Source organism: Myotis yumanensis, unplaced genomic scaffold (genome assembly GCF_028538775.1).
Source record: "Myotis yumanensis isolate MYYU_CA2020_CCGP unplaced genomic scaffold, mMyoYum1.0.hap1 SCAF_18, whole genome shotgun sequence".
NCBI lineage: Eukaryota > Metazoa > Chordata > Mammalia > Chiroptera > Vespertilionidae > Myotis > Myotis yumanensis.
The window spans coordinates 38,108,587-38,168,566 of NW_027223769.1; the positions used below are offsets into that span (position 1 = coordinate 38,108,587).

At 54.8% G+C, this 59,980-nt stretch overlaps 2 protein-coding genes across 3 annotated transcripts; both read right to left on the reverse strand.

Moving 5' to 3' along the window:
- Positions 1-2,780: 2,780 nt before the first annotated feature.
- Positions 2,781-30,190, reverse strand: CYLD (CYLD lysine 63 deubiquitinase). Of its 2 annotated transcripts, XM_070398802.1 has the most exons (18): positions 30,074-30,190; positions 29,435-29,517; positions 23,205-23,829; positions 21,507-21,809; positions 18,912-19,017; positions 16,731-16,829; positions 14,980-15,096; positions 11,779-12,158; positions 10,766-10,931; positions 9,633-9,774; positions 9,140-9,262; positions 7,737-7,828; positions 6,692-6,758; positions 6,148-6,280; positions 5,876-5,984; positions 4,629-4,747; positions 4,190-4,406; positions 2,781-3,378 (listed from the first exon to the last, which is right to left on the reverse strand). In XM_070398802.1, the coding sequence occupies exons 3-18, from the start codon at positions 23,706-23,708 to the stop codon at positions 3,194-3,196; spliced, it is 2,862 nt and encodes a 953-aa protein (XP_070254903.1). In that variant the 5' UTR covers positions 23,709-23,829; positions 29,435-29,517; positions 30,074-30,190; the 3' UTR covers positions 2,781-3,193. The 2 variants fall into 2 exon arrangements, with proteins under 2 accessions (XP_070254903.1, XP_070254904.1); XM_070398803.1 differs by lacking the exon at positions 21,507-21,809.
- A 4,761-nt stretch (positions 30,191-34,951) lies between these two features.
- NOD2 (nucleotide binding oligomerization domain containing 2) lies at positions 34,952-58,570 on the reverse strand. Its single transcript, XM_070397840.1, has 12 exons — positions 58,450-58,570; positions 54,984-55,450; positions 52,699-52,804; positions 49,192-50,998; positions 46,121-46,204; positions 45,850-45,933; positions 44,703-44,786; positions 43,670-43,753; positions 43,055-43,138; positions 40,880-40,963; positions 38,484-38,567; positions 34,952-36,579 (listed from the first exon to the last, which is right to left on the reverse strand). Exons 1-12 carry the CDS (start codon positions 58,454-58,456, stop codon positions 36,507-36,509), a joined length of 3,048 nt encoding a protein of 1,015 aa, XP_070253941.1. The 5' UTR covers positions 58,457-58,570; the 3' UTR covers positions 34,952-36,506.
- Positions 58,571-59,980: the final 1,410 nt, after the last annotated feature.

Genomic DNA, 59,980 nt, shown 5'->3' on the forward strand with positions numbered 1-59,980 from the left:
CCCTGGAAGAACATCTCTAACGAAGGGGCGTGCCGCCGGGGCCCTGCTGTGTGCCTGCTTTCCTCCCACCCAGCTGTGGGTTTGTGCTTCATTCCTCTGCACATCCTGAACCCACCTCACACCGACGCGACGGCGTGCGCCCAGCAGATGGCACTGCCTCATCTGAAACACCGTTTGTGGAGGGAGCCTGCAAGCTCAAGGTGGAGGGAGAGATGGAGGAAAGGCCACACAGGCAGACGTGCCCGACACCCCCGTCCCCGCCCGCACCCCCGCTGCCCTGAAGTCACTCAGAGGAAGCGTCGAGCCTCCCGGATGCACTTTAAAATCTGCCGCTCGGCCCTGACTCGTCGCCGCATTTGCTTTCAAACATCACCTGCTGCTTCCGGAACCTGGGAGCTGGTGGCTGGTTGCAGCCGGGAGCCAAGATCTATGACGTTGCCATAACCTGTTACGGCCACACGATGGCGGTGCTGCGCCAGAAGGATGGGAGGCCTTTTAAAAAATCGGAAATAAGGCGATCTGAAGACTTGAGTGTGACCAGAAAGTCAGGTCCTGGGAGGAGACATGGTTACACTTGCACCTCGCAAACCACAAACCATGCACACGCAAACATGGTTTCAAGTTCTAAATCCTGATGAGCAAGAGCTACAATGTCTCCACTTCTGAGAGGAACCGTGGGGACCCAGAGGCTGGGACCTCGGACAAGATGTGGGGCCGGGAAGTCATTCTGGCCACACCCACAGCAGTGAGCGAGCGGGCAGGGCTCTATGCAGAAGAGGCTGAAAGCTGCCCGGCCGGCGTGGCTCAGTGGTGGAGCGCCAAACTATGAACCAGGAGGTCACAGTTCAATTCCAGGTCAGGCCACATGCCCAGGTGCTTCTCTCTCACCATTGACGTCTCTCTCTCTCTCCTTCCCTCCCTCCGCTATGAAATCAATAAAAATACTTTCCTTAAAGGCCGAAAGTTCCTTCTCTGACTCAGCAAATATTTGAGCACCTGCTGTGCGCCAGGCACTGATCATGGTGCTAAGAAAAGGGAAGGGGCTAGGGGAGTCCCTGCGTCCGGGGCGAGAGACCCCAGCGCACCCTCCACTGAAGAGCTGGCCCCGGATGCCTTGGGCGCGTTTCAGACCAATCCCCCTGGCTCCCCAGCGCCAGCTGATAAACTGTCAGGAATGGTGAGCCAGCTCGTGAATGATATTCACTTCCAATTATTAAAGTTAAATGATATTCGCTCCCAATTCAATAAGTTCTATGGCAAAGCTCTGAATAAGCAAGTCATATTTAAAGCTCATCGCTTCCTAATCGTTTTACATTTGACAGTTACCGAGGCCAGGGGCCAGCCAATTCTGTAAGGACCGGAGAGCAAGCATTTCAGGCTGTGCGGGGGGGACGTCAGTGTCCGGCACAACTGCCCGGCTGTGACACTGCAGTGTTAAAGCGCGCATGTCCCGGGGAAATGTTACTGACAAGCCGGCATGGGCTGGAGCCGGCCTGCGCCACTGCTGGCGGCGCCTGGGCGGGGCTCAGGGACTGCTGTCGCCGGCAGCTGTGCGGCGGGAATGCTATGTGCTCCCATGCGGCTCCTACTGGCTCTCCTCCCGGCCCCGCCTCCAGCGACGTCACCCTGTCACCCAGGGCTCCGCACTCCCAATCTAGTTTCCATCTCAGCGCCTACCCAAGCTTTCCGCAAACCCTCATGCAAAAGTTATGTGCGTTCATTCAAAAATGAGAAAATTACAAGATGGAGGAACTCTGGTGCACCCTTATGGCTGGTGAAGCTAATGCGTATTAGCAAGTGGAATGAGGAGACCACGGGGTAGGCCTGCCTTTAGAAAACACCTGCAGGCCTGAGAAGATTCTCTCGGTCACTTCTGGACATTGTGCTATGTAATCATACGTTACATGCACACAACAGCTCTTCTGTCCTTCTGCATGGCTAGGAAGGCATTCCAGGCAACCATGCTCGGAGCACACGCATGCCACAGCACACACCACGGCTAACGCCACGGCACACGCTACAGCACGCGCCACGGCACACGCCACAGCACAGACACCCACGAGCCACGGGCCAGTCCACAACACCCACTGTTGTCTAGACACACACCATGCATATCGGCTACGAAAACACCATTTTCTGCTCCTTTAATCGGGAGGATAAAGCTGCTGCTACCGTGTAAATAAAACTGTCGTTACTTCAAGTGAAATCAGCTGAACGTGGTGAGGGGCAGGCTGCCCGCGCGATCAGACCTGAGCGCTGGGCAGTCCGACTCGTGTGGCAGAGGCTATGTACCTCATGCATGTCTCCAGGGTGTGTCACTGAGCCATGCCACGTGGCAGAGGCTGGGTACCTCATGAATCTCTCCAGGGCGTGTCACTGAGCCACGCCTTAAGCCAAGTTCATCTCCTATGGCCACGGATCTGTGCGGGGTGACACCTGTCACTCCAGGCCTTGCATAACCCCGTGCCCCGCGCCATGGAACAGCCTCAAGACGAGCGCAGCCGGCAGCCAGTCGCCACGCTGAGGAGCGCCGACGGCTGTACACGCTAGTCCCCCATGAACGTCACTTCAAAAATGGACACTTTGTGACAGAATCACTCGTTTATGTCAACCCCAGAACAAACGGGACCGCCCCACCTGGGGAGGTGGCACTGTTCCGACCGCTTCAGCAGCACGGGACGCCGACGGGAACGCCGATGGGGACGTGGACATGACACTGACAGGGACGCCGAGGGAACGCCGAGGCGACGGGCCGGTCAGCCCGAAAGAAAACGCAGGCGTCAACTCAACACAACTTTAATAGCCGATGGAAAGCCGTCTCTTAACAACACCAAACATTTCTTCCTCACGGCAACCGTTAGCTACAAAGGACAGCGATTTCATACCCTTGGTCCGTAAAGAAGACACATTTATTTACATTCTCGGTGGCCGAGAAGAGGTCTGAAACGGGCACAGGTAGGATGATGTGCCTCCAAAGAGAACACGTGATCACCGCCCTGGACTTAAAGCTTCCGCTTTAATAACTTCATTTAGATCGTAAACGCCAGAGTGCACACGCTTCTCATTAGAGACTCCAGGAACACAGAGCAGCTCTTCTCTGACGGGTCCTCCCACAGCGACCCCCCTGCCGCCAGGGACGCGGGCGGAGCCCCGGGCGCACGGCAGGCCGTGCGGGGCGGCTCTGCACCCGCCGCTACTTGTACAGGCTCATGGTGGGGCTCTGGTACATGCACATGTACGCGTCGCACAGCAGCCTGCGCGCGCAGCCCTGGATCCGCCGCGAGTCCAGGGAGTGCAGGTCCTCCGGCGACATCTTCAGGTACTCCCGGACCTCGGGGCACGGGGTCACCTGAGGGATGTTGAAGCCGTTCTGACCACCTGTGGACAGGAAGGGCGCGGCTCAGGGTCAACTTCTCCACCCGCTGCTGCCCGCCCGCCCGCGCCATCTCACACCTGCAGCCCCGGGAAGGGGAACTGCCAGTTTCTGGACCGATTTCACTTCTGATTCCTACAAGTTAAAGCCTCTTCTGCTCTCAACGGTGTGATCATTTTGTTTTATTTCTGAGGGGATTCTGGGGCCAAGAGTGAAGAAAACTGGCGAGAGGGCACAGCCTGAGCAAGGCCCACCCCCGCCTCCCCGCGCCCTCTGTGCTCAGTGAGCGATGATACAGACAGACGCACAGCGCTCAGCTGCCCGACACGTACGCCCCTCGCCGTGACCCTGCAGGGGGCGGGGGGCCATCTAGTGGAATGAACACTCTCTCTCCTTCCATGTAACCGCTCCCGCACCCCCATGTCCTTCCCGCAGAGCCTGGCCCGGGGCCCTCAACACCCGGCGGCCAGGCTCGCGCAGAAATGAGGAGCCTGGGCCCCGAGAAGACGAAGCTGCGAAGGAAGCCTCTCGGCTGACAGAACCTCAGGGTCTTTCGTCAGGGGAGCCCCCTGCCTGGGGGGCAGCATAGCATTGCCCTTTAGCAGCAGGGCCGAGAATACAGCCCAGGCCTCAAACCCTCACGCGCTGTCCCTGGGGCCTCCCCACACTGTCCCCAAGGACGTAGCCCCACGGGAGCTGAGAGTGAGTGGTTACCGTCCCGGTCGGCCATGCTGTCACCCGCTGTCCCTGGGGGCCTCCCCACACTGTCCCCGCGGACGGGACGCGGCCCCACAGGAGCTGAAAGTGAGTGGTTACCGTCCCGGTCGGCCATGCTGTCGAAGAAGAGCCAGGCGGAGTCGTCCCGGCCGTACTTGACGAAGGCCACGTAGTGGCTGGTCTCGATGCAGAGCACGGCGAACAGCTCCATCTTCTGGCAGGGGACGCAGCTGTGCCTCCAGTCCCGGTCGGGCAGGTCTTTGGGCAGGGACACCGGGTTATACTTGTGGTTCTGCCTCTTGGGGTGGAGGTGGACCTACAGGGAGCAGCACGAGCCAGGCTCAGGGATGCTGGTGATGGGCTCCACTCCCTCTCCCTGACTCCTCCGGGCCCGCAGCCCAGTCCTCACGGGAGTCTGTCAGGTGCACGCGGGCAGGAACCAGGCCCCTGACCATGAACCTGCGGGAGTTCGTGATGAGGCGAGAACTCCTCCGAGCCCACCGCCTGCGGAGTGTGCGCGCAGCCTCAGGGGGCTCACCTGGGTGTTGCAGTCCTTGCAGAACTGCTTGATGGTCCCGGCCGCGATGTCAGGGTCCTCGTAGCACTCGCGGCACTCGTACATGGCCAGCCCTCTGCAGATGCGGCACTGTCGGGGGGCTGGGGCGGGACGGGGGAGGGGCCTTTAAAATGCACTCTTTCATGAAAAAGATTAAAAACTTAAGCTCTAAAAAGGACAACGTTCATGGGCTCAAAACAGGCTCTCCCTCCCACCCCCTTAAGCTTTAAATTGGATTTCCGTGGATTCGGGGTAAGTTTTAAAAATTTCTCTGACCAAATGACAATTTTTTAAATTAATATGTTCTAGGGCGCTTCCCCCCGACTCTGAAGAGTCTATTGAAGGACTTTCAACGATGCAGGCGGCACAGGGAAAGCTGACAGCATCCCGTTTCAGTTAGCGAGAGAGGCCACTGTCAACAGCACCTGCACGTCCTCCATCCTCCCGCCTCACACATCTACACAGCTCCTGTGTTCACAGCTTTCTCCGAGCCTTTATATCTGCACATGTACAATGCTGTGTGTGTGTGTGTGTGTGTGTGCGCGCGTGTTCACAGCTCCTTTCCCCGAGCCTTTATATCTGCACATGTGCAATGCTGTGTGTGTGTTTGTGTGTGTTCACAGCTCCTTTCTCCAAGCCTTTATATCTGCACATGTGCAATGCTGTGTGTGTGTGTGTGTGTGTGTTCACAGCTCCTTTCTCCAAGCCTTTATATCTGCACATGTGCAATGCTGTGTGTGTATGTGTGTGTGTTCACAGCTTTCTCCGAGCCTTTATATCTGCACATGTGCAATGCTGTGTATGTGTTTGTGTGTTTCACAGCTCCTTTTCCCGAGCCTTTTTATCTGCACATTTACAATGCTGTGTGTGTGTGTGTTTATAGCTCCTCTTGTACAAAATATCGACATGACCTTTTACTTAACGTCACATCATCGCTTTCACACTACGGGTCTTCTAACACAGGACGGATACACCGTAATTCATTTAACAGCTCGCCCCTTGGTCACATACAGATGCTTCAAACTCTTACTCAGGCACCAGGGAACCTGTGCGCGTGTAAAACACGTATTGGCGTCTCTGACGATGTTCTCAGAATGCCCTCTGGCCGCGCACTCCCGGTCGAGCAGACACGGATGCCTGCGGAAGGCCTGCACCCGCTCCCCCCCCAGCGGAGGGGAGCCCTGCGGACTCTCTGAGGGACCAGCAGAGCAAGCAGCGCTCCTACTCACTGTCTTCCAGCAGGTCTGTGATGTTCAGCTCCAGGGAAGGGAAGATCTTCTTAAACAGCTTAAAGTCCTTCCCAAACCGAGGCATCTGGATGATCAGGCATGACGGGGCCTGGAAAAGGTAAGTGTTTTAGAATCCAAGTGCTGGGAAAATAACTTTCCCTGCGAGCCCGGCCTGCGCGGCTCAGTGGCTGAGCGTCGACCTGTGAACCAGGAGGTCAGAGTTTGACTCCCGGTCAGAACTTTCATATAAAACACAAGCCACGACCACTGACCTCTGCAAATTTCAGGTTGCTGTTGATAAAAGACCATTCTAGCAGCTGCTGGATTGTAGGAACTCCAACTTTCTCGTTTTTTTCCATAAAAATTTGATAGAAGTAACAATCTTGTACTTTTTGACCTGCTGACCTGAAAGAAAACATGCAGAAAACCCCACAGAGTTTCCTTGTGAAATACTCACATCACAACGTGAACGGTTCCAATAGTGTCTGAGAGCAGAAAACTACGCATTTGATGGTGCAACTTCCGACATCAGACCAACGGGGCAAAGGCAATAATTTAGATAAAATAATTAAACGTCTTTCTCCCCAGCCATCCACTATTCCAGGTCTCAGGATTCTGTTTTTATTCGATTCGTCCCTGAGTTAATAAGTTAGTGCCGGGGAGAAGACGATGGTGGAGATTAACGTGCCTGTGGGACGGAGCCCACGGAGACCCTAACACACGATGTGACGTAACCCAAGGGGCCTCGTCGGCAGCCGATGGCAGAGGGGACAAGGTGTCTCTTTTCCAGGGCGTCTATAAAAATGTGGACGTTACCTTATTTTTAACAATGGTTCCACCCTTAAAATATGATGAAACAAGATATTCAAGAATTCTTCAGGATCTAGGAGAAAATTAAAAACCAAATGAGTCCCTGCCAAACTTTTAAATCATTCTATTTTTTATAACAGCCATATACCCATGCTGAATCCAGTTTCACAGTCAATCTAATTTCAATTAAAAGCACAGTTCTCATGTTTTCCTAACTAAAAATACAAAGGATATGATTAAATATTAAGTTCTAACTTTGTTATGATATTATTGCATTTGAAAAGGTATAATCATTCACGCATGATGACATAATTTTAATTTCTTTTGAGGGGTTTAAGATAAGTGGAATGAAGCCTGAAGTAGGACCTTGTATTTTCCTGACACTTAAATAATTACCAAGTCTCTAAGCATTACAGCTAGTTCCAACATGCTGTGAGCACGTTCAGAGTCAGGAGCTGCATCTCGGAGGAAAGCCAGCAGCCATGAACAGACAGAACGCTGACTCTGACCGTAACGTCACCCTTTGTGGCAGGAGGCTCCGTGGGACGGTGTGGCTGAGCCGACCACCCTCCCGCGGAGAGGGATCCAACGGGCCGCTGGATGGGAACGCTGGGGAGGAACACGCCCGGGTACCCACCACCTGCCTACAACCCGCCTGCTGCTCACGGAGCCCTCTCTTCCTTTAGAAGAGGAATAGCATTTTAAAAGGGGGAGCAGCCCGGCCAGTGTGGCTCAATGGCTGAGCGTCAACCTACAAACCAGGAGGTCAAGGTTCAATTCCTGGTCAGGGCACATGCTGGGTTGCGGGCTTGATCCCCAGTGTGGGGTGTACAGGAGGCAGCCGATCAACGATTCTCTCTCATCATTGGTGTTTCTATCTCTCTCTCCTCTCCCTTCCTCTCTGAAAAATAATAAAAATTAAAAGTAAAAGGGGAGAAAATTGTACACCGCATGGACGTGTCTATTTAAAACCTCCCCCTTGCTCTGCACGGGCCGTCACGTGGCGGGCGCCAGGTCATCTCAGGGCAGGTCCTGGGAGGAAGACAGTCACCTTTCTCTTCAGAGGTAAATCCTGACGCAGCCCCAACTTTTTCAAGTATTTTCCTCAGTTTCATAATCTTTGTGGCACACACATATCCGTATCTATGTTAGTAAAAATATGAATTAATACTGGCACACACATTCAATTCACATAGCATATTTTGATAATCACAAATTCCTTATATAACTTCAGCATGTCATAAATCAACAGGCTAGACCAGGGGTTCTCAAACTACAGTCGGCGGGCCACATGCAAATACAAATATTGTATTTGTTCCCGTTTTGTTTTTTTACTTCAAAATAAGATATGTGCAGTGTGCATAGGAATTTGTTCATAGTTTTTTTTTAAACTATAGTCCGGCCCTCCAGCGGTCTGAGGGACAGTGAACTGGCCCCCTGTTTAAAAAGTTTGAGGACCCCTGGGCTAGACAATTATTTTGAAAAATACAATTATACGCGCTTTTTTTTCCTTTTTATTGATTTACAGGGGTGAGTTTGAAAAATTAAGAATCTGGAATGAGAATTATCCCAGACACTATTATACCCTAAAAATAACTACCACATACTAATACAAGAAAAAAACTTTGATTTTATGATGACTGGTTAATGCTATTTGCTTAAGAAATCAGAGCTAACTTTATAGAACTGAATATGTAACTTTGAGAGAAAGAGAGAGAGTCCTTTTAGTATTAAAGCATGAGACAGCCACCAGGAGGCAGGGCAAAGGGTGGTGCTAAGACAATTTATCTAAAATGTGCTCTCAAACCCGCCATCATCATGTGACACTTTTGCTCGTGTCTGTCTGAGCACAGGGTATATTCCACACCGTCCATCCGCGACAAACTCTCTCCAGCGGCTTCAGAAGAGACGCGAGAGGCCGCCGTGGGCTGCCCAAGGCGGCTCAGCACTGGCTGATCTTTTTTAAATGTTTTATGTTAAGTGCTAGGTGCTCACTATATGTTGGCTGCAGAGATAAAGAATGCATGGACACTCACTACCCAACCAATAAAACTCTCCTCTGCTCCTTTGCTCCCAAATGAAATCAGGCCTAAGAAGCCAGAGTATCATTTGGACTAAGAGGCACGGTGACTGCCGGGCTGGGATCAGCTCTTTCCGAAGAGAGGAGCCCGCCGGCTCGGCTCTCCGGCGCCCCCTGCATTGCTACCCTGCGGCGCCGTCCACCACTGGGCCCATCGCTCTGACACACACTGCATGCTACACCTGGGCCGGATTCAAAATTAAATGAGCAGAGGCAGTACAAGGACCAAAGGCTAAACACATCATTAAAACTCCATCAAGAAAATAAATTCCACCCATTTCGTATTAAATAGAAACCAGGCGGAAACTAATAACTTTACCAAGAAACAGCAACTAGGACGCCGCGCTCAGGCAGCAACAAGCGTCCCTACTCACATCCGCAGCGGGTTGACGATCTCCGTCCGCAGGAGCTCCTGCGTCTCGCTGTAATACTCCACGTCGTCCTTGTCTTTGGGCCTAAGCAACACGGTGTCCAGAACGGAACTGAAGGCAAACAAGCTGCAAAACACAGACAGGATTTGTCCTCGCGCTGTGAACCCATTATCTTCTCGAGAAACACACTGAACAGAATGTGAAGGACAAGCCGCCGCGTCTGGGGAACAAACGACAGAGAAATCCGTGCTTTTCATGAATACGGGATCCCAGGAGCCCAGCTCCCAAGGAGTACAGGCAGCACATGATGAAATGCAAGCCTCCCTTCTGTCTCAGGTGCAGACACCCAGTCACTCTACTCAAAGGCAGTTAGCAGTGTCTCTCTCTCCTTCTCTCTCTCTCTCTCTCTCTCTCTCTCCCTCCCTCTCTCCCTCTCTCTCACACACACACTCGCTGCCCAGGGCGCTCTATCCTCCGGGGTTAATTGTAAACTTACCAAAATAAGGTCGAGTCCAAGTAACAAGAATTGTAATGGCCCTGGATACCTTTCTTCTTTCCAATCATGATCTCCAAGCCTTCTTTTTCCATTCTCGGTGGAGTATTTTCTTCCACTACTTCACTCAAGTAGCCTCCAAAGGCTGAAAAGAAGAAAATACAGGTGGAGACAGTCATTCTTTTCAACTATGACCACAGGCCTCCCTGTGTATGTCTTCACTTAAAATATTCTTTTGCATTTTGAGGCAAAATTTGTTTCTCAACTCAAAGCAAAGGTAAGGGTAGGCTGAGGTAACTGTTACTCGCTGGGCGTGTGAAAAACGCTACTGTGCGTTTCCAGCCCCACTGCCTCCACCAGTTAGAAATCACTGCACAATACTAAGGAATTCATGTGAAAAAAAGCACCTGCCACGTAAGGTATTTTGTTCCCCAGATACTTCATTATTTGTCTGAAGATGTGTCCTTTTCAAGTCGGAAAAGGAAACAAAAATTCCGAGGTACTATTTCAACCGCATGAGAAATGTCTTCCTAGGAGGGTTTTCCTACGTGGCCTGCCTGGCCTTGGAATGCTCCCCACGGTCACCCGGGAGGGGTGGCACGGGAGCCGCCACCGCCACGGGGACGCGCTCCGCCCCGCGTGGAGCCCGCTGAGCCGCTGCTGTGAGCGCTGCCTGCGTGCCAGGCGCGGACTCGTGCACTTGGCACGGAGGGGGCGGCACTGCTGACAGCACGTGCTCACCGACGCCCCGGAATGAGGCTGAGCAGGGAGTCGTGCCCCAAACGCACACATCTACCTCCTGGGCTGTTGAAAACTACACTGTGTCGTCCACAGGAAGACAAAAAGGAATCCCACGATTTTCACTTCCTCAGTCTCAAAGGCGTTTGCCTGGCCTTTCCTTTCCTTAAACGTCCCCGGTCAGGATAACTGTAGCTTCCTTACACACCAGGTAACAACTCTGACCACTTTAGAGGCCTGACGAAGGCTGTAAGACACACATCTCTCACGGCCCCCTCCCCCCCCCGCCCCCGCACCCCCCGTCTGCCACGGCCCGGCCGCCATCTGCCACGGCCCCGCCGCCATCTGCCCGCGGCTGAGGTCAGACCCGAGCCCTGCAGACCAGGGCGGGCAGGTACCTAGAGAGTTGCAGCGCTCGATCTGGTTGGACACCGGCTGCAGGGACGCGAACCTCGAGTCCGGCCGGCAGCTCTTCAGCTTGACGAAGAGGGCCTTCTTCAGGGCGCAGGTGAAGTAGCGGGTGCCCCGGAAGGTGCCGTCCGTGCAGCCCGTGCACTCGTCCTCCTGGGGGAGAGACGGGCCGTGCCTCACTCTGCCTCGTGCAGGGGTAGCGTGCAGAGACCTAAGGCTCGTGTGCCTGCACCCTTCCCCAGAACCCCGCACCCCACCTGGACTGAGGACCCCTCCGGGAAAGGCTGGCTCATGAGCATTGCAGCCCACAGCTAACGATTTCAGAAATTCGCTCCTGAATCGGCACGAAGCCCTCAGTGGTCCCCTCAGAATCCATGTGGGACCTTCCCCGGCTAACTGACCTTCCTGCACTTTTCCCAAAAATATTAAAACTTGGCGTGTGGGGTGGAGGGGGCAAGGGGAGAGAGGCTGTTCATTTTACCAACTCGACCCCCAAAGCAGCACTAAGGAGCATGCAGATAGCAGAGACCCCATCTAAATAAAGCTAAATGCGCTCAATTCTCCTCTCCCGATGATGAGATGTCAAGCAATACACTTTCCTAATCTCCAAATGGAAAACCTCTCCTTCTGGCGAAGACCCCAACAGATTTCTTAAAATGGGGGTTAACCTAAAGCCAGTGATGCGGACATGAGCGCTGGCTGGGGAGGGAGGCCGGGAAGGAAAACAGGGGCTGATCAGGGGCTGCTTCCCTCGCGTCCTCTGTTTAACACAATGAGCCTAAACATGAACCTCGAGCTCCATTTCCATTCCCGGCCGTTGATCGGCTGTCACTTAGGAACAGGTGACCAGAGGTCACTGGGTGGCAGGGGAAGTCAGGCGACACGAGAGTAAAACTGTTCTCAAGTGACTGCACATACGACATTTCAGCAAAGCACGGAGCGGGGGCAATCCGCCCCGTCCCGCTAGCAGAGGAGGGCGCTTCTAGGTGGAGGACGTTACCAGCTCCAGCCCGGCGAGGACTTCGCTGAGGCCCGGCGGCTGCCCGATCCAGCGGATCACCCCGTAGAAAGGCGGGTTCTCCTTGACTTCCGCCAGCGAGCCCACCTCCAGCCCCTGGGAGCTCCCGGGGGACGCGGCCACGGGCGGGCTGTCTGGGAGGGACGTGGTGTTCAGCTCGCCCATCACCGACTGGACGGACAGGGAGAGCGGGCTGTGGCCGATGGTGCCGTTGGCATTGGGCATCTTGGTCAGGCTGAAGGGTAAGGAGTGGAATCGGTTCTCGCTGGACAGCGAGTTCATGGTCGGGGGCTGCAGAGGGGGCGACGCCTGTCCCAGCTCTGGAGGCAGCTCGGTAAGCGACTTGGCAGAGTCCTCGGCAACTGCAGAGAGTCGTTCTCGGTTAGAGGGACGCATGGCAGGAGGGTAGGCAGCCCCCACCGCCCGCTCCGTGGCGGGACGTCGCCGCACACAGCCTCGATGTCTCCTCGCCACGTCTCCAGCCTCCGCCCTCCTCCCCGTTTCCACCTCAGTGAGCGCCACCCTGCTGTCCAATCCACAAACACCTACTACCGATTAGGGTTGGACGGGTTCTCTTCCTTGTCCGTGGCACAGTGAGGTTAGAAACCACCACAAAAGACGCCATGACATTTAAGAAAGAGGCTTCTCCAGAACAAATGGACCAAAGAAATACTAGTGTAAGTGTTTAAAGTAAAAAAAAAAAAAAAAAAAAGACAGAAAAAACCAACATCCGTGGAACAAGTCTAAAGGCATGCCTTTCAAGGAAATGTACGGACTTAATCGTTTATTTCAGAAAAAAGAAAGATGATATTAATGACCTCAGCATTCAACTGAAGAAGCTAGAAGAACCAAAAAGTAGTCAAAAGGAAATTTTGAACAAAAACAGAAACGAATGAGGAAGAAAACACAATAGAGAGAACCAAAGCCAAAGGCTCTTTTGCTGAAGTGACTAGCACAGCTCCCGGCAGGCACTGCGCCGGTGGGGGGGGCGGGGGGGGGGAGCGTCTAGCATGTAGTGCGGGGACCACCAGCCATCCACGCTCTCCCAAAGTCACTCCCAGTGGCTCAGAAACAACGTGAAAGGTAAACCTGTGACTTTTGGGGAGACAGCAGAGGGGAGTGTCCTTTACGACGGTAGGTCGGAGAGAAAGGTCTTAAACGTGAGTATACACCAGTGATGGCGGACCTATGACACGCGTGTCAGAGGTGACACGCAAACTCATTTTTTGGGTTGATTTTTCCTTGTTAAATGGCATTTAAATATATAAAATAAATATCAAAAATATGAGTCTTTGTTTTACTATGGTTGCAAATATCAAAAAATTTCTCTATGTGACACGGCACCAGAGTTAAGTTAGGGCTTTTCAAAATGCTGACACGCAGAGCTCAAAAGGTTCACCGTCACTGGTATACACACAGTAACGGAAATAACGGATAAACATGGTCACGTGAAAATGAAGAGCTGCTTGTTCATTAAGAGGCATCATAGTAAGACTGAAAATATGAGCTCAAACAAGGAGGAATTACTTCCATCCTTGTATCTGACAAAGGATTGGAATTTGGAAAAGGTTTATAAATCAGTAAAAAAAAAAAAAAAAAAAAAAAAAGGCAAAAGGAAGAAGAAACCTAATGGGACGGAATACTATGCGGCAATGAAAAATTACACTCATGCACTAGAACTGGGATGAATCTTAGGGACCCAATGCTGAGTGGGGAAATGACACAGATACATAGTCCGATTCCTTGTATATAAAGCTCAAAATATGCAGAACTAAGCATCTACAGATGCAAACTTACAGAACTCTAATTAAAAAAAAAAACACAAGAGAAAGATTAAATTAAAGATGCTGGAGGCTCAGAGGAGAGAGTGGAGAGAATGATACCTCCCAGCCATTAAGTTCCTCGAGGCTCAGCCTTCGCCCGCACCCTCCCTCCACTCTCTCCTTACGACACTATTCTGGGACTTTGATCACCACATGCATGAAGGCAGCCTACAGCTCCCTTTCTCCAGCTCTTCCCTCTCTTCTAAGCCCCAGGTCTGCATCTCCAACTGCCTGTGTGACAAGTCACCTCTGGAGTCTAAAAGGCCCTCCAGCCCTCATAGTCAAAAGCAACCCCTCGCCTTCCTCCACAATCACCCAAGTGTGCAAACCAGAAACCACGGAGTCGGCACGGACATCTCTCCTCCTCAGCCCTCACGCCCGGCCTCTCCGGGAGTCCTGTCAACTCCCTCCCACGTGGCTCAGAGCCACCCGCTCCCAGCTCTTCCCCAGCAGCCCCGTCCCGGGCCCAGGCGTTCACACACGCCTGCTCCAACCCCTGCCCACACTGCAGCAAGGGTGAGCTTTCAAAAGGGAAGCTTGGTCGGGTCACCCCTCGCTGCAAGCCCTTCCGGGGCTTCCCGGGCCTTCCACTGGGGCCAGGCCTCACGTGCCCCGGGCCTAGTGCCTTCCCAGGTGTTAGGCCCCTCTGTTCTAGCTGCTCTGGCTCTTTCGACCTTGAACCCCAGGCCCTATTGCCCACGAGGCTTCCCTATGCTGTTCCCTCCACCTGCAAGGCCTTCCTGACCTCTTCCTTCACCCACCACACTGCTCCGGTGAATCTAGCGCCTGTCACTTCCTGGGAAACAGCCTGAGCCCCCAAGTAAAGTCAGGCCTCACTGCACTCACGGCCACGCACCTCCCCCCTCCCCACCGCTGCAACTCTCCCTGTGTCTGACCGCTGACACCCTGATCTACTTTGACAACCTGATCGTAAACACAGCCAGGGCGAGGACCAAGCCTATTCTCACATGCAACCCCGGCGCCAAGAAGAATGCCTGGCACATAGTAAGCACCCCAACACACGTGTTGAACAGACGAAGAAGAAAAGGAGGAACCAGGAGAACACGATGGCCCAGAACCAAGGGAAGGAAGGGTTTTCAAAGGGCGTGTGTTAAAGAGACAAAGACCCCGACGGAGAGGTCTTTAAATGATTCACTGATTCTAGAGACCTTCTACCCACAGGTCAGCTGGGCCAAGAGAACAGCTGCTAATACATTTTCTAAAAGATTTATCAACCTCAGCCATGCAGTTCAAGCTGTGGACAATATTTCAGTTCGGCAATATCACTCATTCAATTTCCCAAAACTGCATCTATGGGTGACGTCGCCATTCCTCTCTCTGAGTTTAGGCTGGGGATTACCTTCATCGATGTACCACGTGTTTTTTGACTTGGGTGGCAGCTGTGAGTCCACAGAAGACCCATTTAAGGTATAAAATAATTCAGATCGGTTTCTACTTCCAGGGTCTGAGGTAGAGCCTATGGAACAAGAAAAGCTCCTTTTAAACACAAAGGCAATCTGGTGTGGACGCGTTTCCATCGCTGAAATAAACACATGGTGTTAACTATTCACACAGCCCACCGATGCCCACGGACACTGCTTTATCAGCGCCGGTGGCTTTTCAAACTCTGGTAACCATTTTGGAAGAACCTGAAAGATTCCTCCAACCAAGACTCAACACAGGAGGGGAAACGAGTACGTTTAAAGAAAACCATATACATGTTTAAACAAACTGCTTTTAGAAAATGTTTTTTTAATCATTTCATGTACTGGCTTATATCCGAATGTCAACGTCACCATTCCCCAATTTCATCTGACAAACCCGTGGGCTCACAGATTTAGCCTCTAATATTTAGAGGAGTTGCTCTCAGAAGGAGGGAACCTTCGAATGTTGAACAAATTCAGTTTTAAAAATTCAAGGTTTAAGCATTTGGAACCGTTGGGCATCGGATTCCTGGCTGAATGTCTCTGGTTCTGGAGAGAGTGAAGCTGTGCTATTTCCTACATCGTAGATTCACTCACCGTAAGAAAGGGTCGGTGTTGCTAGGCCTCAGACAATTAAGACGGGACCCGCCCCAGCACCGAGAGGGCTGCTACGGATGCCAGCAACCAGACAAAACCTGGCTTTCCCTCCATTCACAGCAGCCAGCTCCCGCTTTCTGCCTACAACCAGGTCTGCTGCGACATAAGCAACACACGTCTAACGAGAATACTGAGGCTATTTGTGACGTGAGGGCCGCGTGTTTGAGCCACCCTATCTAGACCTAAAGGTTAGCACAAAGAATACTATCACCTCTACAGTCTGTTTCATTCTAAGTGTCCCAGGGTCCAATGTCAGATAAAATATTTCTCAAGCACAATTTCCTTTCAAATGAGCCAAAATAGTTTTGTTCACTAGGCGACCGAGGAGAAAATAGTCTTCCCCTAACCCACTTCCGAGTTAGCAAAAGTTCTTACAGCTTTTTAAACGAGCTCTTCAGCTTATATAACTACCATCCATACATCTATGAAATACGTGGCAGCTGACAGAAAGAGCTAAGAACTCCGCATCTATTTCAGGGGAGCTTCTGGAAGAAGGACAAACTGTTTGCTTAGCAGTTGGGAATTTCATTTGTGCACATCTAGTTAGTGAGCCACACAGTCAGCCTCTGGTGTGCTTGTCCCAGGTAACATCTTAGCCACACGCAGGGAGGGCAAACACAGGTCACCGTTGTTCAGGTGACAAATAATGCCATCATTAATCAACAATAACAGAAGAAGAAACTGTGTTTCACGCGCTCACAACTACAAACCTACGTTTGCCCGCCCTGAATGATCCGTTTGTACAGCTGCACCTCTAAACAAGGTACAAATGTGGCGAGCAGGGAGTTCCAGAAGCCAGCGGATACAGACCAGCAAGACACAGGTCCTCGCCAGAAACGCTTCTCCAACCAAAACGGGTTGGAACCCTTGGCTTGGTCCACACCACCCATAAAACATGTCAGGAAACGACTGAATCGGCTGAAAGGGGCAAGGCTCCCCGCCTGGCAGGCAGACACCTGAGCCTCTGCTCAAGGCCACGGGCGGGCGGCCGCCCAGTTACAGCTGAGCACTGCGCTCTGGTCATCCATACCTGTCACCTTTGGTTTGTTGTGACTGGAGGAACCTTTGTCCCCAGTGCCTCTTGACGCAAAGGCCAGCTTGGGGGGCCTCCTCTCCTCGGTCACGCTATCTGAAACGGAAAACACGGTCTTTAACAGTCAAAGCAAATCCTCCCAGAAGAAAAACAACTGGCAAATAAGGACACAGCAACCAAAGTCTCCTCCCCACAAAGAAGCAGTATTTGCACAATAGTTTTACAGATGATTAAAGGCCATCAAAAGTATCGGAATCGATGCTGTATTCTGAAGCGGGATCTCTACCCGATAATACACCCCAATTACAACTCAGCTAAATGCTCCAACTTCTAGAAAATGTGCTCGCCTTCCCCCTCCGCCCAGGCCCAGCACTGCCTTCCCCTCACCTCGCTCCCCACTCTCCACCGCGCACATCCGCCTGGCCCTGTGTTTTACTGCGTCCCGTCCGTCCTCACCCGGGGAATGAGAGCTCCGTGTGGGCAGCCTTCATGTCCGGCTTCGTACTAGACCTCAACCCCCACCAGAAGCCTGAGTGCGGGCTGACTGTGTTTGAATGAACGAATGGCCTTTTACAAAACTGCCTTCTGAACATAAGCATGTATCGCGCCATTAAAAAGTACTGCGATTTATCAGATAACCAATTATGTTCTTTCCATAAACAGGCTTAAGGTCAATCTGACCACCTGTATGCTCGCCTGTGAATGCAACCCAGGTTCCAAAGAGAAGCAGAGAAATCGCTAGAAAGCCCATTCACAGGAAAGAACTGATTTCAAAGAAATCAAGGTCACAGTATGTCAGACTTTACGAAGTAAAAGGGAGATTTAGCTGTCATTTCAACGCCTCCAACTAAGTCAATGTGCTCTCGCCGTAAAGCTACAGTCCAACGTAGAAAGCGCTTCCTAACGCCGCCCAACAAGCATTTCACATTGTCAACCAACAGGAACGGGAGGCCAGACCGTGCGGGCAGAAGGCCTCTCAGGACCAGCCAGTATTGGCCCCTCCGTGTTTACAGAAGAAACCGAGGCCCGAGATGACCAGGGGGGACTCGCAGTGTCTGTGTCAAAGTCAGCAGAGATGGAAAAACACAGAGCAAACAACCGCCTTGTTCACTTGTCATCCTTGTTCCGGTAAAATTTAGCTTCCATAGAATTAGAGACAAAATACATCTCCATGGAAACAGTATCTCGAGCACACGAGCGAGGCTGCGAAGTATATTTTTCCAGGCTGGTCTCCAGCCCACGTGTACACACAGGATGGGGTGAGGAGGCCACTTGAACGGAGCTTTCGGATCTGACCGGTCTGGACTTGACCCCAGTCAATCGTGGTCCCCTCGGGCCCGATCTAAGCCCCCGTGTTTTTTATCAGCAAAACGGGGATAATTCAGACCTACCTTGTAAGTCTGTCAAGAATGCAAGAGTCTAAGTCATCTAATTCGGGGGATTCATGCACTTGTGGCTGCTGCGCGCAGCCTCCTGGCATTTTACCCCGATGGCATGACGCTCGGTAAGTCTCCCGCCCAGCCGCCTGTCAGTGTATAGTGAGCATCTGACCGACCGGATGGCGATGCCGGGAGATCTACCAGGAGCAGGACGGTGCTGCGGGGCGGCCGCCAGGAGGGATGTACCCAACAGCTGACAGCGGCCATCAGCTTCGACTTGTTCGAGGTGAAATAAAGGATTGTTGGGATTTTTTAAAGACGTGAAGCTGAGTGAGCCGTTGCCGACTGCAGGGGCAGGAAGCCTGATCAATCACAGCGTCTCAAACCGGCAGGGCTCCCCGGGCCTCCCGCCTCGCCCCTGCCCATCAGACTGGATTAAATGACCGACTTCTGCTTACGTTTCTAGTTTCAACCAGGCTCTCCCTTAAGCAGGTAGCACTTTATCACATTTCTGACTCCTCTGGTATCAGAAACAACCCCCCCCCCAAAAAAAACACACACACACACGTAGAACGGACAGCTGAGGAACAGTGAATGGCACCGCGCTCACAGATCCTCGGAGAGAAAACGCTGTCCGTCTTGTTTCCACGTGGGGATTAGAAAGCACAGTCTATTGAAGAGCAATTCCCAATGTTATAAAAGCTCCCACAGTGCACCTCGAAGCTTGTATCTGCAACCTCATAACAAAACACATCCTCCCAACACCACCCACTCCCTCCACGAAACGGAAGGCACAGACCTGGGATGATGTCGTTGATGTGCAGGAGGAGCGTGCTCTCCACGCTGGCAAAGCTGCAGAGCGGCACGCCGTCAAACCTGCCGTCCCAGTTGCCGATGGGGTTATCCTGGAAGCGAATGACAGAATCAACTTCAAGATCAAAGCCTGCGCGTTCCATAAAAGATTCCCCCAACCCTCTCACGCTGTCACGGTTCACCGTTTCTTTGGGCCAGAGAACTACGCTGAGCGCCCGTGTGTGCAACACGCTAAATGTCACCGGAACAGGAGGAACTGAAGAGAGTGCGGTGCCAGGACACGCCTTTCCAGGAATGCCCGAGAGGGGTTAGAGCAGCCGTGGGCAAACTGCGGCCCGGGGGCCGGATCTGGCCCGTTTGAAATGAATAAAACTTAAAAAAAAAAAGACCGTACCCTTTTATGTAATGATGTTTACTTTGAATTTGTATTAGTTCACACAAACACTCCATCCATGCTTTTGTTCCGGCCCTCCGGTCCAGTTTAAGAACCCATTGTGGCCCTCGAGTCAAAAAGTTTGCCCACCCCTGGGTTAGAAGGCTGCTCACACAGCCAGCCGAGCACGGACACAGGCAGGGGAGAGGCAGGGGGCGGGGGGCGGGAGGGTCTAACCCAGGGGTGGGCAAACTTTTTGACTCGAGGGCCACAATGGGTTCTTCAACTGGACCGGAGGGCCGGAACAAAAGCATGGACGGAGTGTTTGTGTGAACTAATACAAATTCAAAGTAAACATCATTACATAAAAGGGTACGGTCTTTTTTTTTTTTTAAGTTTTATTCATTTCAAACGGGCCGGATCCGGCCCGCGGGCCGTAGTTTGCCCACGGCTGGTCTAACCGCTGGGCAGCCTGCCCCGGTGAGCCAGGCGAGGCCCAGACTGCCAGCTAAGGAGGGCAAGGCCTCCCTGGCTTTTGCCAAGTTTGAGGCCCCAATGACCTGAAGCAAAGGGAGACTAACCCACTGACCAGCTGCCCTCCTTCTCCAACCTCCCTTCACCCAGCTCACCGTCTTTCCTCTAAATTAATACTGAGTATGTAAAGAATAATGGTTTGGCCCGGCTGATGTGGCTCAGTGGTTGAGTGTGGACCAGGAACCAAGAGATCGCCGGGTCGATTCCCGGTCAGGGCACATGCAGGGGTTGCAGGCTCGACCCCCAGTAGGGGGCGTGCAAGAGGCGGGTGATCAATGAGTCTTTCTCATCATTGATGTTTCTCTCTCTCCATCCCTCTCCCTTCCTCTCTCTAAAAAATCAATAAAAACGTATTTTTTTAAAAAAGAAGAAGAATGGTGTGAAGGCGTGCTGAACTGTTAGCTCTCCTGAGGGCCCCACGGGTTTGACTCTGGCTCCAACTTTGTTCATGTTAAATATCCACTAAATGTTGGTCTAAACAGCACAGTCATGTTTGTCTAACTAAGGGCTATGGAGGGGATTTCCTAGAATTTCCCAGCACAGGATACGAGAAACTGAGGCCCAAACATTCATACCCCTCCAGCAAGCACACCTGAATAGAGAGGAGTCATCGCTGCGGACACGGTGAGTACAGAGTCTGTTTCTCACATCCGCTCCTACCTCATGCTAGTGTGTCATAATTCCGTATGAATCTCTTCCTTTATATCTAACAAATTCTTGTCCATATTTTCAATCTGTGACACAGAGGTTCTCAGCCTTTTCTCCTCCTCCTCTAAATCCCACGGGTCTCATTCAACTCACTGAAGTGGAATGTGCCGTTACTGACAAATAGCGGTGGAGGGGACGTGAATAATGAGCGAGGCAAACAAAAAACAACGCTGTGTGACGCACCTCTGTGAGGTACCTAGAATCGGCAAATTCCCAGAGACAGGAAGTAGAAGAGAGGTTACCAAGGGAACGCCGGCTGAGGAGCGAGTGTGGGGCGTTCGTGTTTAAGGGGGATGGAGTTCCAGTTTGGGATGACGAGAAAGTTCTGGAGATGGATGGGGCGATGTACGCACAACACTGTGGATGTACTTACTGCCACTGAACTGGACACATGGAAATGGTTACGGTGGTAAATGGTATGTCATGTGTATTTTGTCACGATAAAAAATTTTTGTTTAATTTTTTTTTTTGAATGAGTTATATCGTCAGAAAATACTCTAATTGTCTCTTCCTCTAGAACGAGAGCTATTCCTCTAGCCAGGTATTTTCCATGGGTGATTTTTACACTACTCATTAAAATCAGGTCAGCCAATACAATTTTGCAAAATATTAAAGAAAGAGAAATAGACCGCCCCCCACCAAAAAGAAAAAAACCACCTTTTCAAAATAAAGAAAAATAAGGTATTATGTAATATATTTTGGTGTGTTTTTCTGTCTACTGGTCAGCTATCATACAGCAAATTTAAAGACGGGAAATGTCATTTTAGTTTATTCAAACTGATAAAAAGAGGACATGCAATGCTCTATCTAGTCTCCTGTCCCAAAGATCAATTAGAACCTGCTCTTTACATTACTCCAAATTAGTCCATTTGAAACCTGGTATTCAAAGCATCTCATCGGCACCTCAATGGGTCACAGAACTAATAGCTATATCCAGGGAGATAATGTAATCCGAAAGCTTCTTACCATGTCCACACCAACGAAATAGCCTAAGTTTTCTTTCCCCGGCAAAGTGCCACAGAAGATAACAGTGCCAGACTCTAAGCCTTCTCCGATTTTCAGAGAAACCCTCGAGTTTATTTCCAGAGGGGGGAGTTCCACCTGCGCGGCGTCCCCGGGACCTGCGTAGTCACTTTCCAATCCGTTGTCATCCTCGTCTATGATTTCTAGCTTGTCCAACGCAACAAACACACCGCAGTCTTCATCACACTGGAAGAGCTGCTTCCCTTGGTAGACCCCGTCCGTGAAGCCTTGGCCGCGACCTTCTTCCTAGTTTTTTGTGGTTGTTTTTTTAAAGGAAAAAAGATAGATCGATCGATAGACAGACAGACAAACAGATAAAGACAACCCATAAGAAAAAAAATATCCACTCTGGTGAGTTCCGGGAAATCACTGAAAAAATTCCAAATGACACATACAAGGAACAGAATGATTAGCAGTTGCTACTGGATTTAGGGTGTTTTTAAGAAAATAAGGAAGAAGCGGTATCTGACGCTGAAATAAAACTACTTCATTTCAAATTGTAATTCTGCTATGAGAGAGCAGGATGAATTCTACATTGTCATTTGAACAATAATATTGTCATAGAAAGAAAATTTGACTTTAAAATAATGGTAACGCGAGCTCCATTTATTGAGCACATACTATGTGCCAGCTGCATGCTACGTCCTGAACTGACGTATCACTAAAACCCCGTAAGTCGGGTGCTATTTGATAGGCGAGGAAGCCGACTTAGAGAAGTAGCTTGGTCAGTAACCTGGTAACCCAGCTAGTAACCGGCATAGCTGGGATTCAGATCTCCCACTGTTTTACCTCCACTGCTTTAGACCATTAAATCAAGAAGAAACAAGGCCTGAAATTCTATTTGCAAGACTGTCAAAATGTACCGACATTTAAGTTCTCAAGAATTAATATTCATTTTGAAAACCTATCACAAGTTCTCGGTTCTCTTTTCAGTAGAAAGAAGTCCCAAGATGACTTTCACGTAACTAACAGGAACAACGATCAGCAAGTGGACGTTGCCACAATGTATTTCAGAAAAAAATCTTTTCTCCAAATTCCATCACTTACTAACACACAGTAAGAAAAGCTGAGACAGCTACAGATGATAATGTCACAAGATAACTAACCATTTTCTGATGTGATTAATTAGTGTAAAATCAGTAGAGTTCCTTTTCAACACAGACAATATTTAAAATTTCTGCCTCGCTGGTATACTCAGTGGTTGAACGTCAACCCATGAACCAGGAGGTCACGGTTCAGTTCCCTGGTCAGGACACATGCCCAGGGTTACAGGCTCCATCCCCAGGAGGAAGCCGATCCATGATTCTCTCTCATCATTGATGTTTCTCTCTCTCTCTCCCTCTCCCTTCCTCTCTGAAATCAAGATTAATTTTTTTTAATTCTGAGATATGCAAGTCTTCAATAATTGCATGATCTGTTTGCATTTCCTACTGCAGGAGGACGTTTTTAAAGCTTCCAACACATCAGTCATGGCATCATCTCAATTTATCACCAGGAAGTAAATTCTCAGGATTATAAACAGTAAAAATTCTGGAAAATTCCTGGGCAGACATTTGGTATTTAAGGGGGGAAATGCATGCATGCATACAGACACACACACACACACACACACAGGCCACGAACGTGGTCTCTCACACTCACCAGTAACTCTACCCCGAAGAATATTCCAGACACGGTCCTCTCCGCTAGCAGGGGGCCCCGGAAGCGCACGACTCCGGGGAACTTTTCCTCCCCGGGCCTCAGCTGCACCTTCACGTGGCTGCCCACATCGACGTGGAGGCCCCTGCTCAGCCTGGTTTTGTTGTCCAGCAGGCTGAGCCGCTCCTCCCAGTTGGTGATCGCCAGGAGCAGCTCCGTGTACTTCTCATTGATCTCCAGCACATCCTTTTCGTCCACGAAGAGCACTGCGTGCGGCTGCTCGAGGATTTTCAAGCCGATCTGATTCTTCTTGCCTTTGGCCGCAGGGGCCCGGGAGTGGCCCACGGCGCGGTCCTGGACGTACTGCCCGATCGCCCCCTTGGGGACTTTGAGGACCTTCTGGGTTTGCTTGTCGGGCACGCTGTATTCCTGGAGGAGCAGGTAGAAAATGCGCTCTTCCCAGTAGGGCGAAGGGACTTTTTCTTGGCTCCATAAGCCTGAACTCATGGTGACATTAACTCCAAAATATTAACTCAAGAAAAGGGGAACTACGATGTTTGTGGCGAAACCGCAAGACATAAATTCACTGGCCGCCCGCAAGCATGGTGTGAGCAACGTGGTGTCCATGCTGCAAAAGGACAGGAAGACACAATGCCTGAGGAGGAGAAGGAGCCATTCACGCTGCGTGCGCCGGGATTGAGGTTACGGCTTCAAAACCTCACGCAACCAGGAAAACACACACAAATAAAACTCCTCCCCAAATGTCGAAAAAGGTTAAAAGACATATTATTTGTACGTACTGTAACTTCACATATTTCACTAAAGAGATCCGATTGTAAAGTATCTTCAAAGACAATATAATAATGTTTGTTTTCAAGGCACTGATGTTTGTAAAATCAAATTCTAAGTAAAAGATGACCCTATATGCATATCCTTACATTTCTAAACTTTAAAAAGTAGCACTTTTAATAGAAACTGCCTAACGTAAATGGATAGCTGCTGTATTTGGACAAAAATAACATAAATCAAATAAACTATTATTTCTGTATGTATACCTAGTTTATGTAAAAAGTTATCCATCATAACTATTATGGTCAACATCTTTTCTCAATCAAGTATCATAAAATCACATCCTGAGCCACAATTCATTTATCTATGTGCCATATTTTGATAACGGAACATTTTATCTCTGACTGTTTCATTTCCTTATCTTGTACATTAGATAGGCAAATGTTAATCATATTAATCATAGCTATCATTTAATTTCTCACAATCAAAATCATCAGATACAGTAACTCTGATTATATTAAAGATATCTGAAAAAAAAAAATCAGTTCTGCAGACATCAAAACTTGGACTACATACCAAGGAAATATAGCCGTAGAGTAGCAAATATAAATGTTTTTATACCTAACTATGTATACCAGAAAGGAATACACAAAAGATGATTTTCAGTTTCCAATTTTCATTTTAAATGTTTCAAGTATACTATTCTTTTGAAATTAAAATAGCCTACTCAACTCTAATTGATGATTAAAAACTATACAATTTCATTAATTCAAATTAGGACTTTAATCCGTCATTTTAATTAATTATCTACTGCCAACAATAGTTCCTATCTATTCCCTGTCGCATGAATGGGGCTCTGCGGTGTCTACATACGATATTTATTCCCTCCCCTCTGACAGGTATCCATTTCCATTGTCCCAGGTAACAGTGGCAGCTGATAGCACTATCATATTCACCATTTTGTTCTTGGAATTAAAACGCACACCCTCCTAAAACTAAAGAACCGGATTTTAAGTTTCATCACTTCATGATGAAGGAATCTGGCAGATCTATGCACAGGACAGCATCTCTTTTAGGATGCGCTGTAGGGTGACGAGGCATCTATAACGATAAGTATTCAAAAGCCCGTCCCTCTACAAGCCAGAGGAGGCAGCGAGTCTGCACCTCACCAACAGCACTGAGCTGTCCGCTCAACAAGGTGAGGGCCTGGCCGGCAGGGGAGCATCGGGACATGAATTGTTAAGCTAAACAATTAGCTTCTCTCCCTTTTCCCTTCCTTTTTTTATCATGTATTTGTCTTCATTCCACTTGAGGGCACTGTCTACTTCAGCAGGAACAGAATCCATTTATATCTGCCACTTACGTAAGACACCTGTGGACACCGGATCTTGGCACCAAGTAAACAAAACCCCTAGGGGCGACCCCAACAGCCACCCAAAGCCTTAATTCAACAAGGGAACAGCACTCTTTTCCTTGCGCATCGAATTACCTATAAAGGGTTATCTGAGACTTTCAAAGGGCAGAGGTGTCTGCTGTTTCGTGAGAAGGCCTTATTCAGACCGTGCGCCTGAGCCCTGTGTCTGCTTCTACAGACGGACAGACGGCCGTTGTCCCTTGCCCTCAGCCATCTCCCGTGGCCTCCTGCAGCCTGCACAGGCCTCCTTCCACGGCCTTGCTGCGTCCGGTCACTTCTCGGAAGCCAGGTGATGGGATATTCATCTGCATGGGCACTGGGTGGCTCCCAGGGGCTGAGATGCTCAAACAGCAACCTCTGTAATGGGAGCACTTCTGTTCTCTGTAACAGGGACCCAAATATTTTGGCACACGCCCCCAAAAAAATTTTTTTAAGTACGGCAATTCTATTTTGAAAAGAAATTTTTTAATTTCTAAAATTATACCTTCAAATAGTAAAATTAAGGACTTCTTGAGTCTTAATAATTACTATACGCCAACAGCACCTACTCTATTGGTTCCCTAGCTTAACAATTCATGTCCCAATTTAAAATAAAACCATCAGTGCCAATGAACTATTACTAAGACTGAACTGACTTACTATGTGACTGCATTAGGATACTATATTTTAAGTGAATTTTATTGTAAAGTGTTTTCTACAAATCACTTAAGACACAGTCCCTAGTAAAATTGGACATAATGCTTTGGTTTAAAAAGGTTGAGGACAATTCAGCGAGAGTTACCACGAACCATGTTTCACAGCAAACTCCAGAAGGGGCAGTGCCTCCGTAACAGGACGGGCCATGTTAGAAGATTAGAGCAGGCAAAGCAAAAGTTATAAAATATTTAAGAAGCATCCTCCAAAACCACAAAGCATGCGGTCTTTCTTCTTTCAGAGAGAATACATTAAGAAAGAATAGGTTAGGAACTATCGTATTAAAAATTGATTCTCTTCATTGCAACTGATCATCAGAGAGAGCTGAATGGGGAACTTCAGCTATATTCTAGAGTTATACATGCTGATGCACTTCGTGATCTTGAACAACTCAATATAACGGCATTACTGCAGAAATCTGTCAATAAAGAGACTTTCTGTCTCTTCAGAAAGAATATAATGCCAACATTCTCCTTTCACTGGTGTATGGAGAACAGCAATCAAATCTTAAGACACCCCAGCAGGAAAAACTGACTCGAGATGATGTGGGAAAGATTTACATCATATTGTCAATGAGTTCTTTATCACTGCAGGAGGTCTGTCCGTTTGTTTAGTATTTTTAAGCGCTCAGCCCAGTGTTGGACCCTGAAGAATACAGACTTTGTAAGTTAGGATGGCCGCCTTCACTTGCGTTCTCTTACTGCCCTTCAGGTCTCATTTCTTAACTGCCTCTAATAGGACACTTCCCTTTGAGGGTTAATATGCCACAACTGGTTCATCTAAATACCATCGCACTGATTTCAGGCTGAAGAACGGAGGGATTGCGAACAGCCTGATAATTACTGTAGGTACTAAATGAAGTCACCAAAGAACTGGAATACAAAATGTACTTAAGCTCAAAACCATATTGAACAGAAGGCCTTGCTTTTGACAACATTCGAGACGAGAAACAGTTCAGGGTCACAAAGATTGGAAACTATATCTGGTTATCTGAGCTTGCTGACAGTCTGAGTCCTGAGTAAAGGAGAATTTAATTATATTAAAACAAAGTCATTAAACTGAGATGAGGGTTGGGAGACGCAAATATTTACCAGTCTCCTATCAATGCAATAAAAAGGTGATCAGGAAGTTTTATACACAAATATTACAGGTCAGAAGTACCTTGTTCTAAAGATAATCCTAGTACAACTGAACAGCCTCGGCAACAAAAAAAATCTGATAGTGGTTAACTCTCCAGAACATACTGCGCCACTTTGATTCTCAGGTTATCGGGTTATAATTGTTCAGAGAACTTCACTAAAGAAAACAAAGGCAGATCTCATTCAAGACCAGTTTGCATCTCCTGAGCCATCGGGAGGTGCTCTAAAACCACAGGAGGCTCTCTAAGCCAGAATAAAAATGGCCACGCTGAGATACTGCCCCTGACGTACAAGGCCGAGGGAAGGAGGTCAGGGTGAAGACCAAAGACAGAAAAGACCAGGGGACGTTTTCATAAGGCTTCTGGATAGCTACAATAATTACCATGTTAAGAAATAATATCTCTCTTGCCGAAACCGGTTTGGCTCAGTGGATAGAGCGTCGGCCTGCGGACTGAAAGGTCCCAGGCTCGATTCCAGTCAAGGGCATGTACCTGGGTTGCGGGCACATCCCCGGTGGGGGATGTGCAGGAGGCAGCTGATTGATGTTTCTCTCTCATCGATGTTTCTAACTCTCTATCCCTCTCCCTTCCTCTCTGTAAAAAATCAATAAAATATATTTTAAAAAAAGAAAAAGAAATAATATCTCTCATTAAAACAACAAGCTGTTATATTCCCAAACAGCTAAAGAACTGAAATAGAGAGATTTGATGATGAGAAAAGAGACAGTCAGCTTTACTCTTCCTCATGGATTAACTTGTGACCCAAGCAGGCAAGTATTCAGTCCCTAAAACAAATGGGATTTATAAGGTTTAAAAACAAACAAACAAACAAAAAAAAAAACCTGGCTCCTGCACCTGTAAATTCATGGCAGAAAAGCAAGGACTCCTGCAGTCTCACTAGAGCAAGCATGTCAAACTCAAAGTCTAACTCGGGCCAAACAAATGAGGCATGTGGCCCTCGGGCCACGAGTTTGACATTTCTGATCCCCCAACCCTCGCCTGACAATATGGCAGGCATTGAGGGCGTGCGAAATGAATGAATGGCTTGGTTGACTCAAATGATAACAGTGAAAACCAAAATTCCATTCCCTCCTTTTACTATTGTTCCAGGTTAAAAAGAAAGAAAGAAAAAGATTCTGGAGCTGGGAGTATTTTAATGATTTTTACCTAATTCTCTGGAAAATAGCTCTAATTCGTAATGAAGTCACGGCCAATGTTTACAGCTCCTCGTTGTTAGTTATATTATTTAAAAAAAAAAAAAGGACTATTTCACAATTATGAAAACCACTTGTTTGGGGCTCATTTGAAACTGGCTTCCTAGATTCTCACGCCGTGACTGGTGCCTATGGATTCCGTGTAACTATTGAAAAGACCTCGACAGACTGAAAACCGTGGTGTGACAGTCGGGAACAAAACATTAACAGTTTGATGAGTAAGATAATTACTCCTTTCTCTCGTCTTGCACGGAAGACTTCCTCAAATCAAACGAAATCACAACCTAGGCAGGGCGCGGCCGCACGCGACCGCTGCTGCTGAGCGTCCGATGGTGTCTACGACCAGGGCCCTGGTCTTCACGGCTCTTCACAAGCGTCACCGCCCGGAGGAGGCTCCTTCTCGCCAGAACTCCGTAAAAATCTGTCGCCGAACGTCAGAGAACGCTCTGGGTGTAGTGGACGTTCACAGTACCTGGACTTCCGCAAGGATTTCCAGCCAACCATTTTGTCCCAGTACTAATATTCTAGTTCCAATCCACCCACTACCCAGTGGGAACTTGGCAGCTGCATTCTTAGGGCCATGCAGTCTACTTGGGACATCAGGGGGCGGACGGAAAAACCAAAACGTGAATGAACACCCACCCTCTCTCCAGGCCTGGGGTTTTCTCCGGGAGCCCGAGGGCTTCAAAAGGGACAACCGTACGCAGATCCCCATTAGCCAGAACTGGACAGCAAGGTGGGGGGATGTGCCTCAGCTAGGTCCCCTGGGGGGGGTGGGGGGGGAGACAGGGATGATGGGGACCCGGAGGCTGCCAGGCTTGGTGGCTGGAAGGTGGCAACAGGCTCTAAAACACGCCAGGGCCACGGGGTGGGACACAAAAGATGCCAAGGACGTGAATAACCAGGCAGCTGACCCAGCTGGGGACCCAGCTCAGCAGACGGTTAAAAAAAACGATAGTAAACAGGAAGGAAAAGCAAAGTGTACCTTGTTTCATTCAACGGGGCGCACCTGTCAGCCGACGGACCCCGGGCTGGGCAGAGACCATCCTCTCTGTGGGAACCGGGAAACTGAAAGGAAAAGCAGAACACGCCATCAGCGAGGCCCGAACCCCGGTCGCTCTTCCTGGACGGAAGCCACAGACACCCCGACACCCAGGGACCGACGGATTGGAGATGCGCCACCCCGCCGAGGGGAGATGGCACAGCCGGGGGGCTCCCGAGGCCAGCCGGGGCGGTCAGGAGCCGGCCGGCGGCCCGTGCCTCGGTTTCCCCGTTTGTAAACACGGGGTCCAAGGGGGAAAAGGGTTCCTGCGCGGCTCCCACTCCAAGTCCTGTCTTCCCCGGGGGTCCCGGCGGGGCGGCCAGGCGCCCACCACCACTCGGGAGCCCTCTCGGGAGGGCCCGGGGGGGTGGGGAAGCCCCGGGCGAGGGGAAGCCAGGCTGACGTCAGCGGGCTCGGTGTCCCGCGGGCCGGACCGGCTCGGGGCCGGGGCAGCTAACGGGCCGGCGCCGAGGGCCCGATGGTCACGGCCACGGCCGGAGGCGTCCAGGGGCCGGGGAGGGGCGCCCGAGAGGCCCCGGCTGCCCACCGCTCGCCGGCTCACCCGCCCCCTCGCTCACTCACCTCGAACAGCCGGGCGGAGTCCCTTCCCCGGCCTCGTTCGTCCGCTTCCCGGACCGGCCCCGAAGCCCAGCACCCACCGCCCCAGTATTTACCTCCGACGCCCAGCCCCCGCGCAGCCGAACCTGCTACCTGGGCCCGCCCCCACCTGCCCCGCCTCCGAAGCACTGGAGGGGGCGGGAGAGAGCGGGGGCGGAGGACGCAACCGCCGCGCTGACCAATCACAGCCAGAGTTGCGTTCTTGCGCACGCTCTGATTGGGTCTCCCGGTGACAGACCTTCCTCCAATGGCTGCAGACCCGGAGCGGTCTGTAGGGACTTTCCGCTCCGTCAAGCTCGGTGGAGCCAAAGGGAAAGTCGAGGGAAGGGGAGGGGCCCCGGAGGATGAGGGCGGGGATTGGACGGAAGACTCTGGGTTCCGCGTCTCCATTGGCTGACACCTGAGCGGGGGCGGGGCGCCGTGCTTCCCTGGCTCCACCTCCCATGCTCGGGTTCTGGCAGTAGGCTTAGCTGTCAAAACACTTGCAGGCTGAGTTTGGGGCTGCGGGTAGAGAGCAGTCCAGAGGAGGGCTGGGAATGGCATTTCAGGGTTCCTGGGAAAAGCAAAGCTTTGGAATCAAACCGAAGTGTGAATCCTTTGTGCTTTCAATAAGGAGACGCGTGGCAGGGGGAACTCACAACCACGCTGAGCCTCCAGGTCCGCATCTGTAAAGTGGAGATCATCGTAACAACCTGTCTTGCAAGGAGTGTTGTGAAATGCACAACGGGCGCTCAGTCATGTCAGCCTTCTTCCTGGGACCTGTGCCGTTTTGAACCCGGGTGGCCACCTCTCCCGGGTGGGAAAGAGTTCTCCCTGAGGTGCTGAGGACGGGGTATCCGCACACCACCTCACTCAGCTCTGCACCCTCTGGCCACCAGCCAGGACTTGGGGTGTAGTTAAGGATCTCTCAATTACAAGGGAGGTTTGTGATTCCCAAAAGCGCTCAAAATATTTAAGGAAGCGCTTTTTATAATCAGTCCCAGGGCCTTGCAGCATGCTTTGCGGCACTGGATACTCCTGTTAATTAATTCCTTCTCCTTTGACATTCTAAGTACCAATTATAGGAGAAGGTGATTAATAGTGAGGGAGGAAGAGGGGTGTGTGTGTGTGTGTGTGTGTGTGTGTGTTTAATCGTGAGAGGGGAAATTTCCCCCGTGGAAAGTGATCTCTCTGAAGATCGAGGGGATTGAAACCAGTGAGTACATAAAAGAAGTCACACCTAGCGAGCGGGAGGTCCAGGTGCAGCGGGACGTCCCCTCGGGTGGCTTTTACTCGGGCCCCTGTAGCCTGTCTACTTCTGTTATATCCGGCTCACTCCGAGGGTCAAGGGCAGACACCAGGGGACCAGTGAGGAGACCAGTGCAGCCATGGATTCAAGGGACCCCCAAAGGAGCCCCTTGTTTCCTGGGGGTGGGGGACAGCGGTTGAGAGGAGGGGAGTGTGAGGCTGAAAATGTCAAGAAAGAAGTTGTTGCAAGTTTAAAAAAAAAGGGGGGGTGTGGAGCTCTTGTCAGAAGGATTTTCAGGGTGGCTGATGGGGGAGCAGCAATGCTTAGGAGATAGGATTTGTGGGTTGTTCTGGAAATGATGATAGAGGGGATTAAATTAGAGCCAAAAAGGAGGAAGCCAAAGATCTCGGGCTGCCAGTCTATACAGCTGCAGGCCCGCCCCCACGTAATTCTCCAGGAGAAACTGCCCAGGCCGGTCCCCAATGCCGGTCATGACCTTGCCCTTCCCCTGGGACCTTCCAGCCGGGGCCTGAGGGTCTACGTTCCCTGGTGTGCAGGCTTGCCAGGTGCGTGCCCCGATGGCTGTGCGTTTCGCCCGCTGGGCTGCAGCATCCCGAGTGGGAAGGGAGGCTCCCGAGGACGTGTAGGTGCGATAGTGAAATGACGCTGTGGTCTCAACTCAGCCCGCTTGGAACCCGGTGCTACCGCCCACTCTTCTGGGGGTGTATTCACTGCGGCATCTGTGTTTGGTGCTGTGGGGGGCGGGGGGGGCACTCAGATTCACTTTTTTTTTCGTTCTAGGATGATGGTGAATATGATTAAAGTCTAAAGCTCTTTAAAAAAAAATTCTCCATCTTGGCCGGCGTGGCTCAGTGGTTGAGCATCGACCTATGACCCAGAAGGTCCTGGTTTCATTCAGGGTCAGGGCACAGGCCCGGGTTGCGGGCTCGATCCCCAGTGTGGGGCGTGCAGGAGGCAGCCGATCCATAATTCTCTCCCGTCATTGATGTTTCTCTCTCTCTCTCTCTCTCTCGCCCTCTCTCTCTCCCTTCCTCTCTGAAATCAATACAAATATATTTTTAAAAATATATATTTAAAAAACTCTCCTGCTCTGCTACCTCGTTGTCTACACGTACGAATCACATCTTCTTAGCCACAAGAGGAATCTGCCTGCCCCCAGTAAGCCACTGGCCCCCAGCACATACCTTTCAGGTAACCTCCCCATGAGCTACCTGCATGGGCCCAGAATGCTGTGCGTGGACCTGCAGGATTTTTCAAAGTTAGGAACCTTCTACTCGGAGCCCTGACAGCAATCGCACACCCGGTTCTCAGGACCCGTCTTACCTGAGCCCTCTCCGGCTCCTCTTTCTCCACAGTCTCCCCCGGGGTCACGCCCTCCAGGCCCAAGGACCCCTTGCCCCTCTTGATGCTGAGCACTCCCCGGCTGTCCTTTGTGGCCGTGACCTCTCCCACTGGGTCCAGACCTGCACGTGACCTGAGGTCTTCACCTGACCTCTCCCCTCAGGTGTCTCAGACTTGACAGTTCCAAGTGCAAGTCCCGCCTCCTTCCATGTTGGTTTCCGACCTGTGGCCTCCCGTCTCCCAGTCCAAAACCTAGGAGTCATCTGGATTCCTCCCTTTTCCTCCTCCTCCTTATCCAGTCCATTTGTAAACCCTTGGCCGTCTACCTCTGAAACCCATCTCCTCTCCATCCCCACGGAGGCCACCTCCGGCGGGCCCACCACCGCTTACCTGCAATATCTCCCAGGCGGTCTCCCCACTTCCTCTCCCCCTCGCTCCCAGCCCCTTCTCCACCCAGGGACAATGGAGGTCCTCTTTAAATATCACTGGGTCACTTCTCCCCTGCTTAGAACTCTCCAATGGCCTGCCGTTATCCTAAGATCAAGCCCCAGCTCCTGACCTTGGCCAGCGAGGTCCTTCGAGACTGGTCCTACCTACCTCTTCAATCCCATCTGGCTACACTCCCCCTTCAGCTCGTCTCAGACATACGGTGTGAGTTGCCTGTGGCTGCTGCAACAGATTGCCATGAACTCGGTGGCTTAACATGGCACGGATTTATTCTCTTGCAGTCCCTGAGGCCACAGTCCCGGAGGCCACAGTCCCAAAAGGGTGGCAAGGCTGGACGTGCCCAGCGATTCCAGGGACAAGTGTGTCCTGGCCTTTTCCGGCCTCTAGAGCTGCATCCCTCGGCCCAGGGTCCCTTCCTCCGCCTTCAAGGCCAGCCGGGGAGCATCTGACGTCAGCAGCCACACTGTCTTGTTCTCGTGGGCCAGACTCCCTTGGCCTCTCTCTCTGGCTGCGTTTGGGGGTCTGTCCAGATCGTCCAAGAGGCTCTCCTCATCGCAAGACCCCTAACTTCACCGCATCGTTACAGTCCCGTTCGCCATCTAAACAACATTCACGTGTCCCGGGATTAGGACCTTCAGGGGCCATTACTCAGCCAACCACACATACCAAGCTCCTTCCCACGACAGGGTCTCTGTACTGCTTGTCGCCTGGTCACCTGTCCCCTCCCTCTCCCTCCCCCGCCCCCCTCCTCCCCACAATGGCCTGGGAGACGGGAATCGTGTCTCCTTTGTCCACCCACCGATCGTCCCAACATGCCTGGCTGATATGATTGCAAACTGAAATGAGGGCAGATGCATTGGCCCTGCTCTCCTTATCTGGGGGGGAGAGGGGAGAGAGAGAGAGACACTCAGATTCACTGGTGTTGCTCAGTGGTTAGAGCATCAACTCACACCCCAAAAGGTCACGGGCTCAATTCCAGGTCAAGGGCCGATACCTCCATCCCAGGCCCCGGTTGGGGTGTGTGCAGGAGGCAACCAACCGATGTGTCTCTCTCACATGGATGTTTCTCTCTTCCTCCCTCCCCTCCTCCCTCCCTCTCTCTCTAAGAAAAATCCGTGGGAAAAAAATATCCTTGGGTGAGGATTAACAACAAAAGAAAAACAGGAAGATGCATTCACCATCCAAGATGCGTGAAGAGGCTGCTATGTGCGCTGGTCGCGAGAAAGCAGGCCCACCTTCTCTCCTTCCTGGCCTCTGTCAGCAACCACGGTCTGGACAGAGCCACGGCCACCCGCCGAGAGAACCCGCGACACACTCACACACAGGAGCCCCGCGGGATGCCGCCCGGCTAACGAGCCAGGCGCACGGGACCTTCCAAAGGAGCGGGTTTCTCGTTGGTGAGCAGCCACCTGCGCCCCTGCTCATTAAACGCAGCTCAGAATTCTTCCCCCTCGGCCCACCCGGGCGGAGGCTGGCAGAGGACTGCTGTTCCCCGTCGTCTCCCTCCTTCTCCGGTTAAAAGGCGCCCGGAGCCACGTGGAGGGCACGGAGGGGAGCCCGGGGGCCTTTCGCCGGGGCCCCGGCGGGTCCGGCACAGCTCAGCACGTCACGCCGGGTTAGGCTCTGCCAGGCCGGAGCCCAGTCTGTTTGGATGGTGAGGCTGTTTCTAAGACTTGCTTTCGCCTTCGGCAATAACTTACCTGGTCGGAAACATAGCGTTGCTTTAATCCTTGACGAGCTGCAGGGACCGGACAAAAAATGTTCGGTCACAATGAAGACAGCTTCGGGGGAAACCAGAGTTTTCTCATGCGTCTTTTTTTAATAAAAATATAAACTTGGGAGAATAAAATAAAGAGTTTATAAATAGTAACCAGTTTCCACGAGCAACGCTGTTGAGCACAATCACGCGTGCACGGCACCCGCCGGTTCACAAAGGCTCTGTGCGCCCTTCGGGAAACCCCGGACGGCGTCGGCTTGGTGAGGAGGGGGCTCTGGTGTTGCTTCCGTAAATTTTCCATCCGCGACTTTACATCCCGGAGCATCTGGCAAAAACCAATGGCCTCGCCCAGCCGGTGTGGCTCAGTGATTGAGCGCTGACCCAGGAACCAAGAGGTCACCAGCTCCATTCCCAGGCAGGCACATGTCCGGTTGCGCTGTGCCCCCAGTAGGGGGCGTGCAAGAGGCAGCCGATGAATGATTCTCATCATTGATGTTTCTCTCTCTCTCCCTCTTCCTTCCTCTCTGAAATCAATTCTTTTAAAAATCAATCGTCTCTTAGGAGGAGAGTTGGGAGTCTGCTCTCCGAGTCCAGCTCACAGGCAGCCCCCGGAGGGAGACCTGGGGAGGGCGTTCCAAATCCTGGCGCAGACGGATTCTTTCAAAGCTGCCTCCGGATGGCGAGGTGATGCCACCGGCTTCCCTGGAGGAACTGGCGTCACAGGAAATGAAAGTCCGCATGTGGCACCAGCTGCTGTGGGGTCACATTCTTCTTGCAGATCTAGACGGTCCCGGGGACTCGATAGCTGTCGTGTGTCCCCTCCATTAACGTCTTAGGACCGGGAAGGAACGCGGGGCGAATGGCAGCCCACCCCCATGGTGGGGCCGGGAGGTGAGGAGAGCAAAGCAGAGGACACTGACTCCGCAGCTCTCAGCCCCAGAGGAAATGCCACGTGCGCGTCCAGGGTGGCCGGGGGTACCGGATGGGGGAGCAACCTGGGTGGTTGACCCACGGCAGAAAGTTCCTTCCTGCCCGGTCCTCATGGCTCAGGGGTTGAGCGTCGACCTATGACCCAGGAGGTCACAGTTCGAATCCCCGTCAGGGCACATGCCCAGGTTGTGGGCTCGATCCCCAGTGTGGGGCGTGCAGGAGGCAGCCGATCCATGATTCTCTCATCATTGATGTTTCTATCCCTCTCTCCCTCCTTTCTCTTTAATCAACAACAACATATACCAAAAAAGAGGGTTTCTCCCCGAATGCCCCCCGCCCCCCATTGTGAGAGGCGTGGGAAGGGGCTTCTCCCGGGGATCCAGGTCCCCACCACTAGGCTCTCGGTAGCCTCCGTGGGCCCCCTGACGCGCTGCATCCGCCGGAGGCCGCCCCGCCACACGGAGGGCTGCTCCTCTCTGCGGCCGCGAAGCGTGGGAAGAACTCGGTGGCCCACGGGGACCGTGGAGACGTCCACTCCGAGGGCACTGATGCCCCTTCTGTACCAGGACAGAGGTCGCTGCTGAGCTGGCCTGGGCAGGACAGGGCTCCGTCCGGACGGGCGGGCGGGCGGGCGGCCGCAGGTGTCATCCAGCCCCTGGGGCCCGGCCCGGCGGCTCTCACACACACCGAGGGGATCCTCGGGCCCAGAGTCATCACAACAGGAGCCTGGCGTCCCTGTGGCCCAGTGTCTCCAGTTCCTCCTGAGAGAAGGCGTTTCCCCGGAGCCTTCGGGGGACAAAGCAAAGAGAGGGCGGAGTGAGGACGGAACCTGGCATTGCTTTCCCAGGACGGAAGCGGAACCCCTAAAGCCATGGCCTGCCCCCGCAGCCCCACAGCCTCTGGGTGGGCGGGCACCCTCTTCCCACTGCCACAGCCGCTGGCCCCGGAGAAGATCGCATTCAGAGTGCGGCTTCCCCTGAACGCCTGCACCGTCGTGAAGTCGAAAAATCATGTCGAGCCGAGTAAGGTGGGGCCCGTCTGTATTTTACAACTAGGAGATTCCCCCCTAAAAGTCTATACTTCAGGGTTTTCAAATAAAATAAACTTTTTTTAAAAGCTGGTAATGCTGGCTCCCAGGGAGGGAAGTCTGCTGGTTTTGCCCCGTGTCGGCCGGGGCAGCTCACGCGTCCCTGGGGGTGATGGCACGGCGCTCGGAGCGGCTCAGAGTCCCCGCTGGCCCCGGCCGGCCGGCCGCTCCGTAAGGCGGCAGCAGAGCAGTCCAGGCGCAGCGAGCACGTCCCCAGCAGCAGCAGCAGAAAGCAAATCGCATCAGGACCCTTAAAATATCCGCCTGACGCGGGCCTGCTCGCCCTGGGCCCAGAGCGTGACATTCCCGAGGGCCGTGCAGTGACTTCAAAACAAAAACAATGCACACCCCTCCCTGCGTGCGCCCGGGCCCTGCGGACCTCACGGGCCCGGGGGTGACACAGTCGGACAGAGGCATGCTCGCCACCACAGGCCGCTTTGAGGATCGTTATTTTTAACTTCGCCATTTGATACCTACCGTGGCTGCCGCCTTGACATGAGTTTCGAGGGAGGGAAGAGTCTGCCCCTTGAGAGAGCAGGGCCGCCAGCTCCCGGGGAGGAGGCGGGTGAGGGACCGCAGGCGGGGGCCTGGTGCCGGCAGCGGGCGTGGTGGGCATGAGTCAGCAGGGCTGGCGGAGAGGGGTCTGTCCTTCCGCTACTCTCTTTCATTCCTGGCACTTTCACTGGGGGGTCCAGAGGTACCTACGCGACAGGCGTTCAGGGGAGGCCGCACTCTGAATGCGATCTTCTCCGGGGCCAGCGGCTGTGGTGTGACGCCCTCGCGGGATGCTGGGCAGTGGGAAGAGCATGCCCGCCCGGAGGCTAGTGTACGCGTCCTGAGCATGTTTAAGGCTGCTGCGCTGAGCTGTCATGGTCAGTGTATCCCATGCACTTTTAAAAAATATATATTTTATTGATTTTTTTACAGAGAGGAAGGGAGAGGGATAGAGAGTTAGAAACATCGATGAGAGAGAGAGACATCAATTAGCTGCCTCCTGCACACCCCCCACTGGGGATGTGTCCGCAACCAAGGTACATGCCCTTGACCGGAAACGAACCTGGGACCCTTCAGTCCACAGGCTGACACTCTATCCACTGAGCCAAACCAGTCAGGGCCCCATGCACTTTTTAAAAAATATATGTTTTTATTGATTTCAGGGAGGAAGGGAGAAGGAGAGAGAGAGAGAAACATCAGCAATGAGAGAGGATCATTGATCAGTTGCCTCCTACACGCTCCCTACTGGGGACTGAGGCTGCAACCCAGGCATGGGACCCAGCCGGGAATTGAACCCTGACCTCCTGGTTCCTAGGTCGATGCTCAACCACTGAGCCACACCGGCCTGACTCCTCTGTTACTCTTCCCATACTCCTGCCTACACCACAGCTATTCCAAATAAATACTCATGACTTTAAAATAAAAAAATGGGTCCCTCCTCAGAGACGTGAAGGCGTCTCTCCCAGACAAAGAATGACATCCGCCACGTGCAGAAAGCCACCGAATGTGAGAACTTAGAAAGTCTCAAGCTCCTCTCTCCCCTCGCCCCATTTCACAGATTGGAAAACCGAGGCTCAGAGAGGGAGAGAGGCCTGCCCAGGGCCCTTACCAGACTTCCCGAACGGTGTCGTTCCTTTCCAGGGCCCGCAGGAGGGCTTCCGCGCCTCGGTAGGTGATGCAGTTGTTGGACAGCCTGCAGAGGAAGAGGCACCGGTGAGCTTCCCGGATGCTCGGCTGTCCCCGTGGGCCTGTCCTGTCGCAGGACGCGTTGGCAGTTGGCCGGCCTGCTAAGGCCGCCCGCCACCCCTCCTCCCGCCCCTCTCCTGCAGAGATTCCCAGTGAGCTCCCCATAGAGGCGTGGGGCCTACGGTGAGATGGCGGCTCTCTCTCCCCCACACGCCAGGTTCGTTGATCTGACTCCGGCTGCGCCCTCGGGAAGGTGCTGAGCACGGTGGCTAGTATAAGCATCTCAGTGCCAGACTTCCTGGGTCCTGGTCCAACTTCCTTTGTGATCTCAAGCACATAAGTCCCACCGTCCTCCCCTCTAGGTGGACCTAAAGGAGTGTCCACCTTACAAAGGATCAGAATTAAAGGACGGTTCGTTCTGAACCACGTGGCACCGTACTGAATGGATGGAAAAGAATCAATGGCCCCAGCCAGTTTGGCTCAGGGGATAGAGCGTCGGCCTGCGACCCAAGGGTCCCGGGTTCGATTCCCATCAAGAGCATGTACCTCGGTTGCAGGCTCCTCCCCGGACCGGGCCCTGGTCCTGGTCGGGGCTCGTGCAGGAGGCAACCAATCGATGTGCCTCTCTCACATCAATGTTTCTCTCTGTCTCTCCCTCTCTCTAAAAATCAATGGGAAAACATCCTCGGGGGAGAATTAATAAAAAAAAGAATCAATGAACAGGGACACTTCATCTCGGGGGTCTTGGGAGACAGGTTGGGGATGGGGAAGGGACGTGTCAGGCTATCAGGGCCGGTGGGGGAAGAGGCACGGGTTCCCCATCCTGTCCTTCTCATAACCCTGCCCTTCTCATAGCTCAACTAGTCAAATCACCTCCACCCCTGCCCTCCACGCCCCCCACCAAGGCAGCGACTTCTCAGAAGCAGATGCCGAGGCCATGCTATGAGTAATAACAGCCCACCGGGTGGAGTCCTACTATGTGTCCTCTGTTACCCTCTCCTGCTCAGACCCCAAGGGGCGGGCCCGATGGTCATCCCGTTCACCCCTGAGTGGCCGGGCCCTCGTCCAAGGGGCAGCAGCCAGGGCTGGTGGGGCGGGTCCAAACCCAGGCATTGGTCCACAGCCCACACTCAACCAACGCTTGGCAGTTTGGTTACAAGAAAGATGTAGGCGTCTTTCTATGGGGAACCAAGAGGGGGGGTATCGCTTAGAGACGCTGAATGATAAGCCACACAAGTCAGGGTGGGACAGCCCCTGCTGCACGGCCTGGCCTCCCTCGGGGCCGACTGGGCAAGTCCGTGGCCATGAGAGAGCACAGCGCCCCCTCCCCCACACCGGGTCCGGGAAGGAGCGGGCATGGCCACCGGTCTCCCTGTCCTCGAGGCCAGGTGTCCCGCTCAGGCACATCCTGGCTGCACCGGGCTCCCAGCCACTTCGCCCCGTAATGAGCAGAAGCGATTTCCCCAAATATTTGTCAACTGCCCGGCCCCTCAAAGCCACACACACAGTGTCCCCAGAATGGCCCGCGTGTGGGCAAAGCAGCGCTCTCCCGGAGGCCACATCTGCTTCCCTCGGCCTCGCTTGCCCGGGAAAGCGCCCCTCCTCCAGCGGAAGGAGCCATCGGGATGCCCTCCGTGCCTCAGCGAGCGCCCCGCACCAAGGGGGGGGGGGGGGGGGCGGAACATTCTCGTGTCCACACAGGCACGGAAGCACGCACCCACCATAGAGCAAGCGCACCTGCCCGCCTGGAGGTGACATCATGAGACGCCTCTCGCCTGGGCCAGAGAGGCCTGGAGGTGGGGGGCCGTGGCACCTGATGCTGGCCACCAGCCGTGTCCCCTCAGCTCCCACCTCCCGCTCCGACGGCTGCTCAACTGCTGGCTGGGAAGACCCCGTCCCCACCCGAGGCCTTGCTGCCGACCGACCCCGGAAGATGCTCACGTCAACATGAGACAGACAGACAGGCAGCACCCCACAGCCTGGCACCAGCGGATGGAGCCCCAGACGGGCAGCACCCCACAGCCCGGCACCAGCGGACGGAGCCCCAGATGACTCGGTGATCCCAGACTTGGGGACACACCGTCACCGTTATCTTCCCTTCCCTTCCCTTCCCCGCCTCCCTTCACGGCTCTGTCGCCAAGGTTTGCTGGGCCCGCCTGGCCTTGCAATCCCTGCCTGCGTTTTGGGGACCCCCTCCCACCAAGCAATACCAGCTGGTTCCGCCAGGCCACCTGCTGGGAGGTAGCCAGGCGGGGCCCCTGCCCGGGCCTCTGGTTCAGAGCGCCCCTCCCCGCCGCTCAGGCCTGTGGGGCCCCTTACTTGAGGACTTTCAAGCTGGGATTTCCCCTGAGCCCTTCGGCGAGAGAGCAGACGCCTTCGTCTCCGAGCTGGTTCTCCTCCAGGCTGCGGACAAGAGGAGAGGGCTCTGTCAAGGCAGGAACAGTCGTCATGGAAGAGGGGGTCGCTGGAGAGGAGCCGGGTCCCCCCACTTAGCACGACCAACACCCCCAATCCACACTTGCAAATAAAGTAAGAGCAGAGAAGGCAGGTGTGGGGGGCTCTGTCCCAGGGACATTTTGGGGAGAGAATGTCCCCAAATTCTCCAGGACGTAAGAGGTCCCCTCATGTCCCAGGGACTCAATATCCATTTCCTCTTCCTTTTCTTTTCTTTTCTTTTTTAAATATATTTTTATTGATTTCAGAGAGGAAGGGAGAGGGAGAGAGAGAGAGAGAGAGAGAAACATTGACAATGAGAGAGAAACATCGATGGGCTGCCTCCTGCACGCCCCACACTGGGGATCGAGCTGGCAGACTGGGCCTGTGCCCTGACCGAGAATCAAACCCTGACTTCCTGGTTCATAGGTCGATGCTCAACCCCTGAGCCACGCCAGCTGGGCTTCTCTTTCTTTCTTATGAATGGGAGCCTCATTTCATTAGGGGCAGCCACGTGCTTGGTCAAACAAACAACAACAAAACCCCCAATTTCCCACTCTGCACTGCAGCCAGGGCCGGCCACGAGACCTCCCCATGGCCATGGCCGATGGGCCCCTGGGAACGCTCTCAAAAGGGGGGAGACCCCGCCGGCCCGTGCCTTGGCCCTCCCTGGAAAAGTAGACTGCATCCTGGAATGCACACGAAATGTTGGAGGTGCTGCAGCCCTCTTGTGGTCATGAGGCAACCGCCCGTGAGGGTGAAGCCTCAGGAGGAGGATGTGATGGGACAGAGAGAGAGAGTCCAGGGCCCCGCTGGCCTGTGGCCACCCACGGGCCCTGCACCGCCTGCCTCCGGGACGCCTGTACGCGGAAAACGGAGTCCTCTCCTGGTTGAAGCCACCGTAGGGGAGGCTTTCCCTCACCCGCAGCCCACGGAAGTCATAACTGACGCACTGGCAGCGAGGCACCCCTCTCCCAAGAAGTTCCAGGTGGCCAAACCCCATCAGGACAGATTCCCTGGTCCGTGGGCGGAGCCAGCGAGCCTTACCGACAGCCAACGCCCACCCCCACCTCCACTCCACTGAGGTCCCGGTCCCTTCTGCTTCCTGGGTGAATCAGCGACTCATCTGCCTGATAGAACACGGGACCGCCCAGGACGCGTCATAAGGAGGCTAAGCTGGTGGCAACTGGCGGATGGAAAACCTGGATCCACTTCAGATGGGTCCTGCCTGTATGATTCACGGTCCATCTTTCAACTTCCCCACCCCGCCCCCGCCTGCCAGGGCGGCCCTGCCTCTCAGGGCCGCTGCGCTCCGGCCTCACTGACATGATGGGCTGCTGTTAGCAGTGACGTCACAGGGAGCTACAGCGGGTGCAGCGGCGGCGGCGGCAGTGGCCACACCGGCACTGTGACAGGGAAACACGTGTGAAGCGCTTACTGAGCTCGTCCCGGGCATCGCCTCGTTTAATTCTTACAAACGTGTTTCTAGTTGGAGAAAACGAACTAGACCCGGAGACTGCACTGAGCTGGCCTCTGACCACAGCCGGCCGTGCAGCTCAGCCCCTTGATTCCGGAATCCGTGCTCTCACCCGTGAGGCCGCCTGGAGGCAGTACACACGCCAAGGAACCCACAGTGCAGTTCAGTACGAAGAGCGAGCACCTCCCCCGGCCTGCGTGGCTCAGTGGTTGAGCATCGACCTATGAACCAGGAGGTCACAGTTCAATTCCCGGGTTGCGGGCTCAATCCCCAGTAGGGGGGTGAGTGGGAGGCAGCCGATTGATGATTCTCTCTCATCATTGATGCTTCTATCTCTCCCTCTCCCCCTCCATCTCTGAAATCAATAAAAATATATTTAATTTTTTTTTTAAAAAAGGGGGGGACGAGCACCTCTATGCCGACTCAGTAAGCTTCATTCGCCAGGACACTGAGAGATGAGGGCAATCTAGCAATCACTCCATCATAGACCTTTGTCTCGTCCGCACCGCTGCTTCCCCAACGAGGCCAGGGAATGAAGAGAGGCTGGCCTCTGCCCCCCAGAGTAGGGACTCCCCAAAACTCACCAGAGTTCCTCCAGTGCCATGTTCTTCTCCAGCATCGAGGCTAAGGCTCGGGCACCCACACTGCCAATGCGGTTCCCCACCAGGCTGGGTGCCATCAGGGAACAAGAACGGGTCAGAGCGGGGAGGGGCCGGGGAGAAAAGCTAAGCCAGGATGCGTGGCACACACAGCCCCACTTCCCGCTCTGCTCCATTCCAGAATCAGTAATTGATTACTGCATTCTTTTCCACCAAGCCCAGGCAACCAATCGATGTGTCTCTCGCATCAATGTCTCTCTATCTCTCTCTCTTCTTCCTTCCTCCCTCCCACTCTCTCTCTAGAAATCAATTGAAAAAATATCCTCTGGTGAGAATTTTTTTTTTTAATATTTTTAATCCAATCCAAGACCTTCAACTTACAGACAGGGAAGCAAGACCCTCGAGAGGAGAAGGGGCCGCTCCAAAGTCACCCAGAAAGACTGCAGTGTCCTGACCCCAAACCCTCTGGCCTCTCCCTCTCATCCCTCTGCCCAACCCAGGGGGGTAAAAATGAAGTTCCGAGACCTTCGGAACTGACCCAGCTCCCCCCTCCTCATGCCGGCTCCCCAGGAGGACGGCGGGACAGACACGGAGGCTTACCTGAGCCACCTCAAGCTCTGGTGGTCGCCCAGGGCTTCCGCCAAGGCCTGCGCCCCCTTGTCCCCCACCTCGTTGCCCCAGAACCTGAAAAGGCCAGCAGAGTCAGCAGTGTCAGGGCGGACGCGCCGTGTGCTCCAGACAGGCTGTGTGGGCCCCAGTGGTTCCTCCCTCTCCACGGCCCGCCCGGGGGCAGCACCAGCTCCCCAATCCCAGAAGGGTCTCAGTGGGGCTCCCAGCCAGGCAGGCCTGCCTCTGTTGTTCCTGGGGGGCGGGGGGGGGGGGCGGGGGGCGCGGAACAGCCAAACTTTTCCCTCTGACTTTTCGGCTGCTTCACAGCAGACTTACAGGACGGCAGAGGCCCACCCCGCGCACACCCTCGGGGACGGGGAACTCACTCCCCATGGCAAGCCCCATGGTTGGCATTTAGGTCAGATCAGCTTCCTGGGAGCTGTGCCCACAAGTGCCTGGACCTGCCACGGGGTGTGGCCCTGTCCCACACACAGGAGGCTCCACTCCGGGGCCCGGGGCCTGTGGAGCTGTGCACCCCCAGACTGTCAGACACCCCTCCCCTCGCACGCAGGCCTGGCGAGCCTCCCGCCAGCAGGAAGCTCCGAAGGGCCTGGTCCAGCCGCCAGCCTCCCCTGCGTCCTTCTCTCTCCTCCATCAGCACCTCCTCTGGGAGCTTTCGAACATGACTGATTCCGGGGCCCTGACCTTAGGGGGCTCCCTTAACTGGTCTGCGGAGGGGCCCTGGCCAGGGCCCCTTCACAGCCCCGCTGGTTCCCACGCACAGACTGAGGTGAGAAGCAAGGACCCAAGCTTCCTGCCACCTCGCGGGCACTGCCCTCCCCCCACCCTGCTGTCCTCAGCTTCCTGTTTACTGGGGGAAAGCAAGTGCCAGGCAGCCAAGGAGGCTACTGGCTCCCCACCTCGCCCCCCCACCAGAGCCGGGGCTGCCCATGCGGCCTTCAGGCTCAGGAGCTTCCCCGGCCCCACACCCCTCCACAGGCCCCAAGCCCAGACCCCAACCTACCCCAGGAACTGCAGCGACGTGTTGGCCCTGAGCCCCCGGGCCAGCACCTGGGCCCCCGCCTCCGTGATGTGGTTGTTCCCCAGCCTGGAGGGAAGGAGAGGAGGCTGGGAGAGCGTGGCACGGGGAGGCCGGGTCTGCTGGGGACAGTGCAGCCTGGACAGAGGCGCCTGGGCACCTGCCTGCAGGATGCGTGTGTGCTACCTGCGCAGGGAGCCTGCCCTGCCTGTAGGATGCATGTGTGCTATCCATGTAGGGAGCCTGCTCTGCCTGGAGGATGCGTGTGTGCTATCCGTGTGGGGAGCCTGCCCTGCCTGCAGGATGCGTGTGTGCTATCCGTGTGGGAGCCTGCTCTGCCTGGAGGATGCGTGTGTGCTATCCATGTAGGGAGCCTGCTCTGCCTGGAGGATGCGTGTGTGCTATCCATGTAGGGAGCCTGCTCTGCCTAGAGGATGCGTGTGTGCTATCCATGTAGGGAGCCTGCTCTGCCTGGAGGATGCGTGTGTGCTACCTGCGCAGGGAGCCTGCCCTGCCTGTAGGATGCATGTGTGCTATCCATGTGGGGAGCCTGCCCTGCCTGCAGGATGCGTGTGTGCTATCCATGTGGGGAGCCTGCTCTGCCTGCAGGATGCGTGTGTGCTATCCGTGTGGGAGCCTGCTCTGCCTGGAGGATGCATATGTGCTATCCATGTAGGGAGCCTGCTCTGCCTGCAGGATGCGTGTGTGCTATCCATGTAGGGAGCCTGCTCTGCCTGGAGGATGCATGTGTGCTATCCATGTGGGGAGCCTGCCCTGCCTGGAGGATGTGTGTGTGCTATCCATGCTGGGGGCCTGCCTATGGCTTCTGAGACTCCATTCTTTGCCACCAGCACAGGGACAGGCGGGGCAGGGCGGGTAGTGGCGGGGTGGGGTGGGGGGGGGGGGGAGACAGGCATGGGCAGGAGCCACAGGAGGTGGTTCCCCAGGGGAGCGGGTGACTCACTGTCACACTCTCCTCCTGGGTCAGCCCTCAGGCCAGCAGGCCCAGGGTTTGCTGGGAGGTCACAGCATTAGCAAAACCCTGCTCCCCTCCCTCTGTATTCGGCAGGAGTCACGCACCCAGCAGGGCCCGAGCCCGGGCGGACGGAGCCGTGGGGGAAGCCAGGCTCACCTCAGTGCCAGGAAGTTCTGCCGGCACTCCAGGAGCCGCGCCAGGGCCTGGGCACAGCCGTCCGTCAGCTTGTTGTTGAACAAACTGGAAAGTTCGAAAGAGAGACATGGAGACCAGACACGGCGGGCAGTGAACCCCCCAAACCCAGGGCAGCCCGTTCCCCCAGGACGGGAGGCACCTGCACCCTTCAGCCACGCAACGCCTGCCCAGCCCGCCCCAGTTCACAGCCGCTCCCGGGACCTGGCCCAGCCCGCGGCCCAGCCCGACTCACGCGAGCTTCTGCAGCTCCTCACAGCTCAGGGCGTGCTCGGCGAGCGTGCACACGCCGCGGTCCGAGATGTTATTATCTCTCAGGCTGCAAAACACCAAGCAAATCAGCTGGAAAATGGAGCTCAGGAGAGGGGGAAGAAATGAACCAGACCTCAAAGGGGACGTTCGCTCACCCCCAAAGCGCCAGCGTCTGTGCTTCGGGAAACGCTGCCGAGATGGAGCCCCCCAGGAGGCCAGGCTCCCCCATCCCTGGCCAGCCACCCACGGCATGCATGGTGTGGGGGACGGCTCAGGAACGGGAGACCCGGCGTTCCTGCTAAACAACACTGGGCTCCTCGGGGAGTCACGGACCTTGGGGAAGGGAAACGGCCGTCAGAGAGGCCTCCTAGAAGGTTCGGAGGTGGAAAAATAATAATAATCCTATCTAATAATAGACAAAGATTGAAATTAACCGTACCTTCGCTACGCCTCCCATTGGCTAATCAGCGAGATATGCAAATTAACCACCAACAAAGATGGCGGTTAATCTGCATACGTAGGCGCGAAGCAGCGGAACCAAGACTGAAGGTGGCTCTGGCCACAGGAGCCGCGAGAGGCTTGAAGGCACCTCCGGCCGGAGCGAAGGCCTGGGTCCCGGGTGCCGGAGGAAAACCGGTGCCGGCAGCCAGGGGAAGGGAAGGCCTATTGCATGAATCTTTTCATGGAACAGGCCTCTAGTCTGTATATATAAAAGGCTAAGTGACCGACCGTCCGACCAACCGGCCAGTACCTATGACACGCACTGGCAACTTAAAAATCAACGTTGACTTGCACAAGTGTAATCATGACATATTAACTCTGTGTGATCTATGTTATGTTATTGGATCCCACTTATAAACTGAGGCTCACAGACCCTACCTAAGGGATGAAGGTCACCGCTCAGGGATCTGTGTGTTTGGTCCACAAAGAAAAAAGCTCTTGCCCAGCAAGCATGGCTCAGGGATTGGGCGTCGATCTATGAACCATGAAGTCCCGATTCGATTCCCAGTCAGGGCACACACCGGGTTGCAGGCTCCATCCCCAGTGGGGGGCGTGCAGGAGGCAGCCGGTCCATGATTCTCTCTCATCACTGATGTTTCTCTCTCTCTCTCTCCTTCTCCCTTCCTCTCTGAATCAATAAACATATATTTTTTTTAAAAAAAAGAAAGAAAGAGAAAGACCTCTCCTGCTTCGGCCAAGAAGGTATTGCGGCCTCGTGTGTTCCAGGAGAGGTTGGTCCCTTGGTGAGGGCCCCGTGAAGCCGCCTGGGAGGCCGTGAGTGGACGTCGGCGTTAAGACCCAACTTCTGCTTTCTGAGAGGCTAGAAGAGGGGCAGGACATCCCCTCCCGAGGCAGGAAGGCAGGCTGGGGAGCCTGCATCACACTGGCCGTCAGACAGGGGCACACCCTCTGTGCTCATCCGGCCCAAGATGGGGCGAGAGGCCCACGGGGCCAGGGCACTGACCTTCCGAAGGGGAACTCACCCTCAGATGGCACTGGAGGCGGCGAGGGTGACGCCAAAGCCTCGTCCTGAGCCAGCGCTAATGAGGAACAAAAGCTCAGGCGGCCCGGCCGGCGGGGCTCAGTGGTTGAGCATTGACCTATGAATCAGGAGGTCACAGTCTGATTCCCGGTCAGGGCACAGGCCTGGGTTGCGGGCTCGATCGCCAATGTGGGGCGTGCAAAAGGCAGCTGATCCATGATTCTCTCTCATCATTGGTGTTCCTCTCTCTCTCCCCCTCTCCCTTCCTCTCTGAAATCAATTAAATATATAGGTAGATATATACATATACAGTGGGGCCTTGACTTACGAGTGTCCCGACTAACGAGTTTTTCGACCAATTTTTTGCTTTGAGTTTCGAGCTAAAATTCGGGTTACGAGCCAGCTTCAGATACCCCACCACTAGTTGGCGCAGCGAACGTCACAGTGAACGCCACAACATCAGCCCAGCATCACGTGTCTCACTCGTTCACTTTAAGATTTGGCATACGAGTAATTTGAGTTACGAGCTCCGTCACAGAATGAATTAAACTTGTAAGTCAAGGCCCCACTGTATAGATATAGAAAAAGCTCAGGCAGAATTCCACAGTCACGTCCTTTGGGGGCCCCAGAATTCCCCTCTGGTCAGGATTTTAAAGTTTCTGACGGGGCACAAGTCACCCGTGATTTGGAGCAGTTGCTGACACAGGCATCTACGGTGAACGATGTTGCAAGTGGCGTCCAGGTGGTCAGGGGCCCTCTGGAGCCGTCCACTGCCGGGCTGCCAGGAGGGAACGGGGACGCAGAACCACGGGGGTGGGGCTTGTGTCTCCCGGCTCTGCCACTTCCCACACAAGCCTGGTCAAGTCACGTCACGTCTCTGAGCCTCGGGTGTAGGCTGATGGGGAGAACGCCCCTGCGACAGCCGGGGTGGCTGTGCGGCTCAGAGGTTGCTCTGGGGAGTGTGCGGCACAGTGCCCATCACCAGGCTGTCCTATGAGTGAGGGTGATCGTTGTCATAGATTCAAACGAAGGCCCAGGCCCAGCAGGAATTATATGTAATACATGCAAATTATGCGTAAATAGTGTAGCCTGTGTAAATTAATTATATGTAAATTATATGAGTGTCTAACCACGATGCAGTGCACCTGAAATAAATATAAAAAATAAAATAGCCCGGCCGGCGTGGCTCAGTGGTGGAGCATCGACCTATGAACCAGGAGTCACGGTTCCATTCCCAGTCAGGGCACAGGCCTGGGTTGTGGGCTCCATCCCCAGTAGGGGGCGTGCAGGAGCCAGCCGATCAGTGATTCTCTCTCATCATTGATGCTTCTATCTCTCTTTCCCTCTCCCTTCCTCTCTAAAATCAATTAAAAAAATATTTTAAAATAATAACATAAACGAAGGCCCAGGCTGGGGGAGGGACCCGGCCGGGGCTGTACAGAGAGGCTGCAGGCTGGGGCTGGGCCTGACCACGGGGATCCCCACAGGTGCCCCCACACCTGCACCTGCACCTGCACCTGCACGATGACGCCATCCTCAGCTCACCCACCAGCATCACCCGCAACACTCACTACAGAGCCTTGCAGACGCCCAGGCAGGGCAGCAGCTGCTCCACGCCGACGTCGCCCACTGAGTTGTGGTCCAGCTGCAGGGCCACGGGCCGCCGGAGGTGGCGCAGCACGAAGGCCAGGGCGGCGCACTCGGCAGGGCCCACGCTGCAGAAGGTCAGCTTGAGGTGCCCCACGTCCAGGCCCCGCACAGCCTTGCGCGCCAGCCGCTCCTCCCGCAGCTCGTACAGGCTGCGGACCAGCCAGAGGAAGCCGGGCAGGGCGTGCATGCTCTTGGCCTCGCCCGGCAGGGCCGGCGGGATGGAGCAGAAGTGCTTGCGGAGGCTGCGGGCCAGACACCGGCGGGCACAGGCCTGGCGCCGCAGCAGGGCCTTCTCGGACGCCTGGCACTCGGCCAGCAGGCCCCGGTGCTCCCTGGACAGCAGCCCTGCCAGGAAGGCGGCCGTGATCTGGAGGTTGTGCGGCTCGGCCTGCTGCAGCCAAGCCTCCACGCCGCCCTCCTCGCGCGGCGGGCCCTGCACGCACAGCGCGGGCAGCAGCCGGGCCAGCGGCGAGCTCCCCGTCGGGCGGCAGTTGAAGAGGTGTCTGAGCGAGGAGGGCCTCACGTCGGCGCTGAGCACCAGGTAGAAGGCGGCAAAGAAGCACTGGAAGGTGATGTGCAGGAACTCCAGGGGCGGCGGGCTCCCGGGCGCCGCGCTTTTGGCATGCACCAGGAAGCCGAGGGAAACGTCCGTCCCGTCCACCTGCGCCGCCTGGAGCTGCTGGGCCGAGAACACGTAGCAGCTCACGCCCAGGCCCCAGAGAGCCAGGCGGCCCAGGTGCAGGAGGGTGGGGAGCCTGCCTCGGAGCAGGCCGGGCCCCGGGCCGTGGGGGGCCGCGTCCGGTGGGGAGGCGTGGAGCAGGAAATGCTGCAGGATCAGCAGGTACATGTCCGTGGTGGTCCGCGGGGAGCCCCCGCCCTGCAGCAGCAGCTCCTGGTGGCATTTGGACACCATCCAGGCAAAGACGGGCAGGTGGCACAAGCCGTGCAGGGCCGAGGTGGCTCTGAGCAGGCGGACGAGGCGGTCGGCCAGGCCCGGCTCGCGGTGGCGCTTCCGCAGGTACAGCTCGATGCCGTCCTCCGAGAAGCCCCTGAGGCGGAGCTCGGTCCGCACGTACCGGCGGAGGCCGGCGGACACGGCGTCCGGGCGGCTGGTCAGCAGCTTGCGGGCGTTCTTGAGCAGGTTGCCCTGCAGGAGGTTGAAGAGCAGGTTCTGCACCGACGTGGGCTCGGTCGGGGAGCAGTGCCGCTCGCCGTCCGTGAACCTGAACCTGAACTCGTCAAAGCCGTCGAAGGTGAGGAGGAGGCGCTCGGGGTGGGCGAGGAGGAACCGGAAGACTTCCTCCTGGCCGAGGTCGGGCCAGCAGCAGTGCTCGAAGAGCAGCGCCCGCACGGACAGGGGCTTGGCCAGCCGCTGCAGCTGCCGGCAGCTGAAGGGGAAGACGAAGAGGAAGTCCTGGAACTCCCGCCCGGACGCCCACAGCAGGTGCAGCCGCTGCAGGAGCGTGCTCTTGCCGCTGCCCGCCTCTCCCACCACCAGCACGGTGTCCGCGTCGGCGTTGAGGGGGCTCCCGGAGCGGAAGAGGGCGTCCAGGCCCGGGGGGGCAGGGCTGGTCTGCGGGGCGCCCGCCTCCGTCCGCAGCTCCAGGACGTTCTCCGTGTAGATGTCCTCCAGGCACAGGTTCTCCGCCCCGTCGTAGGAGCTCAGGAAGCGCGACTGGGCGGAGACCGTGGTCCGCAGCTTGGACGCGTACTTCTGACACGCGGCGTCTGGAAGGCAGAGGAGGAGGCTGAGCGGGGGCACCTGAGCGGAGGGAGGGCTGCGTGGGGCGGGGTGGCCTCACAGGTGGCCTCACACGGGGGAGACAAGAGCCAGCGGGCTCTTCAGCCACCAGCCGTGGGCTTGGAGGACGGCCACCCAACCTCCCTCGCCCTCGGTTTACTCCCCTGGGACGTGGGAGAGGCGGCCGTGGTCCCCGCCTCCGAGGGTTTTTACGTGGATCCGTGAAGATACTTCAGGTCAAGACCTTCATGCAGCGCTCGACACAAAGGAAGTGCTCGGAAGACCCTAGTCAGTGCCCTCGTTACCAACGATATCGGGGAGAGCGGCCGAGGGGAAGGAGCGCTAGGCTGGGTCAGAAGGCCCGCGTTGTGCCCTGGCCGGTGTGGCGCAGGGGTTAGAGCGCCGGCCCAAGCACCGAGAGGTCATGGGTTCGATTCCTGGTCAAGGGCATGTACCCGGGTTGCCAGTTAGATCCCTGGTTGGGGTCAGGCAGGAGGAAGTCAATCGATGTGTCTCTCTCACATCAATGTTTCTCTCTTTCTCTCCCCCTCCCTCCTTACCTCCCTTCCTCTCTCTCTCTAAAAAGGAATGGGGAAAATATTCTCGAGTGAGGATTAAAAGGAGGAGGAAGAGGAGAAGGAGGAGGATGGGGTGAGGGGGGCTGCATTCGAACCCCAAGCAGCCTAGGGGAGTCCCTGCACCACCCAGCTCAGCTGGATCACTCGGCTCAGCGGGCTCTTTCTAAAGGGAAGCAGAAGGTGTGAGGACTGAGGAGCCTGATTTCTGAAGTCGGACACACCTGAGCTTGAGACCTGGCAGCCTGGGCCCCCCTGAGCTTGGGCGAGCCACTTTTCTGGCCTCGGTCGTCTCATCTGTGAACATGGCAACAATCCACATCTTCAAAGATCGTTTCAGGAGGAAACGAGATAAAATGGAGTTTAGAAGAATGCCTGACCCGTGGCAAACTTCCAAAACGAGACTCACACCGACGAAAGCCAGACCACCCTCGCCTGCCCCCTCTGCACCGCCCGCCCCAGGCTCCACATCTGCAAAGCGGAGAAGTCACACCTGCCTCTCGAGGGACACGGAGACTGTAAACACAGCACGGGGCAGGGTGCCTGAGGGGCCGAGACCTGTGCCCTGAGAGCCGCCACCTTATCTAAATCCACTTGTTCTCGGGTTTCTGAGGGTCAGGGGCTGCCTCGCAGAGATCAAGAGGTTCCAGCCCCACGTAAGGGCTGGGGATGTCTGATCGCTGCAGGGCTCACCTGAAACTCAGGCACCACTGTCTGTCAACGGGGATCGAAAAAAAATTTAAAACTGAGAGACCAGCCCTGTTCCAACGTGTGCCCGTATCTCCTTGGCGCACATCATGAGGGCTCGGCTGGTGAGGGGCGCGTGTAGTCAGCCCTCCACACACAGCAGCTCCCCTGGCCATTCTGGAAATAATAAGCGCTAATACTGTAATAGTCATATCGCCCACACCGATCCTGTTCATCCCCCGAGAGCCCGATGAGACGGGGGTGGAGTCACCCTCAGGATGAGGAAGGACACTGCGTCTTAGGGAGCCCCCCAGCCAGGAGGCGGGGTTCTAACTGACGTCCCGCACGCTGCAGCTTCTGCTCGTACCCACGCAGTGCACAGCCCTGCCTCCTTGGCGGATGGACTAAGAGGAACAGGGGTGTACCTTCGAGAGAGAGGGCCAGTGGGACCGGCAGCTCCTGCACGTGCCGTAGGAGGAAGGCGGCCAGCCCGTTGGCCTTCACCGCGGCCAGATCCAGGAGCCTCCGCGCCTGTGGGGGAAGCGGAAGTCGTTCCTTCTCCAGAAGGCGGCGGAGGTGTGTGGGGAGGTCAGAGGCATCTCCTCCCGCACCCCACAAGCCGGGAGAGCAGCCAAGTGGCAACTCGGGTTTAAAGATGTTCCCACCACGGCCCTAGCCGGTGTGGCTCAGTGGATAGAGCGTCGCCCTGCGGACTGAAGGGTCCCAGGTTCAATTCCGGTCAAGGGCATGTACCTGGGTTGCGGGCATATCCCCAGTAGGAGGTGTGCAGGAGGCAGCTGATCGATGTTTCTCTCTCTCATCGATGTTTCTAACTCTCTAGCCCTCTCCCTTCCTCTCTGTAAAAAATCAATAAAATATATTTTAAAAATATATATATATATTAAATAAATAAATAAATAAATAAATAAATAAATAAAGATGTTCCCACCACCATCGGGCGGCGAGATGCACACTTCCACACACACCCACTCGGGTCCCCTCTCCAATAATGGATTGCTCATTGCAGATAGACAGCCACTAAAAGAGTGAATAACTTTAAAATAAACGGACAAACAAAACAGGTCACAAAAAACAAAGTAGGTCCAGCCCTGGCAGGTGTTGCTTAGTGGGTAGAGCGTTGGCCCGCTCACCAAAGGGTTGTGGGTTCGATTCCCAGCTCCGGTCAGGACACATGTGGGAGGGAACCAATCAATGCGTCTCTCTCGCATTGATGTTTCTCTCTGTCTCTCTCTATCAATCAATCAATGGAAAAAAATATCCTCAGGTGAGGATTAATCCCCCCAAAATAGTTCCAGAGACAGAGCATGAAACAGACAGACAGATCTCAGACGAAAGGGGGTGGGAGAGGTTAACCAGAGAACTTACATGCACATACACACAGCCCATGGACACAGGCGATAGTGCGGTAAAGGCCAGGGTGGGGCAGGAGCCAGTGGAGGGGGACAAAGCGGGGGGCAATGGGGGGCATCTGTAATTCTCTCAACAACAACAATAATTTTTTTAAAAAAAGGACATCTGGCCCCTGACTCACACGGCCCCCCAGCACAGGGAACCCTGTATGTCCAGGGCGCACTAATGACCTGGCCCCCCAGAATCCCAGAAGGGCCTTTATGGCTCCCAGAGAAGGTGAAGCCAGACCCTGTCCCCGAGACCCTGAGCTCCCCCCCCCCCACCCGCCCCCACTCCTGGGAGCCTTCATCCCCAAAGGAAAGGCAACACTGCCCTTCCCTCCACAACTGTATGTGTGCTCGAGACTCTGTTTTTCAAAACAAAAGGATAGGGCCGTGGTCGGCAAACTGCGGCTCGAGAGCCACATGCGGCTCTTTGGCCCCTTGAGTGTGGCTCTTCCACAAAATACCACGTGCGGGCGCATGTACAGTGCGATTGAAACTTCGTGGCCCATGCGCAGAAGCCGGTTTTCGGCCTGGGCAAGTCTGTTTTGAAGAAGTACTGTTGATATTTGGCTCTGTTGACTCATGAGTTTGCCGACCACTGGGATAGGGTGTCGGGGCCTGGTTTTGTCAGGCACTAAAACTATAGTGAAAGCAGTGACTCACAGAGTCCGGCTTGCGGTTGCCACCAGCAGCTGTCACTGAGGACGGGCACAGGTCCTCGTAACACCCTGCTTCTGCCCCGGGGTGATGGGGACACCTGTGTTCATACCATCACGTATGAAATCATGCAGCACAATTCCATATCAGAAACCCTAGGTGGCATTTAATCCATATCAGGACTTAGTGTGCTTATATGCATCATTAAATACAGATTTAATTTAATGAATTGTTATGATCTGTTGAGCTGTTCTTTGAAAACAGACAGCCATAGCCCAGCCGGCGTGGCTCAGTGGTTGAGCATCGACCTACGAACCAAGAGGTCACAGTTCAATTGCCCTTCAGGGCACAAGCCCAGGTGGAGGGCTCAGTCCCCAGTGGGGGGCGTGCAGGAGGCAGCCAATCCATGATTCTCTCTCTCTCTCTCTCTCTCTCTCTCTCCCTTCCTCTCTGAAGTCAATAAAAACATATATATATATTTTTTTAATGCAACAACTTCTCCCCGCCTGGCCCCCTCGTCAGGGGCCGCCCTGGCCCACATCTCCCCCTGGGACTGGCCGCACAGAGACCAGCGAGTCTGGTGACGAAGCAGCCTCTGTTCCTGAGAATGCTGATTGCGCAAGAAGCAAGCGCCTTACCCGCTGGGATGACGTGAAGATGGGCAGCCTGATTTCGTCACATTCGTACGGGCTGAGGAAGCCCCGCGCCTGTGCCAGGTCCAGCACGCCCTCCACGTGGCTGTAGAGTCTCCGGACGATGGCTGGCCGGTGGCACTGCAGGTCCCGGGCCGGGTGGGGGGAGTGGGGGTCCCAGTGGCCTCGCAGCGCGGGGGACAGGCCGTCGGCCCGTGCCTCCTGCACCGCCGCCAGGAGCTGCTCGCAGCCCCAAGCACCTTTATTCCACACGGTGTCCAGGAGGCGCCTGGCCGAGTGGGAGAGGGGCTGGCCCAGGACGTGCAGGCCCTCATATTCCTCCCAGGAAAGCACGTCCCAGGAGAGCAGCCAGTCCAGGACGCTCTCGAAGGCCTCCAGGGACCCCGAGCCCAGCAGCCCCACCAGCCGGCTCCTCTGGGCTTGGAAAGTTTCCTGCGCGCACATGTCATGGCCTGCGGAGGAGAGGGGGTCAGCAGGCAGGCGTGCGGGGCAGGGGCAGGGGAGGGGCCAGTCAGCCCCCCCGAGGCCATGCCCGCCATGGTTCTGCCCTTAGACATTCCCCAATCCAGTTCCCCATTGCACAGATGCACAAACTGAGGCCCAGAGAAGGCAAGGAAGGTCCCGCAGAGGGTTTGAAGTGGGTGGGAGCTCAATCAAGCTCCCCTATCCATGCTTCATCTGAGCCAATAGGAAGAGCAATGGCCCCCAAGGGATCCAGAAATTAATTCTCTCTGAGGCGGCGACAGAGGGCTCCTCCATGCTGGCTGGGCTCTAGCCACAGCAGCTCCCCCTGCAATAACGGCTGACGTTCATTAAGCACCTACTATGCACCAGGCACCACTGTAGGCAGTTTCCTGCGGGAATTCATTTACCCCTTCCTTCCGCTCTGAAGTCGATGCTATAGTCAGCCCCATTTGACAGATGGCAAAACTAAGGCACAGAGAGGCCGGGTGGCCTGCCCAAGGGTTCCAGAAGCATGCCTTTAATTCCCTTAGAGTTGGGGTCCCCCCCCCCACCCCACGCCTGTGCAGGGAAGCCTCTGCTCCCCCAAGAGGCAGAGACAGAACACTGCTGTAAAGAGCCGAAACCCAGCGAAGCAAAAGTCATGGTGCAAACGAAGTGGTGTCAAGGCTCATGGGTGCACTGATCCCTCCCCCACTGCCCCGGGGCCCCGCCGCCCTCAGCACCGAGCACTGTGTGCCCGTCACCTCTGTCCACGGCTTGCTCTGGGCTCAGAGCAAGATGGTCGTGAATCAAAATCCCACACGGGGAGGGGCAAGCCTGGGACCGTCTGTGCCCGCCGGCACACGCCCGCCACAGTGAGGGGAAGGAGCAACCTCCAACCAGAAGCCTGTGCCGCGGGGTGAGGAGACCCAGGCACATGAAAGAGGCAACTGATCAATGTGTCTCTCACATTGCTGTCTCTCTCTCTTTCTCTCTCTCTGTCTATCCCCATCCCTTTCACTCTCTAAAAAAGTCAATGGGAAAATATCCTCGGGTGAGGATTAACCAAAAAAAGAAAAAAAGAAAAAAAAAAGCTGAGCAGGCGTGGGTAGAGGCAGGGCCCAGCAGCTCGGGCAGGCCTCGAGCAGGAACAGCCGGGCCGGGTGACACAGGACTGGCAGGTCTCGAGCTGCCAGGGGAAACCCCCAACGGATGGGCCGGAAACCAGAGTCTGCCAGCCAGTTGTGTAGAACAAGGTGATGCTGGGCAGTTCTGGCAGAAAGCCTTGTGCAGCCACGTGACCCGCACTGAGAGACCCCAGGGACCCGAGACACGCCCACAGCGTGCTCACCCACCAGGGGACAGGCAGGCATGGCCCCTCCTGAGCACAGAGTCTGGGGCAGCTGACAGATGCCCGAGCCACACACGCCCAACTAGGGATGTCAGGGGGGGCAGGGCAAGGCCATCGCATTTGTCACTCTGCCCTCCTACCAGCAGCTGGGAAGTCCCATCTCCGCCCAGGCCCTGTTCCAGAAACATCCGAGCAGGGAGATTCCCCAAGGACCAATCTGACCAGTGCCCCGTCTGCAAGCAGGCATTGCTGTTTCATCTCAAACATCCAGGAGGGAGGACCTGGCCTTGTTGCTGTCCTCAGGAAGCAGCTCAGGAAGTCCCTCGTTATGTCTAGCTTAAGTTTCTCCTGCTCCACTGTCAATTGGGAGACAATAAAAAAAAAACCCAGATCTCTGCTCATCACCTATTTGATAAAAACTGTCCCTAAAATCCTGCCTCCTGCCCTTTTTCACCTGCTTGGGCTTCCCCTCTTCAGGCTAAATACACCTGTGCATTGTCATTGCCTTTTCTTCTCCGCTTCAGTTCCTACCACTTTGGAGTTGTCATAGATTTTCCTCGAGGAAGGTGAGGCCCATCCATCCAGAGGAAAGGGCATTTCCGCGCTGAAACGTGGAAAAGGGGCAGACCCTCCCTAACCCCCAAACCCAGGCCCAGGCCCTGCGTCTCCCTTCTTCCTGAGACCGCAGCCACCCTGGGTCCCCAGTGCCCCGGGCAGCTGATCTGCTTCAGTGATGACATCCCAGCCGCTGGGCCCTCGGGAACAGGGGAGGGCGGCTGTCCTGGACCTCAGCTGGGGTCCCGCCTCCCTCCCTCCTGCAGCCACCTCCCCTCCTGGTCCCCTTCGCCCGCTTCTCTCCCGCAGCAAACAGACCCTAACTTCACTGCTTCTGGGTCCAGTCCTCTCTCTCGGGCCCTTTCACAGCAGGACTCCTTGTCTGCTGTCCTGACTGACCACTCCAGCCCTTCCAATCGGGTCTCCCCTGCCCCCCAAACTGCTTTCATCCTGGCCACCCCTGACCTCAGAGTGAGCCCCGCATTGCTTGGTCCTCAGCCCTCATCCCGCTCGCTCGGCCAAACGCATGTGTCCTCATGGCTCACCCCTCCTCCTGGAAGCCCCTTCCTCGTGGCCTCCAGGGCGCCCCAACGCTCTGAATTTCCTCCCTGGATGCTCTTTCTGCCCCCTTGGCTGGGTCCTATGCGGGGAGCCCCCGAGCTCCCTGGTGGGACCCCTTCCCCTCCTCCCCATCGCCCTCTACACCCATTACTCTCTCCTTAAGGGGCCTCCACTGCTCTCGCTGCTTTAAACGCCAGCAGCAGCGAGGATCGTCAGGACACTCTCTCAGGGCACCCCCCTCTCACAGGCAGGCATGGAACAGATGGGGAAACTGAGGCCGGCAGAGAGGAGCGAGGAGCCCCCGCTGGGACCTGAAGCCTGGCCTCCTCATGCCCAGGCCGCCCGAGCCTCAGGACTTCGCATCCCAGGGGCTCCCCTCACACACACAGGCCCCACCCCCAGATCACAGCCTCTCTCTGGACCTCAAAGGCTCTTGGGGCCCAGAAGTTCTACCCGTGTCCCCAAGCCCCCTCTTCTCCTGGAGTCACAGCCCGCCAGGGGGCTCCCCAACCTCCGGATGCCCCCTTTCCAGCTACCTACCTTCCATTCAGATCCCGGGACCCCCCAGGGAAACCGAGGCAGCCCTTCCTCAGCCCCGCGGCGGCCAGCAGGGCTCAGGAGCCGGTGTCTGAGTCCTGCGGGTGAGACCCTCGGCGCCCGCCCTCTCCCGGCGCCGGGCCGTGGAGCACGCAGCTCGGGGAGCGGGGGGGGGCGCCCCGATTCCTCCTCTAATCACGTCTGAAGGATCCCAAGCCTCCTGCACTCAGCCCAACCCACGTCGGGCCCGCCACGCCCCCTGCCCACGCTCGCCACGCCCACCCGCGCGCAGACCACGCCCCCTGCGCGCTGACCACGCCCCTCCCCACGCTCGCCCCCGCCCATCCCCGCGCCGACCACGCCCCTCCTGTCCAGCGTCTCCACCTCTGCTGTGCCTGCCTCCCCAGCTCTGCTGAGTCTTGCCCGCTGCCTGCAGGGCTGGGCCATCTGGCTGCGTAGCCCTGGCCGTGTGTGTCCCCCTTTCTGGGCCACCTTTCAATTGGAGGGAACCAGAGCGTCTCCCAGGACAAGCCCCCCTCCTCCCTCTCTCTCTCTCTCCCTCTCTCTCTCTCTCTCCCTCTCTCTTTCCCTCTCTCTCTCTCTCTCTCACACACACACCCCTGTGAAACAGAAGCCGGGAAAGCTGTGGGTGACAGAGTACAGCGCCCTCGGAGGGAGGGGTCGGCCGGCCCTGGTATTGTGAAGGCCAGGACAGCGCTTTGGCCAGTGCGGTGGGTGCCATGGCAGCTGCGCCCTCTTTTCTCCTGTTTCTTTCTGTCCTGCTGTGTGCGTGGAGGCGAGGGTCCCGGGGCGGTACCGACAGGGCTCGCACACCTGACACTGCCCAGGGCGTCCTGCTGTCCCCAGCCAGCGCCACCGGTTCTCCAGTCCAGGCGTGAATATAAGCGTTCCTCTTAAAATACTTGGGTTTGGAGACGTTAAAATCTAAAGTCGATTGAAAGGAAAAGAACTGACATTCACATAGTTATTATGGGCCGGGCTTCACACACACCAACTCAGTTAATCCCATCTCCGGGGCATTGGCTATCATTACCCCTAACTTATCAATGAAGAAACAGAGGCACAGAAAAATGAATTAACCTACCCAAGTAGTGACAGCAGAGCCAGGATTCACCCCCAGGCACCTGGCGCCAAAGTTCAGGCTCTAATCCACACACACACACACACACACACACACACTGCCTCCAGGCGAATTCCTCACAGGTGGCACTCAGTAGGTCGGGGTTGGGAAATGCTGCATTAGAAGGACTGGAACTACCTCAGTGACAAGCCAGAAGCCTCCTAAATGCCCCACAATAGGAAATTGCTTAAGAAAACTGACAGGGGCCTGGCCAGCGTGGCCCAGTGGTTGAGCATCGACCTATGAACCAGGAGGTCAGGGTTTGATTCCCCGTCAGGACACATGCCCGGGTTGCGGGCTCCATCCCCCACGTGGGGCCTGCAGGAGGCAGCTGATGCATGACTCTCTCATCGCTGATGTTTCTATCTCTCTCTCCCTCTCCCTTCCTCTTTG

Coding starts and splice junctions, on each gene's coding strand:
- CYLD (XM_070398802.1), bottom strand. CDS start 23,708: ATGAGTTCAGGCTTATGGAGCCAAGAAAAAGTCCCTTCGCCCTACTGG. Junction 15,097..16,730: donor CAACAAACCAAAGGTGACAG/GTATGGATGACC, acceptor CTTGTTCCATAG/GCTCTACCTCAGACCCTGGA. Junction 9,263..9,632: donor TTGGACTCGACCTTATTTTG/GTAAGTTTACAA, acceptor TGTGTTTTGCAG/CTTGTTTGCCTTCAGTTCCG.
- NOD2 (XM_070397840.1), bottom strand. Junction 40,964..43,054: donor ATGGCACTGGAGGAACTCTG/GTGAGTTTTGGG, acceptor TCTTGTCCGCAG/CCTGGAGGAGAACCAGCTCG. Junction 36,580..38,483: donor GACACCGTTCGGGAAGTCTG/GTAAGGGCCCTG, acceptor TGTCCCCCGAAG/GCTCCGGGGAAACGCCTTCT.